We start from the raw sequence: 70,991 nt of genomic DNA, 5'->3' as shown, positions 1-70,991 counted from the left end.
AACGGCACAATTTTCTGCAATTTCATTACTTTTCTCGATGTTTTCACCTTCCTTCGACAAAACGTAGCTTCCTCACCATAAAGCTGCAGAGCTGCTGACCTTTAAAGGGCATTCATTCATCCATATTTTTCTAAGAAAATTATAAATCTTTCTTTTTTCTTTTAATCTTTCTATTCATGTGTTTTCAAGAAGAGAGACAAGGCCACAAAAACCTCTTGATCATCTTAGCCAAGCGAGGTGCCCTGGTGATGAGAAGAGAGGGAGTGCCAGACATGGGGTCAGCGGTGATGAAGGACAGGATGCCTACCCCCAAACCGCCCCCCCCCCCCCATGCCGAGTTTGTCCTGATGCTCAAGAGGAAAAGCAGTATGTTAGTGTTCAAGGGGAGGGCAAGGGAGGGACCTAAAACATTTCCACCTCAAGCAGCAATTTCCTCCATAGGCAAACATTAAGATTGTGCCTCATAATTCATCACTGTCTTCCTCGTGAGAGGTATTTCAGAGCTGGGAAACTTTATGTTGCTTGTGACGTTTTAAGCATGCGTGTGTGTACCTTTCCCCCCCTTGTGAAAACAAGACCTGGCTTTCTTTTTAGGATTAAGAGCTGAGCCAGTTTTCCTACCGTTAGAACCTTCTGGATGCTCAGATCAAAAACCCCTCCGTCCTTTGACCTCCTCCCATGGGCAATCCCACAGAAGGGGCTTCCAAGGGGTTTCTGAAGCAGCAAGCAAGCTCAGTGGTGGCTCCCCCCAAACAGCGGTGCTGTCACAAGAGAGAGGAGAGAAAAAGCCAAAAAGAGAGCGGAGGGAGAGGGGCAGACATAGAAAATAGGCAGAATATTTTATCTGAAGGAAGGGAACTTACTTCCAGTGGATGTGTTAAGAGGGAATCTAGCAGGGAGACTGTGATTTTCAATCAGGGTTCGAGGGGTGGAGATAGGGATTTTAGACAGGGTGAGGGGTGGACCCCAAGTATCCTGGATGCAACACATGAATTCTAATTTCATAAATTCTTTCATTTTCCCTTTGTTTGGTGCTACCACAGATGGATGGCGCATCAGGCGACTGCCCTTGTCACTTATACCAAGAACCGGCCCTGCCTGCAGGTCTCTAACCCAGTGGTAATCAGCCCTGTTTCTGGAGATCTACCATCCTTCTCTAGCTGTTGAGTGAGAAGTGCTTTTTTAGGGTTGGAATGAAAACCTACAGGATGGTAGATCTCCAGGAACAGGGTTCGTTACCACCTCTATAACCCAATGCACATATTTCCTGTGAACCACCGCCAATTTTACTCTGATTGTATGTGACTAGGTGGTCTTCAGATGATTGCTGCTATTTTCACTTTTTTATTTATTTATTTATTTTTTGCTGCTAGCATTGGAATTTCATTGAAAGTCCTTGATCTGCACTGCTTTCTGTTGACCAAAGCTGAGTTATTGGAAAACCTTAAAACATGTGAATAAGGAAGCTAGGTTTCCTGGCCATATCCCAAAGCATTGCTTTCTCAAGCTAGCTGTTAAATCCCACACACAGGCAAACCCACTCTAAATCTCCCAAGGCAGTCAGTGAAACAAGAGACACTTGATTTCTCCGTTTAGGCAGACCCACTATGGTTAATACTACTCAGAAAAAAATGTCAAAATAAACTATGTTTGTGTTTACGGAAGCAACTCTTTCCGTTTCCTTAAGCAAGACGTAGAAACTTTTTTTTTTTTTTTGCAAGCTACAGCTTTTCCACAGCAGAGGACATGATTACATAGCTCCCTCTGTGGAGAGAGGGGATGGGGTGGGAGGGAAAGAGGGCGGATCCCTTTCAGATAATCACAGGTGGTCCAGGCTGATTATTGTTGTTTTTCTGTCCCCACCCCCAGAGTGGACAGTGCAACACAGAGAATTTTATGAGTGTACAGGTTTGAAGGGGGGGGGGGGGGTCAGAATCAGAAGCTGATGTCTCCAAGGTTATAGGGACAGAGAGATGCCCTATTATCGATTGAAACATGTTATTACTTGAAACCAAGTTGCTCTGGGGAAAAAGCATCTGTGAAAGGAATAAACTTACTAAAACCCTATAGCATCTCATAACCTACCCACCTCCTTAACTTCACCTTCTGTGGAAAAAGGCCACCACTCTCCCATCTCTGCACTGTTTCTATGAGATGGGATGTGGTCTGCTACCCTAAAGGTCTGGACCCATGAGCCGAGAGCCTGTTCAGCAGATGTCTACCACCTCTCCTCCTGGTCTCCAGTTGGAATTTAACATCCAAGGTGGTAATTCCTGACACAACCCAGACATCATGTTCCTCCCTGGTGCATTGTGGGTACTACAGGGAACATGTGGCAAGTGCTTGCAAGGGTGCCGCGAATGCACTAAAGCAAATCCATGTTTATGATAGTTTATGTTTATCTTACTTTTGTCTTTTATTTGTAAAAAATAAAAATAAAACTGTTTCTAATTACGGGTGAATTTAAGCCCATGTTTACATTCGGTTTTCAATATGGTGGATGAGAGGGAAGAAAATCTGTTATGGATAAGCTTAGTTCAGTGAGAAACAACAAAAAAAAACAGATTTATGAAGATGCAAAGCCTGGATTTAAACAGATTTTTACATTTTCAGGCAGGTACTACTAACCAGCATGTTCTGTTTTGTATCTGTGGATGCTGGTGTCAGTGTTGCACTGTTACCTCTGTCATGCAGACTCAGCTTATGACAGTTAGATTCTTACCATAAAACAGCTGTCATTAAATGTGATTATGTAAGCGTTGATGGATTTATGCCAAAAAAGTTACTCCATTTAGCAGACGGTGAACTTATCCAGTAGTACTATAGAAAAAGATAACAACATTCTTAGAATCAGAGATTGATTACTCAAATGGTTAAAACATTAAATATACCAGACATGTTCAACAAATCGAAATAGCTATGTATTTCAGCCATTCAGCAGTTTCATAATTTATTACTCATAACTAGTTAAACCCTTCAACAACTTCAAGTCATTAACTCCATTAAGCAAATTAAGTTGTCAAACACAATGGCAATCAGAAACATTATCTACCTTAGCATGTCTGCTAGTGAGTTACTCCAAAACGGCAAAAACTGTCTTTGCCCCGCTGTTCGATTTTATTGCATTGTCAAAATGGCACCCATTCAAATCATTGATAACAAAAATCTGTAGTGGCGATATTTGAACCGTCATACTACCATTATTTACCTGATTTCTCCTACTGAGATAAACGTGAAGGCAAAATGTGTATATTAAATATGTTGAGGTATTTTTTGGAAGTTGCAATATTGAAGGCTCTGAATGTTTCTTTAGTTATGGGCATTTTTAAAAATTTATTTTTTTTGTTCAGATTTTCTTTTTTAAAAATTATTTTTACCAATATTTAACTGATAACTTAGTTTTCAATGTTTCAGAGAGTTAAGTTATATTATGCCATTATGTTTATGAACCAACAGCTGCTGCTATAGAATGACATCACACTACTTGTTTGAACTATGCTTATTTATGAACCCGAGCAGATTACAAACATTTGAATTAAAGTTCCGACAATAAAGAGAAAAGTTTCTTTGATGCCACTGAAAGCGGGAAGACATTGAACCAGAACATTTGAGGAAACCCGCCTGGTCTTGATTGCAAGAAGCATGACAGCTAAACCATCAGGCACTGTGTCAAACAAAATGTGACTGTTTATGCAGCAGTCCCAAGTTCTGCCATTTAAATCATTTTTACCATTCTCAGCATTAGTATAAAGCATTAGAATGTTTTCTGAGCATCTCTGGAGAGTATGGTTTTTTTCACAATATATTTCATGTATCCCACAATAATACACAATAATAATTGAGAGATGTGTGAAAAATGTACTGACAGTGAAGCTCTTCCCTTCACTGAAAAAAAGTGTTTCATTGGATAAACCTAAAAGGTTTTCTTCAATTTCTTACACCTATATTTATTTGTCATTTGAATTACCCTAAACATTTTCAATTGAGAAAATAAAAAATATATTATGTAATTGTAACAAATTGAAGTTACACTTTAGGTTTATCCAGTAAAGCATTTTTTCAGTGCACAAACTGACAGGCAGCATGAAAGGCAGCTAATCTAATTTTATTCATTAATTACCCCAACATTACTTCCAGTGTAGCATAGGTTACTTGGTTCACACATGGAAAAAGTAAAGCTGAAATTCCCTGTGTTTCTTGCACCAGATATCTGAAAGTGCAGGTTCAGCTGGCACCATGTGGTCTGCTGTGTACGAGAATAAAAATAGAAAGATGCCACTTAAAAAAGTTTTTTTTTTTCTTTTTGCAACCATCCTGTGAAATATAGAGGTTTTATAGATGGTGATTTTCCCTTTGTTCTCAGAGCGAGGGCCTACACCTGTTTCTGATGATGTGATTCTGAGCCTGTCCTTTTCATGAAACCGATCCCTCCTGATCTCTTTGATGTAACCTGATCTAACAGTTCCAAGATAACAGGATTTGAAGATCATGCATGGGCTTAACACAAGCACGTACAATTGGGGGGGGGGGGCTCTGGATGGTAGAGGTTCTGTGTGTGTGTGTGCATGTGTGTGTGTGTGTGTTAGTCTAGGCATGTATGTCAGTCTGTGTTCTTAAATGCACGTTTCTGTGTATTTTTGTCTGTGACAACATGGTGGGTAGATCGTTTAGAGGCAGAACACAAAGAAAAAATGGGAAAAGAGAGAGAGATGGAGAGAGAGAGAGCCTTTGAGTGACAGGCAAAACTCTTGCACGCCAGGTGGGTTGCTTTACGCATCCTCACCTTGCAGCCCCGAGACAAGCAGGAGACCTGTGAGTGCATGCGCATGCTGCTGGTAACACATGGAAGGCAAACCTGAACTTCACCAGGAGGCAGAGCAGGTTCTGGGGATGGAATGTGCTGCGGGGGGGGGGGGTGAGTGGGTGGTGGGGGGCATGTCTGTAGGCTAAGTGGCACAGAGACTCTGAGCAGCTTAGGACAACCGCAACAACACAACACAGCCTGATGCTGCACAGAAAAGGCCTGTGTAGCACAGCACAGCATAGCACAGCACAGCCTAGTTAAACAGGGCGCGCAGCCTAGCTAAGCACAGCATTAGCTAGAACGGCACTGGCCGCAGCATTGCTCTGCACAGTACAGCTCAAATACAGTGAACACCGTGCGTGACATAACAGCACACATCAGTGGAACACATCAAAGTGCCCTTGAAATAACCCAGTCCCAAAACAACACAAAACGCAATAGAATATAGGGTTGCCCAACAGGCAACAGCACACCTTAGACAAACACCAATGCAAGACACAACAGAAAAACTGACAATATATTTGGCAAACCTTGCTTTAAGAGCAGTGTCCATCTGTGAGTGATTTAATGGTCAGTTTTTTTGGGGGATGAATTCTGATAAAAACGTAAGGTGTACGTTTAAGAGACCGGACCCAATCAGCGAGTCCTTTCCCCTGCGGCTTGCACGCGTCTAAATCTATACAGAGATCTGTTTGAAGTTCCCGATGAAATCCATCAGCCCCCGCCGAGATGACCTCATATCACATTTACCTGCCTGCCCTGGAAAACTCAATCACTTCAGCTCATCAATATGGGCCCTTAATTCCCTCTTTCGTACACGTCTACTGTCTTTAAAAAAATTATCGCGTCCCGGCGGTCGCTCACCCATATATAAATCTGCGCCCGTGTTGCCTGTATGCACTTTACAAAATTCCAAGACCGTTACGTCGAAGTTCCATAGTTCTCCAGTGGCCGACGCCACAGTCTTGAGTCTTTTTGCATTGTAAAGTTTTCATAGCTCATGAGTAACCAATAAAAAGGCAAACTGTAATCTTTGTTTAGAGTTTGCCTGTTTATTCAGCCATGTAAGAGATATACGAATATTGGTTTTACTCAGAAAATGTGTTTGAGTACGGAGTCGAAATACAAGGATTTTTCAAATATTAATAAACTAGTCGATATGTTTATTATGTCGTCAATTATTTTGTTATATTTACAAAAACTATTCCCTAGTGCAACAACGCTTGTCTCGCGCAATTGCATTAGCTATGTCAGAAATGCCAATAGATACCTATGCCATATTTTTTTCAAATTTGTAAATCGTTCAGTAAGCGATTATTCTGAATTATTATCTTAAATGTACGGCGGCTGTATTTCGATATTATGTGAGGTAGAGTTGTAGTTTATTTCTAGAAATAAAGCGTTGATCGTAGAAAATAAGGCATAGCCTACCTGTAAGATAATCTTTATGATTTGATCCCCCCTCCAGAGATTTGATCACACTTGACGCACGTGATAAAGAAAAAGAACGGGTGGAGAGCATCACATGTCGTCATAGTCGTAGAGGTGGATATGTGACTCTCATTGTATTAAATAAAGAAGCTCGCTTAATTTTAAACACCAGATAATATTTTCTCAGGATCCAAATGACGGACGCTCCCGTATTTTGTTTTCTCTTTTTAACAGTGCAACTGAACTGAAAAATCGTTCAATAGGCTAATTTGAGTTGATTTCACAAATTACCCCTTTACCCCTTAACTAATCCAGCCCCGTGTCCTGAATGAGAGAGCATGTAGTACCCCTTTCTGTAAAATTAAAAGTCCCAGTTGCATCGCCCCTTTACAACCACGTAACGTTAATCTCACCGCTCAGGTATGATGACCTCGTGCTCGAGGGCCCTTATACGTCACCAATTCGTGATACATTTTTATGTAATGTTTTTTTTTGTGCAACCGTTGACGCAATAGCGGGCCCCTCTTTCAAAGTGGTGCAATAAGCATATATGACATGAGAAAAAGTACTTGACCTTGAACAGATATTCACAGATATTTAGGTTGAATATTTGAAACGGTTGTTTTTCTGAATGTGTCATCTTGAAAATTCAGTCCTCATTCGTCAGAGGCATACATGAGCTAGAGGTGTATTTGTTTCGGGACTTCTTCTTCCAAAATTAGCACATAAAATCAACAAAAAACCTAAATCGCCAAAAAGATTTAGCCTACTTAGGTGTTAAATAAGTAATACCCGGGTGTTTATTCCCGTAAATAGGCCTAATACATGTTATTATGTTTCAGCCATGCGTTACAATTGCTATTGCTTTCAAAATGAAAGTAATCATTTTATAGTCATAAACTGAACTGACGTGCCCCTCCAGAAAATATAACAGATATACAGTATATAAATACCTACTGTACTGAAAAAAAATCAGACCGTTCCATTTCCGTTGCCCATGGCTACCTTTATTTGCTTTATCATGGTAATTCTTTTTGGACTTCTGTGCTTACTTAAAACTGTTAAAAGTGACCGTGTGTTTATCCGCCATCCTGTGAGGTCAAAATTACAGGACTGCGGCTAGAAAGACAACTACAAATTAGATATATGTTAGTGTAACCTGCCTGTCAACTCCAAACGGTTATTCTATACACTGGCATGTTCCTCAGATTGAATTGCCTGGCTCGCGCGCTTCTGGTTCAGGGAAATCGCAACATCACGATCCAAGAAACCTCAACCACGAATGACGTTCCTAAGCAAAGGTGTGTGCTTCCCTTAAGGGTGCGAAAAAATACAGTGTAGCCAACAAGTTTGGAGGGTGGTGGTCCGGTGGGTTAGGAGGGGTTGGGGAGGGTGCAAAACGACTGGCAGTTGCTTTGATCGTTACTATATTAAAAAGTGTCCCCTCCTGCAGTCCAGAAATACTGCCTGCTTTACGTTCTAGAGCGCGGTCTTCATTCGCCTTGATTGAAGGACGCACAGCACAACACAAGGTAATCGTGATGAGACTGTAAATGCATTTAAAAATTATAGGCTACTCTTAAAATCAGTGTGTTGTGATAACTTTTGGTTTGTAGAATTTTTTTAATTTCATTTGAATTACTTTAGCTGAAGGTGATGCTTTTAAAATCATAATATTATTTTCAATTAAGACGGATTATTAATGTATTGTTTTAATATAATTAGTATTCATTGAATCAAGATTAACGGCTGATATGATTAATGAACAAGTATAAAATGTTTGTTGCACAATAACACCTTAAATATCGTATAGTCCAATAATTTAAATTTTCACAACAGCAATGATTGTGGTCACGGACATCACAACTATCACTGTTATTTTTGCTGCTTCCAAAGTCAAGAGCAGAACAATCACAGCGTTGCCGTTTAATCATCAATTGCCCCTTTAAACAGAATCGTGAGGTTAGTGTAATCGAGTGTAATCCACTTATTGACGTTAAACAAAACAAAAATGCACGAAAACAGCTATGCCCTCAGAATGCCTTTTGCGCCATTCAGCGCTGTCTGTTAAATTTATCTGTTAAACTGCTGGGCTTTCGAATTGCAGTGAAAAGCACAAAAAGACACTCATGTGCACTAGTTCGCCGTTTTTTGAGAGCTCTCTGTAAGAAAGCAAATAATGTAGCCTCAGTAAAATTACCATTGTCCGAATAAACTAACTGTGTCTTTCTCACCCGCCTTGGCTGTCAATGAGGAATTGATCTTCAAAGAGTGACCTCAAGTGATTTATAGTCGCAGCACTTGTTTAAGCTTGAGGCAAGATTTCATTACTAAACTGTGTCCAAATAAATAGATTAGCCTACGGGCAGGAATGCCGCAACCGCTAATATTTATTTTAAAATTCTATATACACATGTGAACGTATTCTGTTTAAAAATATTAAATAGTTTCAAAATATTAATGGTAAAACCATTAATAATTGCGAAAATAACTACTACTACTACTACTACTAATAATAATAATGGAAAGAAGAATATATGTAAACATGTATGTATTCTAATTCTCAATAATAATAATAGTACTATTACTACTACTGCTAATAATAATGATAATAATAATGTGTCTGATATATGCTTATCTAATAGGCCTATATTATTTTTCTTAAAAATAGTTTTTTCTAATTAATCTACTTGGGTTACGGTAGCTAATGGATAGCTTCTGTTTTTTTCTAATGGTATTTATATTGTTCTACTGTTAATTTCGTAAATCGATTTAGATCTTGACTCTGTGATTGTGTTGCTTTCCTTCCGCTGTCCCTCTAGCAAATATGCACACAAGGGACTAATTCGCACTCCATAAATTCATGGGGAGTGGGAAATAACCATGCAAGGCAAGAAAAAAGAACACCACATGAAATAATATATCGTAGATCAAAAGAGCAGACGCGTGGGCATCTTTCTTAAAACACTGAAACGGGGAGAAGCCTGTCTCTCTAGATCACGCCCCTTTGTCCGGCCCTCTATTGCGATTGGCTCACTTGAGAGACAAGGGAACGAAGTTTGAATAAAGTTCGAGAGCCCGTGGCAGAAGTAGTTCACCCGACAGGCTGGAACCAAAACAGTGGCAGTCTTGAGAAAATCCAAATCCTTTGCTCTTGGAAACACCGGGAATACACCGAGAGAGAGATTTTCATAAAATAGCGTTTTTATGCGCGAATACAACTATAGTAGAATACTAAAACGTGCATGCAAATTTATTTTTAAAACTATTGCGAATGACACTGTTGTAGATAAATAATAAATACCAATTCTGTGCATTACAGGCATATGACACAGGCGTTTACCTGTAGTGTTACATTTTTTGTACTGTTATTTATTAATTTAATAATTCACTTGTATCTTATCTTGTTATTCGTTTAAATCATTACAGCCCTAAATCTCAAAAATCAAAGGGAGAGGAACTAATTATACAGAGGGCAGAAAATAAAGACCAAAAGCGGAAATGAAGTTCGAGTGCTTTTCGGGGAGAAGGAGGACCGTGAGGCTGTTCCATTCAGTTTTTTTGCTCACCTTGCTGCACACCGGTGCCCTTGGTGGGAGAAAATCTCGAGGCGGGCGAAACCCACAACCACGACGGACACAGTCCTCTCCCACGTACCGGGACCGGGGCGAGGCCACGGAAAGCTTTCCCTTGGATTTCACCGCAGTTGAAGAAAACATGGACAATTTTATGACCCAAGTCAAGAACCTAGCGCAGTCTCTTTACCCGTGCTCCGCCCAAAAACTTGACTATGACATGAAATTGCATTTTCTGGAGAATACATCCGTCACGTGCAACGACGGAACCCCTGCAGGGTAAGTGTACCTTTAAACAGCCAAATTAAGTTGCAGGCCTACTAATACGCATGCAAGATGCTGCCATACCATGTATAAGATTTCAAACAGAAAAAGCAGCGGACATGGCACGTGCTTCCTGAACCGTGACGACTGTACATCTACCCAAATGTCGCAATTTTATCCATAACAACCCGTTCCACACTGGACACAATTAGTCACACGACTAAGTACAATATTTGAGTGTCTTGATCTATTTACGCATTAGAATAAGAAATTTATTTTGATGCAAATTGAACATGTGACTTCGCTTAAAGGTCGCAGCACAGCGCGCAAGACTAAGTAAGAGGAAGTCCTACATCTGATCATCGTGATTAATATGCCACTATGCCTTCATATCAAATGTACGTATCATAGCAATTATAGAATGTGATTGAAATTTCGTTTCACAATTAGGTTCAAGTTACATGGTAATGACCATTCCTAGATATTTTAGGGTGTGTTTATTTGGTTCGACTCACAAATTGCTTGGGTTTAAAAGAGGAAGCTTATTATCGATTCTGTACGCTCTGTAGGATGTAAGGTCTAACTTTGATTGAAACCGAACTGTTTGCTTATGTGTGTTTTTTAAATTGTATTTATTTGTTTCCGTAGCCCCTACGTATTGTTTCCATAAATGATTCCCGTGAAAATGCAATAAAAACTATTGAAGCTAAGCCAAGTACCTATTAACGACATAAAATATTTCTCCGGTTTATTAAAGCTATTTGAAAACATGTCAAACAAAATATGACAAGAGGCTAAGATAAGCAATAGGCTATTTCTTGGTATAAATAGCATATCTTGATAAATACTGGACCAATTACGCAAGCGCTCAATTACAAACTGACTGACAGTGAAATAGACCCTCTTACTAATAATGGAAGCACTCATTTGGACGAGGAGACGGTATGCATACTTTTCTGATTTTGATATTGTTCAGTCTCACTGCGATTTTAAACTTCAGTTCAGCATTGAAGGGTGGCATGCGATTAGCTCTTTTGTGTATTTCAATCGCAATAGTTATATAGTTATTTTAAATCAACCTGTCAATTGTTGGAAAGGCTGTGCTCTCGTGACATTATTCCATGGACTTGCCACACATTATAGCCTTCATTAGGTTTTACATTAGACTGTAATGCAGTAGGTGAAGCCTATAGGATTGTCCCTTGTCCATAAGGCTTGTCTCTTAAACTTAATTGTTTCAAGTACATATACCGACTAATTAGTTTAGATTTTATTCAGCATTGTTGTACAGACGTTTAGAACAAACTAAAACTAGCTGATGTCATTTGCATCAAGCGTCAAGAATACGCGCCTAAATGCACGCATGACACGATAGTTCTCGGTTTTCCTTGAGACCACTGCAAACAGCCAATTTCGGTCTCTCATATGCGATTAACACTGTTGTGTTTTGCATGGCGCTGGCGACTTGCTGGCAGCGCACAGCATTAGGGACCGCTTGACAGCGTCCAGTTATTTTCGCGGAAATATATTAGGCGCGCGCCTTTGAACTGCCTGGCGAATTACTCCGCGAGGCTGTGATAGATCAAAGGGATTCCTCTCCAGAGAGAGACCACGGTTTATGTGAGGCGAAATGACTCGTGCAGTGCACCTGGCTGCCGTCCAAGAAAGAAAAAAAAAATACCAAACATCCGGAGCATCCCCTTCTTCTCCATACTGCGGACAGACGCGTTACAATCCAGTAATGTCCTATCCTATTTTGGAAACTAATAGATTTTGGACGGTTATGTGGGGTTGCTGTAAAATCTAGAAAACTCTTTTTCTTAACCTACATTTTTTTGGATTTAGTCTTTTTGCTTTGGACCTCGTCGAGCTCGTAGGGACATTATCATGCATTTTGTTTGCTTCATTTACGTTTGAGGATTGGTGATTTGAAAATTCTTTTATCCCCTCAGCGATACAAACTTTTTTATGTCGGTTGATCAGACTCAACGTATGTCCAGTTAAATTTGCCGACGGACTAGCCTACAAGTTGCGGACAGCCGCGTTCTCCTTTGACTTGTGATTCCCCACACCAGCATCAAGCGAGCACTACTGTGTAGCCAGGTGCTAGGGGTTTTCATTCCCAAATAATTTAATAAAATATGACTTATAGGACCTATATACACGACTACCCCCTTACCTTAAACTAATGCCTGCCGTGTATGTCAGACCTTTACTGTGAAAATACTCTCCTCCATTGACAGACATTTTACATACATTGGAAACTCAAATCTGACGACCTTGGTGTCATACGCTGGAACCCAACACACTCCGGGTGCATTGCGTCTCTAGCATTGATCCAGGATTTGCTAACCGATTACTGTCGTGCGCCAAGAAAGCTTCGTGCCAGTCGGCCTGCTTCAGTTTCCACCGTTTCCACTTAATGAATGAAATCCAGCCGTCTTGCCTTGCGGTTCCAACTTAAATTTCAGTGGCACATTTCTCTATGGACTGCTTTTCCACTTAAATGTCGCATTAATATGGTCATAGATTAATAAAAATGAGCATAAACTGAATTTACTTAATAATTTTTTTATCACAAATGAAATCCGTTATCCAGGAGACAAACGTAAATAATACACTCATATTATAGTTTGTTTGTTTCTTGAATACATTTTTATCATAATGTAGCAGAAAATAAAAACAGTGCCAAAGAACATCAAGTCTGTATTTTCGTAATTAGTGACTTCTCTCCAGGAGAACTGAAATGCTCATACTTCTGTTTGGTCTTCTGAAAAAGAAAGTATGTATGTTTGAAAAATAATTTGCCAGTTTGATTTACCACTCATCTGTCTCATTTCGTGAAGCAACTCCTGGCAAATTTTAACATTAAATGAAAAAAGCACTTCCTTAGCAGCACATTTAAGATGTACAGTTGGAAAGCAATCTGAGGATAAAGCCTGGATTAGCCAGTGGGTGGCTGGTGGTCAGTCCAGGTATCTTTGTGCCTATCACTAAACTCCCTTTGGCTCCATGATTCTTGATGTCACAATTCTGTGTTCGTTGTCCACGCGTTACGGGCGGCATTCCATTTACCTGAACAACAACCTGTCCGTAGATTCAGATAGAGCTGTGATTCATGCTGTTGAGCACAGTGCCCTTTACTGCGAACTTTAGAGACTGTTTAAGATCGATGTTTTAATAGATGACCTAGGGAAAGCAAGTTGGGGTGCATGTTCCCAGCATCTCCTCCACCGCACACTGAGAGATCCCACCTTCCTGGTTTCCACATGGACAAGGCAATCACCGTTTTTTAATGACTATACATTACATTGCGTTAAATTACATTACAGGCATTTAGCAGATGCTATTACCCAGAGCGACTTACACAACATTTTACATAGCATTTACATTTCATCCATGTGGATAATGTATTGATAAATTGATTATTGATTACCTTTGATGTGCAATTAAAGAGACAGCTAGATTGTCTTAAAGACACAATTAGATTGGGGTAATTTAGTCTCTGGGATTTTAAATATTATTTCAGGCTTAGTGTGTGTTTTTGGCCCAGACAGTTTGACATGTGATAACGTATATTTTATATATCTAGAAGTTTCTGTAAATTTGCAGAAAAACCCACTACTGTCGATTAATAAATTCAGAAGGAAATGGTAGCTGAGATTAAGTGTAAATAGTAAGGAATAAACAAAAAAATGAAAACAATGCTTATTTATTGCACTCAATGAACCACATTAATGCATTTCCTGGCACGCTGACAAACACATGCATTAATTAACCATACAACACAAACAGAAATAGGTACAGGTCTTTGGACGGGTTACGGATGCTGATAGTATTGCCTCCACACACCCTTCCTGGAGAGCTGATGAAGCTGAGATAGGCAAAGGCATTCCAGTGATTGGAGGCTCCCACTGCTAATGTTCCACATGGTGGTGGTGCGGTGTTTTGACCGTACCTGAAAACTGCAATACTGCCTGCTTCTGATGAGCGAGGCAACGGGTCAGGTAGCACAGAGAACAGTGCCAGAGCCTATTTTAACCCCCCCCCCCCCGTCACAACCCATCACTGCCTGTCTGACATCACCAAGCTGTGGTGGTGTTCATTCAGTTATGAATAAGAGTTCAGTGGCCTCTAGTGTATTTGCGATAAAATGTCTTGCACAATCGTACCTGTGACTCCATTAAAGCAGTACGGCGGTTGGCTGAACGTCATCCCTCACTGCAGTTCTCAACACTGGGTACAGTAAGTGGCAGTAATTGCTTGCAGTTTTCATTACCTTATCCCTGTCTTTGTTTGTTAAAAAGAGCACTCTAGCTGTAAAATGAAAGCCAAATGTTTCGACGTGCGATCAAACCCTTGGGTCTGCGCACATGTTTTGCGTCAAGGTCTAATATGAAACGTGCTGTGTGGATCAGTGTGCATCGCGATCTGCATCACAGGGAGGCAGAAAGGAGTCATATGAAGGGAGACTCCTAATCCGTCTCGCTACCACTTTCTTTGGAGCGAGAGCAGGGTGTTCCTTGAAGACTGTAGCCGAGGTGTGAACTATTTTGTTCAAGGGAAATAAACTCTGCATGAGACGAAAAGCACGTCTGTGTCTGTGCAAAAAGGGGTTGCAGTTCCATTAAGGTAATAGCTGAGGTGTAAACTGTGTTATTAAATGGGAATCAGCTCAGTGTGTTTGTGTGATGAAAGGGCTCACAAAAAAGATTCTGCTGGTGTGTCCCACGAATTGTTCCTGGCCAGGTAAAATTAATTTCTCTGATGCTCTCCACTACTGTCACTCTGCGTGGATGAGCCTGCCAAGTGAAGTAATGTGACTGTAATGTAATGGAATTCCTGTTGGAAAGGAACCGACCGATTAGAGCATTGATTTAAGATACGTTTTTAAAATGGGCGGTTACCTATTTTTGTGGCTTCCCCTGCGACTCACCATATATCCTACACCCGAAAAACATGCGGTGAGCGAGGTGGGGGGGGTTCACTCGTTTGAGAGGAAGGCGCTTCCACCTGTAGGTCGAATTCGAGACCACACCCTGAGGCTCGCCCATGCACTGGAACAGCACCTCAACAGGACGAGCACTTTAGCAGCCCCTCCTACAAGAAACAACTGTTGACACTTCTGTCCAGCGGTCGCTATGGGGATCGCTATGGGCATTCGTTTTTCGGGGAGATTCTGCGCAGAATCTGACAGGATGCCCTGACACAGCTCGACCCCCGTGTGTGAACGAGTCTGGTTTTTTCATTTGCTCGATCTGTTTGACCAGCTCCAGATTTGCGCCTTTCAAGGTGGGATGCTTTTTGGAATGGTCACCGAACCGGCCTCCTCGGCAGGCATTGTGGCCACAGCTGGCTGGGTCTCTGCGGTAACGGGTGCACTTTCACTTCACCCTTTAGTGCCTCTGGGACCAGAGAGAGCCTTACTCGCATTGCAGTCACTGCAAGAATGACTAAGTCTGAGTAATTTATATGGCTTTTTTTTTTTTTTTACTGTTCTGGTACTATTAAATTACCACATCTCCTTTGTGGTTCAGAAGCACTGGGAGTTGGGTTTGATTTTTGGTGGTTTAGTTTTAGGAATGAGCTCCTCCCTGTGATAGAGGGTGAGTGCAGGATGTGCCAATTTCCATATTAATATGTCCGCATGCTGTCCTGGTTTGGGTGACGCCCCTAATATCTCTGGGAGGTTTTGCTCTCCATGACTCTGCCAGTCTGCCAGCTGTCCGCTCCTGTGACGGACTACAAGAGATAAAACGGTGACTGAAAGACCCAGCATTTAAATGGGGGGAACAAACAATGTGAAATAACTCTTTAACTGTATTTTTTGTTTTGTTTGCTATGTTTCTCCCCAATTTGAATGCCCAGTGGCACATTTGAGACATATTGCTGCAATAGCGACTGTCAATAGGGATGGTGTGCCCAAGCTGAACATAAGAAAGCTTTCACACAAAATATAAATATGTGCTTTTGATGGACTATTAATGTGTACGTGTGACATTTGTGTACGGAGTTGTTGCTTTAATTCCTTGAACTTTGATACACTTTACCATTTACAATGATGCCGTTTTTCAGACTTTTTTTTCCCCAAAGTGACTTACAACATGGCGAATGAATTTACCTTTATCACAAATATATTTGCACGAAGTAGCTACACCTATTAGCTCTGGTGGTTTATGCTTTACATTGGTTCCTCTATAGGTAATTTTTGTGACATTTGTATAATATTTGCATTAATATTTATGGTCTTCATTGTTCCAACACCCACCAGTGTTTGCTGGACTAGATCTATCAGTGTAGTTTAGCTTTTCAGATGATAAAATAATTTAAGTCACTGGAATGAAATCCTGCTCCTCTTTCCATGTTATGCACCATCTCTTCAGCTATTTTTGTTGTCACCACTTACATCAGTGTGCTGTCAGAGGCAGATTAATTTCTGTTCTGGGTGCCTGGGATGACAAACCCTGGTCCTGGAGGTCCACAAGATCAACAGCTATATGCCATTATAGAAAATAGATCTGAAGTATAATCTGGAAGATTGTCTTCAGCAATAGCAGCAGACCAGTCAGAATATAAATGAGTTGAATATGATCCCCAGGCATATGGTTTGGGGGTCGCTGGTTTATGTAATTCATTCAGCTGTCCACAGGCTGAACGGCCACTTTCTCTGGGGTAGCTGAGTTTCAATTCAGTTCACTTCAGTTTTATTCGTAGGGCACTTTTAACAAAGGACTTTTTTGCACACATTTTTTGGCCAAGGCTCCATGAACCCCCCACCACCCCCCCAGGAGGAAACAGGAAGAAATCTTGGGTACATCCCGAGGGTGGCGGGCATCCAATCCTGCCAGGCCCTGGGCAGACTATTAAAGTGGTGGCAGATTATGGAGAAGTTTGGGTTAAGGGAACAGGCAGTGCATTTGCAGGGAGGGTACAGAAGGCAATGACGAAGTGCCGAAGGGTCACTAGTCAGTTCGGTCCGGGGAAGTTACCCAGCGGTGAACACCAGGGTAAAATTCTGTGCGGACAGAGCGTGGACATTGGATCATCTTTGTGTCTCTATACTAAAACGCTACGTTACTACAACAAACTCAAGGACAAAGAAATGTGCAGTACACGAGAGAAACATGCAATAATAGACAGCTATCTGTGGTAATTAAGCGTAAGCAAACGTTAACCGGTATTGCCAGCATTGACCAGTGTTTCTAGGTCTCACTTGCAAAAGAGGATTTAAATACATCCATATAAATCCCTAAGTGTCTTCTGCATTTCATGTCACATATTTGGAATTGGGATTTGGCAAATGACACAGTCCAAAATGAGGACGAATCAGGGGTGGGTTGCTGCCATGCACCTGCCCAAAGTCTGCAAACAGCAGTACCCCCAGAGTGGGTGCTCCCCAAACAGTCACTTTCTCTTGGTTGTGTGATAAGTCGAACGGGAGCTTTTGAACTACCTGCTGTGGTAGACTACTTAGCCCTTCAAGATGCTAAATGTGCAGCATACACCTTATTGTGATTAAGTCTGGCTCTCAGATTATTTTAACGTTATTTTAACGTTTAAATTACATTGCATAAATTACATTGCAACTCTTTATAATGTGTTAATTACAGTGAAAGCGCGACTCACTATTGTAAATGCTGCGCTATGGAAACTGACGGATGAAAGTCTAAAGTTTGTGCTGTCATTGTCCCTTGCCTGTCCTTGATCACGGATTTACGCAGTCAGATGAGATTTAAAGAGGTCGGCAGAGATGAAAGCCAGCGGTTTGTTCCCTAGCTCTGGGGAATCCTGACCGTGCCAGTGGAGCGCATGCCAAGACTCTCGTGAGAGAGTACCCCGCCGGAACAATAAGGGCGCCATAGCAACAGAGAGGCGTGTGGACGTAGTCATGGCGACGACTCTCCGCGTTTGATCTCTGTTTTTAATTCCCTCATCACAGAGGACAAGGGGTCGCGCCGATTTTATCCTGCGGCACATGAAAGACTTCTATGAGGCAACTGTTAAAGAATGATGACTGAAATATCGCGTCGGAGGGGGTATGGGATAATTCTGTTCCGGCCGAATCGGTCCCCTGCGCGTTGAAAACGCTGCAGTGCATCTCAATGTAGCTGCCCGCTGCGACTGTGTCACCCGCTTGCACAACGTGGAGCCCTGATGCGCTTACACGCTGTAACTATCGCTGATCGCGCGATCGCGTGTCTCCGGGTGCCTCGCGTGTCTCACGCCAAAAATGTCACTCAGCTGCGCGTCAGTTATGAACTCATCCAGACTCTCTGCAATAGGGGCTCGCTCGTGTTTTTTGTTCCCCCAACGGGGGTTCTGTCTGTCAGAATGGGATGAAAAACGAAACAAAGCAGACAAACACGTAGTTTGTTTTCAGGTTTTCAGTTCTTGCGCAATAATTCAGTTAAACAGCGAGGAGCCTTACATTATTACGCTCTTTAGTTTAGTCTGTATCCCCCCCCCCCCCCACCCTCCCATAATAGCTTTCGTAAGTTGTAATAACTTTTGTACTACTAGAGGGCATGAAGTGTTGCTGCACAGATGGGAGTAATTAGTAATTATTTAATTCTGGAGGATCTAAGTTTAAGTAAACATAAGCAATGTTCTGTCATGCATGAAATGACAAAAACAACCATGATGTTTATTAATTCTGAATATGATTATTATTATTAGTAGTAGTAGTTGGCGTAGTAGTCATAGCAGTAGTAATATAGCTTATGAAAGATAATGTGCCTTTATAATTATAGCCTGCAGTTGATGGGCTTTGTGTATTGAGTTCTTCTGTGTGCTCTGTGTCCTGTAGGTATTACCTGAAGGAGTCTAAAGGAAGCAGACGGTGGTTGATATTCCTGGAAGGTGAGCCCTCTGCTGGTCTTACTGCCATTTTTCAGGTCCTGCAGAACCATCCAGATCAAATGGTGGCATGTGCGCTTTTTACGTTCTACATCCAGTCGACATAAATGCAGCAGCAGCACACTGACATGTCCCACAGCATGCCATTAAATTTGAACTCATAAGCAAAAGTGCAGTTTTTAGATACTTGCAAGCCATACAAAGAGTATGACAAACTGCACTGAATTTAAAATACTGCATAATAATAAAAAAATGTGATGTTTGCTTAATTTTGGTATATTAAAGTTGAGTTCAAAGTTCTATACTGATTTCAGTGAACACTTTCTACTGTGGAAAAACCCCGTTATGCATAGACGTGATACAGTAAGACTCAAACAGGATTGTGTCTGTATTAGGTGGGAGTTGTGGGGGGTGCAATTTGGGGATAGCTGTTTTTTCCACTGCTTAACTCCTGCTAAATATTCATTGAAGAGAATTCCATCTAAATTTCTTTCTTTTTTTTTGTTTTTTTGTTGTTGTTGTCTTATTGGGGAAACGTTTTGAGAAGCTTCGCTGTGAATTGAGGTGGGCTGTTTAAAGCTTAAGGGGTACGTTTATAGCCCTTTTCCTTCATTTCTGTCTGAAAAACGCAGGCGGCTGGTACTGCTTTAACAAAGAGAACTGCGACAGCCGATACGAGACCATGAGACGGCTCATGAGCTCCTCCCAATGGCCGCTCACAAAGACAGGTGAGGGAGACGCCGTCCACGTGCGCCGCACCTGCTGTCCACAGACACCGAGCAAACGCAAATGGGTGTCCAGTTCATTGCATTACATTGCATTACAGGCGTTTAGCAGACGCTCTTATCCAGAGCGACTTACGCAACTTTTCACATAGCGCTCACTTACGCAGCTGGGTATATACTGAAGAAATGCAGGTTAAGTACCTTGTTCAGGGGTACAACGGCAGGGCCCTACCCAGGAATCGAACCTGTGACCTTTAGGTTACAAGACCAGTTCTTTGCCCGTTATACTACACTGCCGCCCTACACTGCAGTTCATGGACTGCGTCCTTAACCAGGAGGTTGCGGGTTTGATTCCCTGTTGGGTTAATGCCGTCACCGCACCATCGATGAAAGCGCGGGGCTGCCTCAGTCATGGCCTGGCTGTATGTCACTTCAGAGGAACGTGGTGTGTAAGATGAGACGCGGTCCACTCTCAAACAGACGGAGTGCTTCCCCACTGTGCGTCAGAACTGTAGCCAGCGGAAAGCCCTCAGCTCCCGCAGCATTAGTAGGTACAGCCGCTAGAACACGGGCCTCCTGGCGCTCTGGGTTTGAAAGCCGGCTGAAGCCACGTTTGGCTGTGCCCTTGATCGGCATACCGGTACCAGGGTGGCCTCTTTCTACTGGAAAGTCACTCTCAGCCTGAACGTATTCCCCGAACAACCTTTGAATGGACGGGTGGTGTGAGAGAGAAATGCTGACAGCTTTGTTAGACTGACAGGTTATTATTATGTTTTGAGACAGACAGCTGAAGCTGTGGGATGAACCTGTGGTACTCCTCTGCTCTAACGTGTCGAAGAGGGATACTGAACACATCGTTACACATTGTGGAAATGCCTGTCTCTCAAACCGGGATGAAGGCTGTTTTTAGTGCTCTGATTATAACATAGAGGGAATGGGAAATAACATGCTTGTGTGCTTGTGTGTGTGTGTGTGTGTGTGCATGAGCACAAAAGCACATTTGGGTGTGCAAATATAATCTCACATTCAAGGAGAAAGGTCCACACTCTTGACTTCATTGCCTACAGCTTATTAATCTATTAAATATTGAATTAATTAAAATTATTTACCACATCTTTTTATATCAGCTAGTGTCCATTTTAGCTTTTTCCCTTATAGATCAAGAACAGGCATGTGAGAAATAGGCATTCTGCAAATGGCATCGATGCCTGTTTAAAAGAATTGCAGGGCTGCTTCACTTGAAATCGTAGAGGTTTTATTTTATTATTGACTGCTCACCCAAGGGCATGCAGTCTGCCTGCAGAACCCCCCCCGACCCCCCCTTTCTGAAGTGCAGTCCTCCAGGCCAATGAAAGTAGAGTGGACAGAGGGGCTGTGGTCACTGTGTGCCGCAGAGGTCATACAGGCTTGCGTTCACTCTCCTGAATTTTCTGAGGGCATTTTGGTGCTGGGAAGAACCTGAAAATATGGCTGGGCATTCCAAAAGGGTATAAAAATAAAGGAAAGGAATAAGAATAAAAATATCCACTGATTAATGTAGACCAGCTAATATGTCAATCTCATCCTCTGTGATGCACACAAAAAATCAAACGTAAAATAGAAATCTTAAGTCTGCCTATCCACCTATTGAATGGACTGTGTGTTATTATTTAGCGTGTGGTGGTTGTTCTGGGGAATGAATAATTGTGATAAATAATTACATCCTGAATCCTCCTCAGGCACAGGTATACTGTCACCCCAGCCTGAGGAGAACCCTCACTGGTGGAACGCCAACATGGTGTGAGTACCACCTCCTCTGTGTATTTGTCAGTGTGTGCATGTGTGTCATTTCCTGTGTAGGGTGAATGAGTGAATGTAATTTCCTCTGTTGGTGAATAAGTGATTGTTCTGTACTGATAAATGAGTGAATGATCTCTGTTGGTGGATGAGTGAATGCTTTATACTGATAAATGAGTGAATGCGTGAATGCTGTCTGTTGGTAAAGGAGTGAATGCTCTATATTGATAAACGAGTGAATGCTGTCTGTTGGAGAATGAGTGAATGCTCTATACTGATAAATGAGTGAATGCTCTGTTGGTGAAAAGTGATATTCATACTGATAATGAGTGAATGTCATGTTCCTCTGTGTAGCAGTGGGGAATGCTTCATTCTGATAATGAGTGAATGTTTTCTCTGTTGGTGAATGAGTGATTGCTTCTGTACTGATAAATGAGTGAATGTGTCTGTTGGGAATGAGTGAATGCTCTATACTGATAAATGGTGAATGCTCTCTGTTGGTAAAGGAGTGAATGCTCTATATTGATAAACGAGTGAATGCTGTCTGTTGGAGAATGAGTGAATGCTCTATACTGATAAATGAGTGAATGCTCTGTTGGTGAAAGAGTGAATGTTCTATACTGATAAATGAGTGAATGTCATTTCCTCTGTTGGTGAATGAGTGAATGCTCTATACTGATAAACGAGTGAATGCTGTCTGTTGGTGTATGAGTGAATGCTCTATACTGATAAACGAGTAAATGCTCTCTGTTGGAGAATGAGTGAATGCTCTATACTGATAAATGTGTGTATGCTCTCTGTTGGTGTATGAGTGAATGCTGACAATGTGACTGACGGTGTGAATGCTGTTATTCTAGGCTCGTCCCCTACTGTTCTAGTGATGTGTGGAGTGGAGCCTCAGCCAGGACAGAGCGAAGTGAGTGCAAATGTTTCTCTGTTTTCTTTCTTATTGTTGCATGGATTGCGTACTGTATATTTTGTGACATTTATGTATTTTTTTCATACTTATATTACATGTGGTTGTGTGTGTATTTTATATATTTCATGTATAGTGTGTTGAGTATGTTGTGTGTTTTTTGTATATTTCATGTATAGTGTGTTGAGTATGTTGTGTATATTGTGTGTATTTTATGTATTTAATGTATAGTGTGTGAGTATGTTGTGCATACTGTGTGTATTTTGTATATTTCCTGTATAGTGTGTTGAGTATGTTGTGCGTGCTGTGTTGTTTATTTGTGTACTTACTCTTGTTGTGTCCTGTAGGTCATTATGCCTTTATGGGGTCTCTGATCATTAAGGAGGTGGTCAAAGATCTGCTGGTCAAGGGCCTGGACAATGCCAAGGTGCTACTGCTGGCTGGGAGCAGGTGAGTGTTCACTGTGTGTGTGAGTGTGAGTGTGAGTGTGAGTGTGAGTGTGAGTGTGAGTGTGTGCGAGTGCGAGTGCGAGTGCGTGTGCGTGTGCGTGTGCGAGTGCGAGTGCGAGTGCGAGTGCGAGTGCGTGCGAGTGTGTGTGTGTGTGACTGTGTGTGAGTGTGACTGTGTGTATGTGTGTGTGTGAGTGAGTTGTGACTGTGTGTGAGTGTGACTGTGTGTGTGTATGTGTGTGTGTGTGTGTGTGTGTGCATGAAATGGAATAAAGTTATGACCTGTGTGTTTGTGTGTTTTTGGAACAGCGCTGGTGGGACAGGGGTGCTGCTGAATGTAGACCAGGTGGCTGAGCAGCTTGCAGAGCTGGGCCACACAGGGGTGCAGGTGAGGGGCCTGTCTGACTCGGGCTGGTTCCTGGACAACAAACAGTACCGCTGCACCGACTGCGTGGACACCATCAGCTGCGCCCCAACCGAGGCTATCAAGAGGGGCATCCAGTAAGAGAGAGAGTGTGTGTGTGTGTGTGTGTGTGTGCGCGGTGTGTGCGTGTGTGTGTGTGTGGTATGTGTGCATGCGTGGGTGCGTGCGTGCATGTGTGTTTTTGGTATATATGATATGTGTGTGTGCGTGGGTGCGTCCGTGTGCATGTGCGTGTGTGATATGTATGGTTTGTGTGTGTGTGTGTGTGTGTGCGTGCAGTGTGCATGTATGGGGTGTGTGTCTTGGTGTGGTTGCAGTGTGTGTGTGGTGGGTGTATGGTGTGCTGTATGTTGTGTGTGTGTGTGTGGTATGTATGGTGTACGTGTGCATGATATGTATGGTGTGTGTGTGTGTGTGTGTGTGGTATGTGCATGTGTTGTGCAGAGGCTAGAGAGAGAGAACTCTTATGCTCTGACCTCCTGTTTCAGGTACTGGGGTGGAGTGGTCCCAGAGCGCTGCAGACAGGCCCATGAAGGGGAGGAGTGGAACTGCTTCTTTGGGTACAGAGTCTACCCCACTCTAAAGAGTAAGAGCTGGGTCTGCATGGAGCTGACTGCCACTGTTACCTCTGCCTCCAGTTCCACTTTATATTCAGGGCCTATAATAGCAGTGTAATTACATAGTTATTACTGAAGTTGGCGTGGTGTTACCACTGTGTATGTGCTTGTTGTAACATAGTACTTGTAGGAGTTCCTATTTTAAGTGCTTGCCTGCTAATTCATTCTCCTTGTTTACCACAGTTGTGACACTGAGTTCATCAAGTAAATTAAATGTGTACAGTTATAAATACTGTGTAAAAATGTGCATACGCAGTAGTTGGACTGTTTTGTCATATATATTGAGTAAGAACACAGGTGCTTGGGACACCGAGTGTAAAGCAGGGCCAGTTATGCATATGATGTAATGGTTTATACACTGATTATAGTCAGGACTGATGATATGTGTATGTCTGTTTGCATGTGTCTTCTATCAGCGAAAATTCCTGTGTGTTTACTATTAGGTAACTGTGTGTGTGTGTATTTGTATTTTGTATAGCAGTGCTGTAAGTGACTGTGATGTGTGTGGTGACTGCACAGTTTGACTGTGTGTGTGTGTGTGTGTGTGTGTGTATTGTGCAATATGTGACTATGATGATGCGTAGCGACCACGGTGTATATGCGTGTTTGTCTGCTCCCCAGGCCCTGTATTTGTAGTCCAGTGGCTGTTTGACGAGGCCCAGCTCACAGTGGATAACATTCACCTCACAGGCCAGCCAGTGCAGGAGGGCCAATGGCGATACATCCAGAACCTGGGCAATGAGCTGAGGAACACACTCAAAGACGTTCCGTAAGCATTGGCTCCCCCTTTCAGTCAGAGCCGGTACTGCATGACCTTCGTGTCCAAGCCTGAGTTCATGCTCTCGCAACTGAGCATCAAATCAGCATTTCTTTGTTTTTTTTTTGTGTGTGTCTATTTTCCTTTCATGCTGTTTTTAACCCACAGGGCCATGTTTGCTCCAGCGTGCCTATCACATGAGGTGATCACCAGAAAGTGAGTGGAAAATGGCAGTTTTCATTTATACAACATACCATTTAGATCACAAAACGGACAAAAAAACTTTCCCTTTAAGAATGTTTTGCTCACATTTCCATGTTTCATGAATTACCCATCACAAATATAAGCCCCTTGTACAAAAAAACGTTACGTATGCCAGTTTATAGTGGGTGTTGGATAATGCTGCCAAAAATACTTTATTACAGTGGGTGTACCCAGCCTGATGGTGTTCACTGGAGAGAACCTTGAGAAAACTTTTTGGGAAAACCTTATCAGTATTGTCTGTCTCAATTCTCTGCACTTGTCAGATGAGAAAAGGTCTGGTCTGCTCACCCATAGCGCCCTCTTGTGTTGTGTCACAGTTACTGGATTGACATCCAGGTGAAAGGCACTTCCCTGCCCAGGGCTCTGCACTGCTGGGACCGCAGTCTCCACGACAACAGCAAGAACAACAAGGCCCCGCCCAGGGGATGTCCCGTGCACCTGATTGACAGCTGCCCCTGGCCGCACTGCAATCCCACCTGCCCCACCATCCGAGACCAGTACACCGGCCAGGAGATGAACGTGATCCAGTTCCTCATGCACATGGGCTTCGACGTGCAGAAGATGGCCCAGCAGCAGGGCATGGACCCCAGCCAGCTCCTGGGCATGCTCAGTAGCGGCAGCTAAAGGGATGAGGGAGCACCATCTCCTCGCCCCGCCCACTCTCATATTCTCACACCCAGTCGAATTCCCATCACTCACTCCGTCCATTCCCCTCCATCCCATGTCCCAGCTCCCGTCACCACATCACCAGTTTGTGTCTTTGTTTTGTCCTGGTCCAGTTCCCCTCTATACCCTAACCCCAGCCTCACTCTCAGCATAACTCCCACCCATGTGAAAAAATAGTATGCTGGAGTATACTTGAAGCGTACTATTTTATACCTTAGAATACTTGAAGTATTAATTAAAGTTTTTTAAATTATGCTTTAAGTATTCATGTTTTTTTTCTTCACGGGCACTTCAACCTTGCCCTCAAATTCAAGCTCCGTCCTTACTTATATATGCCCTGACCGCACACTTCACCTTACTATTTCCCTGTCCTCACTCCAACCATAACCCCACCCCCAAACTCCAGCCACGCCCACATTGCCTCCTCAAGCTCCGCCCTCTCTCCCTCTACTTCCCTTATAACAGACCTCAAGACCGCAAGATGCATCCATTGCTACTCTATTTTCTTTTAACTGATCTTTTGGTTGTAAAAGAAAAAAAAATAATAATGAAGAATATAATCCCGTTTTAAGGATACAACTTTTTTTACCTTTATTTTTGACTGTAGGGTTTTTTAGGCTTTGTTTTTGTCATATTTCATATACAAGACAAAATACAACAGGGACTGTAGAGTGTAGTGTTTATGGTAACTAAAAAAACCTCTATATAACATATAATGTTTATGTGTATGAATATGGCATATGGGCCATGTATATAAAAGCTGGCCTGAGACCTACTTTTTTTCTGAATTGGAAACCCGGAACACTGGACACTCCTCCTTAAAGGGAAGAGAGGACATGAGGATGGCCTTTCAGCAGCCAGGAAAGAGGAGGAGGAGGAAGAGGATGCACGAGGAAGAATGGAGAGATCTTAGAGCCACTGACTTGCCCCAGCCTCTCACCCCTGAGAAACCCCCCCCCTTCCAAGGCAGGTAAAGTTGGGAAATGCAGCATCTTCTGGAAAGCAGTAGATTCTGGGAGACAGGAAAACTACAGAAGCTATTAACTTGCAGCACTGCTATTTTTCTAGACAACCTTCATGATTGCAATTCACTATGACACATAAAATGAGAAGTTCAGCATTGGACTGCACGTGTTTTACAGTCTAACTCTTTACGTTTCTGGTGATCTTTGACATGACAAGGACTCATAAAAATTACATACCATCTCCTCTTGTCAGTTAGCAATAATCTGCAAAGTGGCCATACTCTTGGTTTATTCTAAGTATCTCACCAACTTTCTACATGAGCTAGCCTAACTCTTTCTTACTGTAGACATAAGAGACATTTAGGTAAAGCTGTAAGGAGTCCTACATGCCTTACTTGTATGGCCTAATGAAGTCTTCATTCCCCAGCCCTTAGTCTTTTCATTTGAAATGTCTACCTCTAAAAACTGTGATTTTGCACCCTCTGCTGGCCATGAAGAGAACAACATCAGCGAATGGGAAGCCAGTATCAGTCAAGAGGTGGGGCTGTTTGAATTAGCAGAATGGTTGCTCATTTAGCCAAATAGTAGATCATTACACGGGTGATGTATAGTGTGTACCTTGGCAGAGTTACACATGTAAGGGGTGGAAGAGGAAGGCGTCTCCTTTGCTGTTCCTTTCGTGTCTGGCTTTAGCTCAGTGTGTGGCTATATTATACTTGGGGGTCTTAGTGCCAAATTTGATCTTTCCCCTTTTGTCCTTCCTCCCATAACGACTCCCGAAAACACAGATTCCTCATCAAAGGTCAAAGGTCGCCCTCTAAAACAGGCTTTCGGACTCCTGGCCCTCGGGAAGCGCGTTGTGTCCCCTGGCTTTAGTTTCGAATAAGTTCTCGTGGGTCTGGTTGCTGTCAGACACTGATCTGTGTCCTATGATACCACTTGAAATATGTTTCTCCTTTGTAAAAGAAAAGGAATTGTGGTCAAGGTGTTTTGTAAACAGGAAGACACAAAAAAATTGATTTATTCAGCTTCACTCTGCTTGATGTCCCCCCTCAAAAAACAAGCAAATTAGTAACACAAACTGATATAATGCTTAATTGAATCACACCAATTTGGCAAGCAGTTATGCAAGCGAGCAACCTATGAAGCTTTAGCTTTAGAGACAGCTGTTCCAATGTTTTTGGGCAGATGTAAATCTTAACACATATAAATCAGCACATCACTTTTGCACAGGACGTATATCAGCTGCCATGAATTTAAACACTGCCCAACGTCCAATCAGAAGCTGAACGAAAACAGCCGGAAACCGAAATCAGCACGCGCAGCCGGGAAGCGTTTCAAACGACGCGGCTCGTTCTCCTGCTGTTGCGCGGAAGCTGACGACGGTGAGTCCTGTTCACGGAACAGCAGCTGCCTGTGACATCAGGGTTCGGTACGGTGCACGTCACACATTTGACAGCGATCAAATCTTTCCAATATCACAGGGTTCTCTTGCTTACAGAACACAGTAGAATTTTCAAAGCTATGTCTTTTTTTAGGTTATAGCTTATAGAGTCGCTGCTTATGTGTACATTTTCTGAATATTAACTCGGATTGCACCATTGTGGTGACAGTCAGGGAGGAGAATCATGCCATCAGTTAGCAGAATGTTCAAATGTTATTTTACACGGTTTTCAATTTTTCTTTCTTTTTTGTGAGATAAAGATAGCGTAGGCTTGTCAGAATTCCATTTTCCTAGATTTGAATGTTACATGGTCGAGCTCCAAGGAATAATATCTGACTGTGTGCAGAAAGTAAAAGCATGACTTGTATTTTCACTTTGATTTGATCTGCCGGAAATGATGAAAAACATTATGAATTGCTATTACTGAGTCCATTTGTCTGTCCTGCCTGCTCCAAATTCACATATGAATTTGTAGCTACAAATTCTACAACATCAGTGTCTCTTAGGCACCTCCGTCCATTATGAATTTTATGTAAGGATATATCTGCTCACATTTCCTACATTGTGCAGCCACAAAAAAATGTTGAAGGGCTTTGGATTTGTGAGCGGAGGTACGTAAAAATGTCAAATATGCTCCCGTGATTTAACGGCCATATCCTCCTAATATCATACCACAGAACATGTATAAAGACAGACCTGGCTTGGTAATTTTCCTGCAGGGAATTTCTGACCATTTTAATGAACGTGATATCAAAAACCAATCTGATGTCAGCTAACTGTCAACTGTCATTGGTGGACCATTTTTGCTGGTCTTTTGTGAAGTCAATGTGTATGGGCATTTAAACATAAAAATTGAATCCTGGCAAGCCAACAAATTAACTGAAGATGCTGCACAGTTAAAGTATGTTGGATAGAATATCGCTTATTTTAATATAATGACAGTTAATATCAAGTTTTATAAATGGTAATTAACTTCATCTATGTAACAAGTCAGATAAAAATGTTTATTACTAATTGTATTTTGTTCTGTAACATATTTTTTAACAAACAAAAGCTCAAGCTACTTTGGTAATTTTATGTATTTATTGTATTATGTAAATCATATTTATAAGTGTTATTTTGACTGAGAAGTGATTCTTTGTAAAATGTAAATATGTCTTCGGCTTTTGTTTTGATTGCATGTATTTCAACATACCGGAAGAAAGAACATGTTATGCCATTAAACAATCTGCTGTCCTTTTTATATTCCTCATAACACACCTGTTCCTTTCTTGGCTAAGGGAAATGAACACAGACAGGGTATCATCTTATCATGGTTACACATTTACACTGGGGGGTGGCATTAGCTCAGGAGGTAGTGTGGTTGTCTGGCAACTGGAGAGTTGTCAGTTTGATCCCTGACCCCTGGGTGTGACAAAGTGCCCTTGAGCAAGGCCCCTAAATGATTCCCTCTGATAGGCTAGCATGCCCGCCTGCATAAAAGTGATACATTGTATCATACATTCTGCTATACATAATTGTTAAAATAAAGTGTTCTACGTTGCTTTAATAGCACATGTACTGATAAATTGAGTAATAATGATTGGTGCTGTGTCTCTGCTTTGCTAACTGAGCATACTGTAGAGGACAGCTTCAATTTTGAGAACTGGAACTTATTTCTTGTTAGGAGGAGAACATAAATTTTTTTCAGAAAGAATAGAACAGAAAAAACATAAAGCCATTAATCCCCCTCCCCAAATTAAGATGCATTCTGAAACATCTGTCATGTGATATATTCCAAAACAATGTGTCAGGTCTTATTTCTGACTGAAGACCACATCCTGGATAAACTCTGTCTAAAAGCCCAGGTCCTTACAGCTATATGTCCAAAAGTATGTGGATGCCTGACATCCGATATCTCATCCAGAATTATGGGCATTAATATGGAGTTGTTCCACCCTTTGCTGCTGTAACAGCCTCCACTCTTCTGGGAAGACTCTGTACTAGATGTTGGAGCATTGCTGCATGTATCTACTTACATTCAGCCAGAAGAGCATTAGTGAGGTCAGGCACTGATAGGGAAATTAGGCCTGGTTCGCAGTTGGCATTCCAATTGATCCCAAAGGTCTTGGATGGGGTTGAGGTCAGGGCTCTGTGCAGGCCAGTCAAGATCTTCCAAACCGTTCTTGAGAAAAACATTTCTATATGGACCTCACTGTGTGCCCGGGGGCTTTGTCATGCTGGAACAGGAAGGGGCCTTCCCCAAACTTTTGGAGAAGCACAGAATCGTCTGGAATGCCAGTGTATGCTGTAGCATTAAGATTTGCCTTCACGGGAACTAAGGGGCCTAGCTCAAACCATGAAACCATGAAAAACAGCCCCAGATCAAGGGGTGTCCAGATACTTTTGGTCATGTAGTGTATCTGTGCTGTGTGCCCAATTAAAATAGAATGCTCGATTAGTTAGAATAGAAGCCTCTTTTACTAAAAAGAATATTCATGAAATCTTAAAATACAGGGTGTTTTCATGTGGTTTTCATGTGGGTGAAATGTAGGTTGGGCTGCAGGCAAAACATCGACAGTTAGTCTGGGCCGCATCATTATCTGACTGCGACTGGGAGTTTGAAGCAGTGGAATATGTTAATATACCGTGCAGGATATGTGCTGTCTCACATTTAACACAGTTTTCATTGTCAAATGTCAGGGTTCAAAGCAGTTCAAACATTTTGGTGATGGGGAGTGAAAGCTGAAAATATAGGAGATACAAATACAATGAAAACTAGGTCATGCTAAGCCCCACCCCCACAACATTTACAAAGGGGAAAGGCAGCCTGTGTTAACCTCTGTTAACAGTTTGAGCCAGGAACTAAAACACTTGACTGAATCAATGAAGGTCATGACCAAATACTGGTTCATGAGTTGAACTTGATCGTAGTGCTGGGCTGGAACAACAACTTGACCCCAACACCAGCCCTTCATGTGTGAGATTGGACACCCCTTTGGTAAGTAACTAAGAATAATTATTAAGCTACAACTTGTTGATTGCTCAACACTTGCTCCAGAAAGGCTTGTGCTGCCCTCTTGTTGCTGGAGGACAGAAGGTCTTGCTAAAAAAAAGTAGTCAGGAGAACAATATAGCCCTGTTCATAACTATTCAGCAAATAATAACATGTCGAGCCTCAATTATGGCAGAGTGCTCAGTGAAAATTGTATGGTTGGTAAATTGTATTTGTCCTAATACTCTAGCTTAATCTTCTGCCTAGTTTGGCTTTGCAGATGTTAGACCAGGATAGTGTTCATTGTTCTCGGCTAGAAATAGTTGTACAAAATAAGTAACTGTACCTTACTGAACCCGTGTTCAGCAGTTGTCTACGATCATGAAAATGCACTTTTTGTACGTCGCTTTGGATCAAAGCGTCTGCCAAATGAATGTAATGTAATGTAAATGAAAATATTCGACATTCTGTAAGCATGTAAATCTTTCAGCATTGTAAAAGCAGCCCCTAGGACAGGGTGGGAGCTGAGGGTTGAAACTCCAGCTGCATATATGTGCACACTTAATAATCAGATATGTAGCAATGTAGTATATAACTATAATATTTAGGGAACCGGGCTTGTAACCCAAAGGCTTAGGTTCCAGGTAGGACAGTGCCGTTGTACCATCAAGAAAGATACATAGCCTGGATTGCTGAAGTAAATATCCAGCCGTATAAATGGATACTATGTAGAAATGTGAAAAGTTCTGTGAGTTTCTTTGGATTTCTCTGGAAAGTTCTGTAAGTTTCTCTAAACATACTCTTGAAATCTGATATGGACATATCTGATCAAAGACTGATTTGGCCCATCTGGTCTTTCCACTGCACTTCTAGAATCAGGATCAAAGAATCCAAACATGCTCTGGTGAAGTTTTCGATGTCTGTCACAGACGTCTAAGTGAAAGTACCTGCAGCAGTGACAGTTTATGCTCCCATGTGTTTCAAATACATGCAATCAGCAAAGCTGGTCTCTTCATGAATAAATGAGTCACGGTCTATTGTACTTGTGGTATTTTGAGCAGAGATGGTGGTTGGATGCCAACCAAATTTTCATTAAGTGCTATTAAACATGTCCTAATTGCAAATTACAAATGCCCAGTAGATTGTTGTAAAAACTGTTCTCTCAAATTCAGAAATACCTGTCTACCATATGATTCCCCATATATATGAGTAGCTGGACAATTTCCCCAATTTTGTCAGTTCTCAGTTGATCTACCTGTTTAAAAAATACTGGTAATTTATTATTTATTTGGGGGGATGGAACAAATGTGATACACAGAGTATCTAAATCCTGATGTGAAACAGTGCTTCCTGAGGTTCCAAACAGGTATGAACTTCCCACTCCTACCTCACTTCACCCTTTCAATCACTGCAGTATAATTACCCACGAGAACAGCATGTCATTTTTGGCCAAATTTGGCACAATTTTTTCCCTGCCTTCCCCCCCCTCATCCTTCCCTGTCATTACCGTTGTGGCTAAATACATCCCTGTGAGACATGCTTGCATTGAGTCAGAGTCCCAGCCATCCAACCCCCCCCCCGCCCGCCCGCCCCCCCGTCCTCCCTGAAATGTGACTCCCTGGGCTACAGCGTGGTGCTGGCATGTGGTTTCCCACCCCATTCCACTGTGGAATATAGACCCTCTATTTTTAGTGCTGGCGTGGTCCTTAGCCACTGCCTCTCCAGGCTTGGAAGAGCATAGCTGCTTTAAAAAATACCTCCCCAAAGAGGCTCCACTGCTCCACCGAGAGAGGGAGGGAGGGAGAGAGAAAGGGGGGGTGGGAGAGAGAGCGGGAGAGAGAGAGAGCAAGAGAGGGAGAGAGAGAGAGAGAGAAGGGGTGTTGGAGAGGAAGAGGAGAAAAGAAGAGGAGAGCATTTGCTGAAACACCGGCCTGAGAGAGGAGGACTAAACGGACTGCAGGACCCGTGGGGGAGGGAGACGAGATTAAGGGGGCCCAGGGGTTGTCTCCCCCGCTTCTCCTCAGGAAGGTCACAGGAGCGAGCCTGGGCTGGACGTGTGGCAGAGTTCTTTTTTAGGGGACAGTGTCCGAGCAAAGCCTGAAGCTGCAGCACGGACCCGACTCCATACCTTCTGGTGACACAGCGCGAAGCCGCGATCCACCCGCGGGCAGGCAGCGAAGCAGCGTGGGGTGACACATCAGGAGGTAACGTGAAACAAAACGGGACTTCTCCTCACGAAACACACAAGTAATGTGTTCTGGCTGCCACCGAAAGCTCTGTTGGATTGACGGCAGATGTGACTCCTGCAGTCAGCTCACACGAATGCAAACGAAAACATCTGAGGAAAGAGTAACTCCGCTTGTCTGCTTGGAAGCGTTCGGGACAAAAGAAACACAGCACTGACTCTACAGATCTGTAAAGGGCTCCTTTTTGAGCATTTAAAAGGGCACAAGCCCTCTGGAACACAGACATATTGTTCTATTTACCGTATGCCACTGAGTCAGAGGAACAGAAATATTCTACAGTCATCTGTAATTTGAGCTCCAGTGCTACATGGTAATTACAAAGCCTTGGAGGGAAGCAGGGGCCGTGATTCGTAATTAAACAGGTCTATAAAACGAGGGAGAGGCTGAAGACTGAGGGAGAGGCCCTGGGAAAGCCTTGAAGAGGTGCAGCAACGCCCTTGATTGTGAGGGCGACGGTATTTTAGGAGCCAGTGCTTAGGGTTTTGGGGTGAAGGAAGGGGGGGGGGGGGTAGAGGCAGAGCGGAGACATGGATCCCCAGGGGGGACACTACCTGAACAAGGCCGCGCTGCTGTCTCCTCTGGGAGCTGCGCGGATGTGCCAGCTGCTGCTGGGCTGCACCACCATGAGCCTGGTGGCCCACCAGGCCGGGTACAGCGCCACCTACGGGACGTTCTGCATGTTCGTGTGGTGCTTCTGCTTCGCGGTGACCCTGGTGGTGTTCACCCTGGACGTCACCCGCCTCCACGGGTGCATGCCCATATCCTGGGACAACTTCACCGTGGCCTACGCCATGCTGGCCACGCTGATGTACGTCACCGCCTCCGTGGTCTACCCCGTCTACTTCCTGCAGCCGCAGTGCCCCGCGGACGGCTGCGAGGTGCGCGACTACCGCATCGCCGTCACCGTCTGCTCGTCCGTCTGCTGCTTCGCCTACGGCGCCGAGGTCTTCCTCACCCAGGCCAAGCCGGGGCACGTGGTGGGCTACATGGCCACCATGTCCGGGCTGCTCAAGGTGGTCCAGGCCTTCGTGGCCTGCATCATATTCGGCGCCCTGGCCAACGACAGCGAGTACAACAGGCACGTCCCCACCCAGTACTGCGTGGTGGTGTACAGCCTGTGCTTCGCCGTGACGGTGGTGGTGATCGCGCTCACCGTCTCCGGCAGGACGGCGGCCCTGCGCTTCCCCTTCGACCGCTTTGTGGTCATCTACACCTTCCTGGCCGTGCTGCTCTACATGAGCACCGCCGTGGTCTGGCCCGTGTTCAGCTTCGACAGGAAGTACGGCATGCCCGCCCGCCCCGAAGGCTGCCCGCGGGGGAAGTGTCCCTGGGACAGCAAGCTGGTGGTGGCCGTCTTCACCCACGTCAACCTGGCGCTGTACATCACCGACCTGGTCTACTCTCAGAGGATCCGCTTCGTATCCCAGCAACCCTGAGGCCCAGCACCGTCCCCCGTCCTCCACGGAAGCCCCATGCTTCTCCTGAGTTACTGGAACACCCCTGGCCCCTCCTAAACCCTTCCGTAGGGCTAGATTTGGAAGATGCGATGGAAAACCTTACATTGTGTCTTATAGGCAATTTGCCTTTGACCTCCCTATTTTCGGAGCACCCTTCCTACCCTACTCATGGGTCTTTTAAGGTTAGTTTATGCTCCTTTATTCTGGCATCTAGGGACCCGGGCGATGTCTTCCTCTCAGTTAGATGGAGGGAGCAGGGGGGCAGGAGTGATGTGTGTGTGGCCCTTGTTCTCTGGAACTGGCATCTGCCTTCCATTCCCTAGCAGAGGTGGGGTCCAGGACCAGGATATTGTCTCCAGCGCATCCCCCTCAGCTCATCCATGAGGAAGAAGTGAAGAATCTCTCCGGCAGTACCTACGCTGTCCAATCCGCATCTTCCCCCCTCCCCCTGTGCTCCTCCCCAGACCCTACGCTACCTCTCCTGGGGGGACTGTCCCAAATGTGCCTCTCCTATCTCCCCTCAAAAGAAGGAAGATCATTCTGCATGCTTGACCACAACAGAGGAAGTAACACAATGAAAATATAAGTGTTTAGTGGTATCAATAACAAAGTATTAACCATTTTTGATGTATTTATTGTATTTATTGAAATAATTTACTCATTTTCTTTTATAAAAAATAACTGGATTGGTTAAATAGTCAAAACAAAATGCAGCCTCTACACTGATATGTGCCTTATGATAGTTTTCTTAGTTGATACCTTATTATTTGCCGAATATTTGTTGGAGGGAGAATTATCTGGAAACCATGCTGTGGGCTCTGCAAAGATTCAAAGATTCCAATTAAAAGATTTCAATTGTCTTTTAACAGCAAGGGTTAACTTGATCTTATTTAAGTAAATAAGCACATGTACATTAGTGCTGGATCATTTGAGAGACTTGTTTCTGTTTCTATTAAAGGTTAAATATTTGATTTATTGGATTGTGTATTTGGTTCTTTTTTCCCTGCATGTCTCCCAGTCACAAAGATGCAGGCAACTAGTTTTTAGGGTCGTATTAATATACGCTGTTGATATTTTTAAAACAGAACTGCAAAGCTGCCATTTTAGTAAGTAAATAGTAGTTTAAAGACCTAACAAAGATGTTAGCAGTGGCGTTGCCAACCACCCTATGAAAAGTTAAAAAAAAACTAATTGCAAACAGGCTACTAGCTCCACCTTAGCCAAGGGAGATGACATCAACCATCTGTATTCCAGTTCTAACTGGGCAGGATCTACTCCAGAAGTACACAAGTAGAGCCATATCTGTTTCTAGTTTTCCAACCTTAATTACTTAACACTTACATTTACAGTATCTGATATTTTAGCTACATTTCTTTATCGGTGAACAGCCGAAGACTGTTCTTGTGTCCCTTCGTGAAACGTTTTACGGCGATCTAATCTACGAGTGAACCAGTGCTGGTGAATACAGCCAATTAGCTCATTTAGCCAGGGTTATTGGTGGAAACAAAAAACCTACATACACACCAGCCCTCCAGGACTGGACTTGCCCACCCCTGGTCCAGAGTTTCTTTGGCTTGTACTTTCTCCGTATAGCTTTGGGACTGCCATTGCAGTTCCTATGGTCCCAGGAATGCCATGTTTTTTTCAAAAATGGAGAAATGGCATGGTTCAGAAACACAGCTTCCTCAGTATAAGCCCCAAATCACTTAACAGCACATGCTCCAATGAAATTTAAATTGCGTTACGCATAGTTGTTGAATGCATATTTAGTAATCTTTAATCTTTATTTTTTAATAAATGTTCACTGCAAGACCTAAAGGATAGGTTACCTGAGATTTTAACCCATACCATGTGGGTTAAATCTTAATACAAATAGTATAAGAGCCAGGAAGTGAACACAAGTTAATCGTAGTGAATTACTTGTGAAATGCATAAACATATACTCGTAATGCCACTGTATACAGTAAAATATGCAGAGTTAATTTGACTCCAACAGAGTTTATGAGTCCAATGGTACTCTGTAAGAGCTAATTTAACACAGAACGTTTTACTGCACACTGATGGAAACATGACTGAGCTAGCCTCAGTCATGCAGATGCGTTCTGTGCGATCTAGCAGTGGACCCTAGGGCTTCTCACGGAGATAGATATAGTGAGTGGTGGAATGAGGGGGGAAAGGAATCGAAGGCAGCATTTGGGCTGAAATCCCACAGTCACAATTATGTGTATAATTCCCATTAAAATTGCAGCAAGGTGGAAGTGTCAGTTTTTTCTTGCATTGCAGGAAAAGAGAGGCGTTGAAGATACTGTAAACCACTGGCGACTTCATGTCGTGTCATGGGTGTTAACCCGCAAATTTCTCCTGTTCTCCGATAAAATTTGAATTTTGGCGCAGCTCTTGCTGCATGCCAACAATTTTTCTAGCTTGCTAAAAAACGAAAATGAGTAAAACACATAACTTAGAAGACAATGATTTATATTTCGCCTTTTTATCGCAAGTTTTATCGCATAGCAGGACCATAAAGTTAATCAACAATTTTGTGGATTTCAATTCAACCACACCAAGGCGTAAAGACGCAGTTAATGTAGGCGATCCTTTTTCAACCTACCTGCATTTTACCTCCTCGTGCGCCCCTTACCTGTCTTGGATCTGACGCAACGGGCTGTAACTAGTCAAATCCAGGCAAGTGTTAGAAATCATTGGCTCATATTCCTGTCTTTCCTGCCTCCGACGGCATTTGTAGAGAAATGTTTTGCGTATGCTGAACGCGGAAGCCACGTTGACACAACCTTTCTATTGCACTGTACAGGGAAACACATTTTAACAGGTAAGGCGGTGAAGTCTAGTCTTCACAATACTGTTTTAGCTGTTCATTCTTCGGGATAGAATTGATTTAATCAAAGTCATGTGCCAAGTAGCCTACGCAACGTTGAACAAGCTAGAACGATTAATATCAATTTAACTATGTATATTAGAACCAACCTTATATCCGAGCAGGGCTCGCGCAGCACGAATTGAAATAACTTAATATTATATGGTGCGTATTAGAAATAGCTCAACTGTAAGTAGTTTTTCTTGACAAAAGTAATTGAATTTGTGTTGCAGGACAGAAAATGAGCGTCGGTTTCATTGGAGCAGGCCAGCTGGCTCACGCACTAGCAAAAGGGTTCACGGCAGCCGGTATGCTAACGCGGTTTGTTTGAAAATACAGTCATTACAGTGAAGTAAAAAGTCAGTTGCGTAATTTTACAGTATGGCACGAATTAAAATAGCTGCATTACTATGGGCAGTAATTTAAAATGACTGTCCACAGTAGCCTACTACTGTTGTGAGTTTAAGTCTGTTTATAGTTTTACATATGGTCCATCTTTGCGCTGCACTTGTTGCATGGTTGTTTGCATGGTGCAGGTAGAGTACTTACAACCTTGACAGTCCGTCCATATGCAGGTTTATTCCAAAATGAACATTGTCTAATTATGTCTTAGTATTTTTTATTTTCTTCTGAAGCATTCTTATCTTGAAAAGTCGTATCGTGTGTCCACGACGTCTTGTTTTCACATATGGATTATCATTCACAGCTTCATAAATAAGTGCTAAACACTGGAATGCCGAACAAACGAACTCCTTTGTTTGATGTGATAAATGCACTTATAATAGGCATTAATTAATCATAATGAACCATTAATTAATGCATTGAGTGCATGTATGTATATGAATATATATATATATATATATATATATATATATATATATATATAAAACACACCATTAGTAAATGATTACTAGAGACATTGACAGTAGTTAATTACTGTTGCTGATTACTGTACCCTTATTGGATTGTATGCCTGTCGGTTCCCAGGTGTACTAGCTGCCCACAAGATCACGGCCAGCTGTCCAGATGTAGACCGCCTGAATGTGTCAGGGCTGAGGGTGAGTGGGGGGCCTTGTTGAGTAAATATTCAGCCATGTATATTTATGTGTATAAATGGGGTGTGGAAAACATGTCACAGAAGTTTCCCTGTTTAAGGGGTGTCTGGTGAGTGAATGTAAAATGTGTTGTCTGTATTATATTAGATGGTCTTGGGGGAGGGTCACTTTTTACTCAAAGTAAGGTCCTGGGTTTGAATCCCGGCCTGGGCCTTTCTGTGTGGAGTTTGCATGTTCTCCCTGTGTCCACATGGGTTTCCTCTGGGTACTCCGGTTTCCTCCCACAGTCCAAAGACATGCAGGTAGACTAATTGGAGACTCTAAATTACCCATAGGTGTGAGTGCCCTGTGATAGATTGGCAGCATGTCCAAGGTGTAATCTTGCCTCCTGCCCAATGCATGTTGGGATAGGCTCCAGCACCCCCACGACCCTGTCCAGGATAAGCGGGTATAGTTAATGGATGGATGGATGGATGGAAATATCCATACATGAAAATGCATGGAATGTGAAATTACACAAACTGCACAATAGTTTTTGCTAAACAAATGAATGGTATAATATAAGGTTTATTGGGTGAGAGGGGGTCATGCCAAAAAAGGTAATGACAATTTGTTCTGCCCCCCCTCAGAAAATGGGGGTGAACCTGACTAATAGCAACAAGGAGACGGTGAGCAGGAGTGATGTACTGTTCCTGGCTGTAAAGCCCCAAATTATCCCCTTCGTACTGGATGACATTGGGCCTGGCATCGAGGACCGGCACCTCATTGTGTCCTGTGCTGCTGGGGTCACCATCAGCTCCATCGAGAAGGTCAGTCAGGGGCATGTCCCCCACCCCACAACCTATTTTGATTTCTGACATGACGGTCTTTATATGAGTTTTTTTCCATTATTATTTTGTATGAGAAATGTTACATTATCAAATTTTTCAATGCAAATCAATAGTATGGGAATTATACCTCTGTTGCTAACCTTTCATTACTTTTTATTGTCAATAACCCCCAGACACATGTCCCAAGCTATAGTTTGCCAGTGTCTGATGATGGCAATGGGTCGCAGATTTCAGGCAGTAATCAAAGATGTGCAACCAAGTGCTGAATATGAAAACTTTAAGATTGCTAATTTGTCCAATTACATTTGGTACCCTAAAATGGGGCATATGGATGTAAATACCCACAAATTACAGCTGACAGTCTGCGCTTTAACATCGTATTCATCGTTCCATTTCAAATCGGTGCGCTGGAGTACGGACAGCACCGTATTTGCGTGAATAAACATCCCATCTGTCCTTGTCATTGGCTGTCGCTGTCCCCCCCTTGCAGAAGCTGGGCACTCATCGGCTTGCCCCCAAAGTGATGCGGTGCATGACCAACACCCCCGTGGTGGTGCGAGAGGGGGCCACGGTGTACGCCACCGGCACGCACGCGCAGGTGGAGGACGGCCGGCTGCTGGAGCAGCTCATGAGCAGCGTGGGCTTCTGCACGGAGGTGGAGGAGGACCTGATCGACGCCGTCACGGGTCTCAGCGGCAGCGGCCCCGCCTACGTAGGTCTACCCCTGCAGTGAGGCCCGTAATGAGGCCTGTAACAAACCCTTAATGAGCCCTGTGACGACACCTGTAATGACCCTGTAACAAGCCCCTAGCAGAACTGTAGTGGGAACTGTAACAAGGCTTGTACTAAGTTCTGGTGCGAGACCTGTAACACTGACCGTAATATGAGGATCATAACAAACAGCAGCACAGCCGTTAAGAGTGTCCAGACCAGCCTTTTGGAGTAGCCGGGTTGCAGAGCGGTGAAGGGCTTTTATTTTGCCTGTGCGTTTGCAGGCTTTCACGGCTCTCGATGCGCTGGCTGACGGTGGGGTGAAGATGGGTCTGCCGAGGAGACTGGCCGTCCGACTGGGAGCTCAGGCCCTCCTAGTGAGTTCATCCCCTTCCGGTTCCTCCTCATCATCCTCATCACAGGCGTCATATTCACCTACGCAGTCTGTCATCAGTTGTAGATCAATATCAAAGCCACCTAATCGTTCTCTGGCTTCTCGGGTCCATTTGCATCAGAATTGGGCAGTGTGTACGTCATAGTTCAGGAATCAATACATACACTGGCTCCTCTCCCCCTCCCGCAGGGTGCAGCTAAAATGCTGCTGGAGTCAGAGCAGCACCCGGGCCAGCTGAAGGACAACGTGTGCTCACCAGGGGGCGCCACCATCCACGCCCTGCACGTCCTGGAGAGCGGGGGGTTCCGCAGCCTGCTCATCAACGCTGTGGAGGCGTCCTGCATCAGGACCAGGTACAGGGGTGCTCTGAAGGGAGGGAGCCGGGTGGGGTGGGGCAGGGCGGGGTCAGGGTGGGGCGGGGTGGGGCAGAGCAGGACGGGCGAGGACAGGGCGGGGCGGGGCAGGGGTAGGGTCAGGGTGGAGCAGAGCTGGGCAGGGTGGGGCAGGGCGGCGAAGGCCAGAGCGGGGCGGGGCATTCGGCCCCCTGCTTCAGGACCCAGTTCAGGGTTGCGGACTGGGATTGATGTGGGCGGGTTTTTATGGCACTCAGTGCACTGAAAATTGACATTCAAAAGCAACGAGGCACTAGCTCTGTTAGGTATCACTGGTTGAACAGCAGAGGGCGCTATTGGTCAGTATTTATACCACAGTCCCCATTATAGTGTGACATATTGTATTGCATGAGGTTTATGGCTTTTCTCACTCTCTTAAATCGGCAAGATTAAGTCGACTGCTGAAGATTTTTTATGTTCTAATTGAGCATTTAGTAGGTTTCCCTTACCCAGGCAGATTCAGTACAGGACATAATTAATACTAACATTAATAATCATGTTTTGCAAACTCTTGCTGTAGGAGAAGAAACAGGGAATTTTACAGATAATAATAAAACACCAGAATAAAATGCATTAGACTACTAGTTAGCAGCTCAACAAGATCATAGCTGTAGAATGAAGTGTGCTTTGTTAGGGCTGGAGTCAAAACCTACAGGACGGGAGATCTCCTGGAACAGGGTTGTGCATCCTGGTGCTAAGCGGTGCAGCATGTTCTTAAAACCACATGGCTGCCTGTTTGAAACTCCAGTGCCTGTCTTTTAGCCAGGAATGACCTTAGTAAATACACAGCTGTATAAATGGGTCATAACAAAATCTGGCTACCCTGCCCTAGATAAGGGCTTCTGCTATCAAAGCTTGTTACATAATGCTATGTAGTCCTCAGTGAGTGCGTGTTTTTTTTAACCGGTGTGTTTAGATAAATAGGGCTAGCCAGGATGTGTGGAGAATGCTATAAGGGATTTCTTCAGCAGGTGTGTTCGGAGGAGTCTCTCTCACCCTCGTTCTCCCGTATCTCTAAAGGGAGCTGCAGTTCCTGGCTGACCAGGAGAAGATCTCGCCGACCGCCATCAAGAAGACGACGCTGGACAAGGTCCTGCAGCAGCCGGGCGTCAGCGGGACGAGCGTGGCGCCCCGGTCCGGGCTCAACCTCCTCAACAACAACCCCCGACACAAGAACTGAGCCCTAGCGGCGGAGCAGTTCACTTCACTAAGTGGGTGGAGCCTCTCATCAGGAACAAACCTATTTGGACCAATGACTTGTATTTTCGTATTTTTATTGGTTTTATTAAGTCTGGGATTGATGGCTCATTTTAGCCCCACCCATTACTTGGGTTGTAAAACCTCGCCTGTCAATGCCATATCCTCTGATTGGATCATCCAGATTTTAGAGTAAAACTTTGTAACCCCTAAAAACCCCATCAAACAATATCAACGACTGACTGATTTGATCCAAACAATTTTGATTGGCTCATAAAAGTCCATGATTGGCAGCGTGTGGTAAAGTACTATCTATTATGGTTTTAATATGAGTTTACCATTAATTTTTTTTGTTATTCTTCTGGTTAGACATTGTATGGTTAAGGGATAACTAGTGTGCTCAGATGAGAGGATATGCAACTGGAACAGAAATATTGATAGGTGACAGATCTATATGAGTATTATTTTGAAATATATATTTAAAGAGGATATCTAAGAGTCTTATTTTTCTCAGCCTCCTGTCTCTATTGGTTAAGTTGGTGCATTAAACCATGAAATTGTATGATTTCATTTTTTTGTTCTTCGTAATGTATACTTTTACACAAACCCAAAATTTCTATTTATGCTTCATGGTTATGGTTTCTTTTTTAGACTATTTCCGCATAAAATAATATTTTTTGCAATCTTGGCTGTATGTTTTGTTTTTCCTCCCCCCAACACATTTATTCCAATCTTAAGCGATATGCGAGTTTTACATATTGGGCAGCATGCTAGCCTGCGTTGTGAACACTTTACTGTTACAGTTCTAGTGAGGTCAGAGTGGAGCACGTCTCCTTGACAACCTAATGCAGACTGAAGTGCTGTGGTTCATGTATGTCGGTTAAAGGGTATTTATAGTGCAGGATTTATGGCTTTAGTGTGCTCATTCCAGGCACACTAAAATATTTTGCACCAGGGCTTTGGAAAACCAGAGGGGAGTCACTCTTTGTTTTTCATTAATAGACCGTTCGTAAGTTATACCATAACCTTTCAATGTGAAGTGGATTTGACTTAGTGGTCAAGAGCTGGACCAGGCCAGTAAACTTCTGTTCTAGATATCTTTGCAGAAAAGGTGGTGACTTACTTCAATAAGCTGTGTACTGTAAGATGTTGCTGGAATTTGGGGCATAAGAACAGGGGGTATCACTTTATTTCTTGGCAACTGGTCAAGGAAAAATGTTGCTTATTGCTCTCATATTATTCAGTTGTTCTTAAATGCTTAAATGTCAAACACTACTTCTTCGGCACATCAGGCTCAAGTACATTTTCTTGGCTTCCTCATTTTTTTTTTTTTTACATATTCTCTGTGTTGTGCAAAGCCTTTGTATGTCCAAAAAAAGCTCATTCTCAGGAACAGCAAAAAAAAAATGTATTGGTCAAATGGTTTTTCTCACACGGGAGGTTTGAAACGGGTTGGTCGTTTGCTGAGTTATGGCGTGCATACTGTACATGGAGCTGGATGAGACAAAAAAGTAGGGTAAAAAATGAATGAGTAAAATAAAATATGAATAAGCAGAATTACAAAGGGGATTTTGCAAGGTTACGACACCGATGGTGAGCTTCTCCGTGTTCGCATAAGAGAAGTTAAAAAGCCCACGCAGGTTTCCGCTGAAGTCACAGCTGAGGGCCTCTGTGCACCCAACTGTGATGGCTAAGCTAGGCTTCATTGATCCCAAAATACATGTTCCTGCAAATCATATATATATTTGCCAAAACTGTATGGCTTTGCATATACATATACAGTTCTGGCAAATTGTGATGCAGACATTTAGTACCTTGTGGGTTGTAAGAGTGTTATACTTAGGAGTAAGATGAGACATCAGTTTCATTTTTCTCTTTGTATAGACAGTGTTCTTAGATTTAAGATGAGATAGCCTTTGACATTTGGCCAAAATATATACAAAATATGACTAACTTCTTTGTGCTGTGATATGTGGAGCTCACACCCCTTAAATTTTCCATGAGTCACAAACTTGGCTTCACCCGTACAACACCCACCCCCCCCCCCCCCAAAATATTTCCTTGAATTGGAAGAGCAGCACCTGTGGTCCGATCTCTCATAGCGAGGCACCTCCCATTGGCGGTTTAAAATTCTGACTAGAACAGAACAGAAAGGACAAAGAAGAAGAGGACACCCCTCCCCAAACCCAAACGGATGGTTTATCACAGCCCTGCAGCTGGGGTGTGTAGGGGAAGAATCAGCTTGAGTCTAACCACTAGTGAAAACCACCCCCCCCCCCCAGACTTCCGCTTCCCTCTCTGTGCATCCATAACGGCTCTGTGACACGTAAAACAACTCTCAGATGAACTCTCTGATAAATAGCTTCTTTTTTTAATTCAACAGGTTCGGCTCGGTCGCAACGAGAAGCAGAAAGATATGAGGGACAAAGAGTGATACACGTCTAAATTTAAAGCAGTGCTCACTCATTACCGCCAAGCTGGCTGAATGTAGGCTGTGGTTCTCTGTAGGATTAAGTAGGGCAGCTTCACAGTGAACCACATTTCATCAGAAAGTCTGTTCCCACCGACTGAGAAGGAAAAAAAGGAAAATCCTGATTGTTTGAATTTAAATGTTACTGACTGAGACATTTCCACCAGCACACTTGGCCCAGCGTAGAATGCTTTCTACAGGGCTGGCGTAAGACCTTCAGCCTGGCATGTCAAAAGACCCTTGTCTCTGGTATACAGAGCCGGCCCTAGGATTTTGATGGCCCTAAACAATTCTGTGGGATGCGTTCGGAGTGGGGGGGGGGGGGGGGGGGCTCTCTTGGTAAAAGGTAAAATCATTCTTATATTACATTGTTATGCAATGTTCCGTTGCCATTCCGTTTTAAATTTATACCGCTAATTCCGTGATAGGGGATGAATAACATAATTACGAAAGTAATGTTATTTACCTTAGATAAACATTTGATTGTGTGGCCCCCCCTAGTGGTTGTGTATCCCTACACAACCGCATAGAACGTTTATGCCACGGGCCGGCCATGCTGGTATAAGAGATTCATCAGACATTTCACACTAAAACAAGTGCAATGCAAGGATCATCCATAGAGCCGTGCTATATCAATTTACCTTGCTCAGCAGAAACCGGTGTCTGGGGTGACTGTCATAGCTGTTATTAATACTGTCTGTACAAGCCATTTATGCTACCTCTGACGGGACCTGACATGCTATAAGAATTGTCAGCTTTTCCCCACCTTGGATTAGATACGTCAAGGCCTGAGGGTTCCGGTCCCTTAAACATCTGGCCACTTTCCTTCCCTTTTGTCTGTGACTTAGGATGCAGTTGTTCTGACAGCTTTATCACAACCCACTGCTGGGTGACATGCTTTCCCTGGAACGCTTCATCTGAAGGCTGCACACTTAAGTACGAACAATGAGTCACAACAACTGATGCTTCAACTAACCATTTTACAGGCTTTTATAACTGCCATTCAGCAGAAATATATTGTGTGAGTTAATAACTATTTTAAAGAAAATTGAATGTTTATCACATTTGTAGGTACTCCCCTCTTTCCTCAAAATATTAATATGACTGTCTTCATATGACATTTCTGCACACAGAATTTTGTGGTGTGTCACAAATAACTTTTTAGCTAATACTCATTAAGAATAGCAAATTACAGGTGCAAGCCTGCATTCATACCTGCAAAATATAGTATTAAGTCATTTAAAATATGTATTACATCTGCATTACCTCAGGGGTGTCCAGCACTAAGATACCTGTTTTCACTTATCAAGGCCTTGATTGAATACTATGTTAAGTTAATTAATTGAATAAGGTGCCGCAGTGCTGGGCTAAAACAAAAGTCTGCACCCACACCGACCCTTTTCCGATAAGATTGGACCCCTGTATTATAATGATCTGGCTAATCTCGGTAGCAAGGCAGGCCAATTTGCTTGAGTGATATACTGCCAAGTGTAATTACACTCATTTAAGCATTAAATTAAAATGTTTTTTAAAATGCAGAGAATACGACATACGACCTGTTCATTTTCCTTTTTATGTGCAAGAATGTGCGACTATAAATATTTTAGCCTTGTCTCTTTAAATCTTTCTGTCAGTTGCGTAGATCCTTCATGAATGAAACCACGTGACCAAACATCATATGACGTCTGGCTCCAGTACAAGAGAAAGGGATCAACAAGGAGAAAGCGAGGGAGGGAGTTAATGTTTTACTATTAAGTCAGATATATATAGATATATATATGCGCATTGCATATACATATAATTATTAAATATTGGACCTCCGCGTGCGCGGAAGAGCGTCTTCTTTGAGTTTGGTGAGTACAACGGAGGGTTGATGTCAAAAAGTGAAGGGATATTTTAAGGGTGCTGTGTTATTTTGCTGAGTGTGCACGCCTTTGCCTTCTCCCGCTACTGCCCGTGGTATGTTGCTAGTGTGCAGTTAGCTACTGGCTAATGTCGATGTGAGCGTACGTTGTTAAAACGCTAACTAACTTAACGTGCTTTTTCGTCACGAAACACGAACGGTGTCATTAACTCATAAGCTAGAAAAAGATTGAGTCTGCACAATGACTTCATTTCATTATTTTTAAATAATATAGAACGCGAGTTTACGTGGATCGGGGATTCCCTTCTTAGACCGGGCGTGAGCCGCCGTGCATGGGCAGAGAGCTAGCTGGCTAGCTGTACAACGATTTAAAGCTGTGATACTCACATCGAGGAATGTGGATTGGTGACAGCAATCTATATAACTACCCAGTGTTATTTGCCAGCGGTCTTCTGAGCTAGATTGTATTGGGAACCGTGTCGTTGCTGAACTGCGAGCGAACACGTCGCTGTTTTGCAGGGTGGCTATGTTATTTTCTGAAGAGGTAAGGTCAGGTGGCGAACGTTATCATCTTTTATGCGTGTAGAGTCGCCAGCATGCTTAAACTGTAGAACACTTGGTGTGATCCTGTAAATGAGTTGTGGGATTTGGCTAGCCCTAATGTTAGCTAGTTAGCGAGTATAAGTTAGAAGTTAACGTTGGGTTGTAAGCAAGCTTAGAATAGCGTTAGCTAGACTAACGTTGCTGTTCTCAAGCTCGCTAGCAGGCGAATTGGGCTAGCAGAGTCACAGTCAGTAAGGCTTATGCCTAAATAATTGTGTTTAATTTACTTAATCGAAATGATTGTTGTATTGTTTCATTTGCTCATCTAATTAGCCAATCTATCTAGGTAACTAGCAAAACAAACACTGTGATGGTGGGAAACGAGTGTCTTGTTAGCTGTCATATAGGTGCTGATTCATCACAACGTCGTTACATTTTGTCGCTTTCTTCTAGTAGCTAACCCGCTAGATTGCTAGCTCGGTACCAGGAAGCTTTGGCATGGGTAACATGCATCAATGGACAAAGGTCTTTGTTGCTGGATAATGATCGATACTGTGAAGCAATCTGCTGTAGTGTTAACCAACGTTAGCTTGTTAACAGCTACAGTAGCTAACGACAGCGAGGTACATTAGGAGATCGCCATCCACCTGGCTACCTAGTTGTTACTACTACTAGTGTGAGAAGTGGTAGTAGTGGTAGTGACTAGTCTAACATTCAGTTGAGATCGCTAACAATGACGGAACCACATGTGTAAGATATCCAAATACGCTATTCCCGTAGTTAAATATACATCAGCGAAGGAACTTATGTTCTACCTCTTTGCGGACGTATTAAAAAAACAAACAAAACAAAAAAAAAAAAACACACACAACTGGCTTGCTATTATGACGTTACCTTAAAAGTACGTCAAGAGAAAACGAAAACTGAATTTCCCAATTAGTCACTTTGCAGAATTCCTTACTCCATGATTTAATATGTAGCGGTAAGGTAAACAAATACATACATAAATAACGATAGGAATGCAGCTATCGGTGGTTCAAGCGCTCATTTTCAGAGTGAAGGACTGTCTGTATGCTCTACTATGTAGTTAACGGTAGAAGTTTATTGTGTGGCGTCAATGTGTGTTGTAGTCGCTGAAATTTGCGTCGGGGTACATTTGAGATTAAGTTGGCCTAGTAATATTGATCAGTGAACTTGGCTTGCACCCAGAAGGTTGAGGGATCGGACCTCGGGTTGAACATTTAAGGGAGGTGCTTATCCAAAAACATTTTTATAGATATATAATATTATAGAAATGTAGGTTCTGCAATCAGCTGTAATTTGTACATGTATGTTCTGAGATGGTTGCTGTTTTTTTACGGGACTTCTCTCTCTTTCTCTATCTCTCTCTCTCTCTCTCTCATGCATGTACCAGCATTTATTTTGGTAAGATTTGGGGTGTTGTTGTATACTGTACTAAGTACAGTATGCAGGCATTAGGTGATTGGGGGTTTGATCCCTGAATCTAGCAGATGTACATTTGAATAAAGGAGATGTTGTGGCTGTAGTCCTATTTTGATTTATAAAACATGTGCCAGTAAAACTCAGTGCCTCAGTGCAAGACTCACTTGATTTCAGAGTAAAGCGTCTGTTATGTAAAATGTTTGCCCTCATCAGGTGCCCTGGAAAAGGACATCTGCAAGCAAGAGTAGACCTAATCAATAATACATGGTGATGTTATCCGAGTTCACTGGGTTCAGTGTATCGGTATTGCTTTGACAGTGGACTTCAGGGACGGTAAAATAGGGAAAGGGACGACATGCTGTCACTTTCCGCATAGAAACCAGAGAGGAGCTCCACCAATCACGGAGTGCGTTGATTCACCTGTTTGACTCACTCATGCTGCTTCACTCATCTGCATGTGCGGCTCACTGTTGCTCAGTTATGGTGTTGGAATGTGTGTGTGTGCGTGAGAGAGAGATAGAGAGACTGAGAGACAGAAGGAGGGTGAGACGTGAGAGAGAGGGAGAGAGGGAAAGAGAGAGACAGAGAGAGGGGGAGAGAGGGAGAGAGGGAGACAGGGAGACAGGGAGAGCTTTTATGCTTTAACCTTTTAACCAGTTATATCCATTTGGGTATTTATGCACTTTGAAAAACAAAAAAACACTAATAGAATCATACGGTATATCTCAACTTGAAAGAACATAAACAACAAACTGTGAATAAGTGTAAAGACTAAGCTGATAAGTCCAGTGACGCCTTGAAGAAAAGTCAGACTGGAGGGAGATGAAAAATCAGTGGCAGAGGTTGACAGGTAGCCAGACTGGCGGTGAGTGTCTGACAGTCCTCTGCAAAGTAGGTTAAGAGGACAGGGCTAGCATGTGGTGTTACACACCACATGGGGAGACAATGCTGAGCTCTGCTCCGACCTTCCTGTCTGACCTGAAATGGTCGAGGTTTTGAAGCGAACCTGTTCCGGTTGCCTTAGAATCCGACCTCTTCTGGGTATGTGTTAGTGGTGGTCGGAAGGGTGGGTGTTGGTGGCGGTAGGAGGGGATGGGGGGCGGGGGCGGGGGCGAGGAGGTTAGGTGGTTGCAGCGCTCTTGATAAAACGCCAGGACAGTGAACAGAGAACACAGCGGCCCCTTTGGCCCCTGCCCTGCATGGCTAGCCAAGCTGCGAACTAAACGGCAGCGTGGGGGTAATTATTACCCCGGTACCTGCATTGTCTTAAAACACCTCTGAGGAGCGCAGAGTGCTGTTCAAGCTCCTGGGGGAGACTGGAAAGCCGCGGGTGGGGGTGGGGGTGGATGTGAGAGGAAGAGGAGGAGTAGGAAAGCGGTGGCAGCGGGGGGGGGGCTGTAGAAAGATCAGTGGGCTTTTTCCTGTGTGTGTGTGAAGGTTGATGATGAAACGCGTTGCAAGCGGAAGCCCTGCGCGCAGACGCTGCCGCTGGATCGGCCCACTCTTCCGCGGTAAGGCCGCTGAGCGCGCTCACAGGACAGGCCAAACCACGCGAGCGGAGAGCGAGGCGTCCCAGCGCTCCTCGCCGACCCGCTGTCACTCTGCCGTTTAAGACCCGCGCGCGTCGCGCACGGTGCCACAGGCAGCGGGCAGGCCGGCGCACAGGCAGCGGGCAGGCCGGGGCACAGGCAGCGGGCAGCCGGCAGGCACGCAGCCGGCCGGCAGGGGCGCGGGCACAGGCGCGGCAGGCGGGCACAGGCAGCGGGCAGGCCGGGGCACAGGCAGCGGGCAGGCCGGGGCACAGGCAGCGGGCAGGCCGGGGCACAGGCAGCGGGCAGGCCGGGGCGCTGGGTTCCAGCGCCTTAACCTCAACTCCAGAGCGCCACGGCCGTAGCGTGCCCGCCCACCCGTTTATCGCCGGAAGGGTTGTGGAACAGAACCCGTCCTGGGGCCTGAGTGAATGCGTGGAAGTCCCTGCAGAAGCACACACACACACACACACACAAACATGCGTGTGTGTGTGTAGCCTCACTGCATTTCAGTCAGGGCTGCTTTCGCTCCAGCATCACTTGGTAGACACAAAGGCTGCGCTCCGAGCGTCTAGACCTCTGTTCTCCATCGGCACGTCATGCGTTTGGTGAAGGTGCCCACAGAAGGCATGGGTGGCGCTACAGTCGCGCATCGCGGCGCGTCGTTGTTCAGCGCTCCATCTGGGCCAATTTCGAGCCTGCGTGTTGGCGGGGAGGTGGGGGGGTGGGGCGGATTTCAAATTCAGATTGTTCGGAGAACCGCTAAAATGTCCCCTTTGATAAGAAAAGCGCTTAATGAGTTAAAACGTTCTGGATACATTTTGAGGAGGAAAACGGGGGGTAAGTGCTGTTTTGAGCGAGATTTAGGCTAATGGGAAGACTGAACGCTCAGTACAACATTCGGCTTTTACGTTTCCTGTTCAGTATTGGCATCTCTTGGTGATGTGTGGGCTGGTATTCAGTCTGAAGGCCCTTGAGCAAAGAACTTGACCTGAATTCCTTTAGTAAATATCCAATCCAGCAGTATAAATGGGTAATGCATGTAAAAAAAAAAAGAAAAGAAAAAAGTAAGCTATTTTAGTCACCCTGGATGAGGCTAACTGCTCAGCACATAAAAATGTAACATTTAAAAAGAATCTACAGGAGAAAAAGAAGGAAAGCTGTAATGAAGACAACTGTGTTTCCCTTTCAGAAATTTGCCTTGCATTTGTAGTCTGTCAGCGTAATATAATTAAATCGTCTCCTATTATTATTTATTTTTTTAGTTATATTGATAAAGTATATTTTTATTGTTTTGATGGGCAAACATGGACTGCTAATAACTCTTTTTTTTTTAATTACTCATAGTCTAATGTTTCATTGACCTCCGATGATCCATCAGAGTCATCTGAATTGCAAGTGTAACAGTTGACTGAAGCTATCTAGCTAAGCTCTTGCGTCTCAGCCGACTGCTGTATTTAAATCAGTAATTTTCCCATCACGTCGTCGCATGAAGGATCAACTCGTCACGCGTGTTGGCAGGTAGAGAACTGCAAACCGTGAGTCGTGGGCCCTCCGTGCCGACAACCGGTGCATGTGGGAAGCGCCCTGCAGAGCAATACGTGTTAAAACGACTGTCAGGAATGAAAAGCTACGCTTTCATGGATACACAACAAGGAGCTGGACTCAGGCTCGAGGAACTGAAATGAACGTTGATGTTTTGGGTCGATCTTCCTCAGGGTAAACAGAAAATGAAAGTCGTTGAATGGCTGTTGACTTCTGAGGAATCGTGATCTTGTATAGGTGGCACTCCGGTTGGAGGTGATGATTCAGGCCGACCAAAATGCTGACCTGTGACATAATTCCGGTTAATACCTGGCTGAGCCAATCAGGTTGCGGACGCCTAATCTCACACCTGCCTTTCCAGATGTTCTTGAGTGCGTCTGGTGTCGAGACTGCTGCGGTCGTGATGCTCACCAGATTGTCGTTGAAATATTTTCTTTGGTTTATTGGTTTAATGTTTTTTTTTAATGCCATTCTTGAACTGTCAGATTTCTTAAACTGTATGGTGGACAGCTCTGTGCAACACAATACCCTTGTACTACTTTGTTTGTTAGTTTGGCAGGAGTACTATTAACTACCTGGTCATTTGTCATATTTTGCCAACATAAGCCCCAGATAAACAGGTTATCATCACTCTGGAAGTTTGCATCTTAACTTGTCAGCTAACTTCCTTTCTGTAAAGCCGTTGTGAGAGCTGAATGTTATTAGAAAGCTCCCGGAGGCTTTGCTAGCGAGCTGAGCGAACTGTAATTGGCAGTAATGCAGCTTTTTTTGCTCTATTTTTTTTTTCTAAGAATGTGCACTTGCTCTTGCTCGCTGTTCGTCTCACGGACTCGCGTAAAGATTCCGGCAGCTTCACTACCTGGAAAATGTAGTCTTTTCAAAGCTGGCAGTTCACGTAAACATCCAATTCTCCGAACTGGGTTCGTCGGCGTCCCCACTGACGCTGACGGCTTGCGGCTGCCAGTGTGACGTGGGCGTTCTCACTCAAGTCGTATTATTGATTATCTTAAGTTGTTTATTAGGTGGAGGAAATAGAGTGTAGGGGTTTTGTAGAGTAAAAGGGCTACTTACAGAGGATAGGGTTTTATTGAGCAGAGAGGGGTACATATAGAGGGGATGGGGGTGCATATAGAGTGTAGAGGTTTTATAGAGGAGAGGGGTGCTTATAGAGGATAGGGGTTTCATAGAGGAGAGGGATGCTTATACAGCTGAGAGGAATGGGGAAGCCTCCTGAGATCCTTGTCTCCCGATGACCGTGTGCTCTGCAGCTTTGAAATGATCCTCTTTGTGTTTGATGGGAGCACAATTGCGATCAAATAAAGGGGACCTGACCTCTGTTGGACCAACTGCCGTTTTTACGCAAACATGAACCTTTCCTGTTTTGTCCCCACGGGAGTGATTTAGAGGTGTGGGGTTATCAATCAACTGAAAAGGTTTAAATGCAGGATAGGTGTAGTAAGGCAGAATGAAGCCAAACCTTTGCAGTAAACTGCTGGGAGCTTTGGTCTATTTGTTCTTAGTCTTCCCTCTGGACGAAGGTGATTATTCTGCTTGTGTTGGCAATCTCTGTGTTTTTGTATCTTTTTTTCCCCGTTTTCTGCTGACCTCGGAAGGGTAAGGAAAAGAATAATCCCTAAATTACATCCCTTACCTCCTGTCCTCTGTGGAAAGGAGACCAAATTAACCTACAAGGTCTTCCTCTGGACAAACGTTGCAAAAAAGAAAAAGGGAAAAAAAAAAAAACCCATAGCACTACAACCTCCTTACATTGCAGTTTTATTTTTTGCTTACGTTAGGAAATCACACCGTCCTGGTCCCCTAAATGGGAAAATGTGTAGACAGAATTTTTTTCTTTTTACCCCTCACATCTAATACCACAATATGATTTTTTTTCCCCCTTCAGAAAAGTGCTGAACTTTTTTATTTTTCCCTTTTTGCCGCTCTTTTCCCGTGCTCTGAATACCTCTGTCGTAGTTAATGGCTTTCCCGCTCGGCACCTGCCGTTCTTCGGCAGGATGAATAAACTGATGTCGGCCTTGGTCTTCAGAGGCGTTGAGCTTTTAATTTGCGGCAGACGCACCTCGTTTGATTGTTGCCGCTGCTTAGCATGAGGGAGGGGAGATTACATCTAAGAAAAAGACCCACTTTTGAAGAACATTAAAAGTCACATATGAGACACTAGCTGTTGACTTTGGGGCAAACTTGAATGTTGACACAGGGAAGATAAAGGGAAATTGTTTAGCAAATTGTTTAAAACTTAAAATGAGTTTTTTTTCTCATTACTTAGGCTCCACCAGTCAAAGAGTACATTAGTAGAGAGAAACTGAACAACACTGACTGTGATTGGTGGGTACTTTCTGGCTGTTTGTCCAGGTGCCGTTTTTTGATGACGGGGCTGTAGCCAGAAGGTATCTACCAATTATCTCTGGCTATATTCTATTTGTTGTTACCCACATGGTCCGTGATTGGCGGAGAGAGCTCCTCTCTGGTTTCAAAGAGAAAAGTGATGACGCCAGCGTCCTGTCCCAATTTTATTATCCCTCGTGTGGGGGGGTTGGGGTGGGGGGGTGGGGGGGTGGTGGTGCCGAGGGGTTTCTGAGGGCATGCTCGGGGCTTGTGCGGTAATTACAGTTCCGTTGTTTTGCCATTTATTCCCTCTGTGTTGCACGGCCAGCACTTCAGTTCCGAGCTGGTTTCCAGACTGCTCCAACAAAAGGAACATAAACGGAAAATATAGCTGCAAGCAGAAATGAAGGGGTCCAGGCACACAGTCACAAATACATGCAAAAAACATACATATGCATTTTCTTAAAAAGGAGGTTAGTCAGCCTAGCGAGGTTTATATGCTTACTGAAAATGTTTTCTTTTTGTGAATTTTTCAGTTTTTAAAATTTCTTGAGCTTCGTAGCGCCACCTTGTGGTTTCATTGGGCAAATTCTTTACAGCTGCCCTCTGTCCTGCAGTTGGGTACAACTGCCTGTGATTTATTAGCTTCTTGATTAAAAAGCTGCATGCAAATTGACTGTGGATTACTGTAGTCACATTTTTAAGTATAGTGTTAAATCGTCTTTGTTTATATACATGATATTCAAGAGTACAAGAAATATCTCAAATTTTGAAGTTATTATCACTTAATTAGTTAGAATTTTTAAAACTTTAAAGCGGGTTAGTAGCGCCCCCATTTGGCCAGTTATCTTCATATTAAGAGTATAGGCTACATCATTTGGGACCAGCCTGGGCTTGTATGCAAAGTTTGATGTATCTTACTAGCAAAAACGGCCCCAACCTCTAATGAAAGAAAGGTGTTCAAGCTTCATAGATCTGCTAGGTTTCACGCTTGTTCTCCTGGTCTACTCGTGTGTCCGTGCGTGCGTTTCCTCGGGTGCTTGCCACTTCCGAGCCTGCCTCTGCCCCCCCCCCCCAAAAGGCTGAGATCGATAGCGAAAACACGACAGCTGAAGTGGCCATCTCAGCGGACTTCAATGAGGAGGCTGTGCTATTCAACTGAAGTTTTAGCTGTTATCCGCAAATCACGTGACCTGTGTTCCAATAGCTGCTTGTAGAGGTGGGCCAGTGGCACACCTCTTAAGTCCGCTCCCAGAAGGAAGCGCTCGCTGACAGACGACAGGGGCTCAAGGCTGGAGCGATTCTGTAGGATCAGCGTTTATCGTGCGTTTATTCAATTAACCAGCCACCCTCCCCCCGCACAACGGGGGGTCAGGCTGATGGCGGTCTCACTGCCTCCGTTCAACTTTGGAGCGATTTAATTGGAGGCTTGGTCTGGGTCTGTGCTGAGATCAGGGTTTTTCTATTTCTTTTTTCTTTCTTTTTTTTTCTCCCTCCCCCCACTTGCAACCCCCCCTGACTACCCCCCCCACTCTGTTCTCAAGCTGTTCTTAAGCTTCTACAAATGTGTTGAGGATGCAGTTTCAGCGCGCGGTGTCTCTCTCTCTCTCTCTAGCCATGCTCAGCGTTTTCTCCTCTGTTGTGGGTGCGATATCTCTGCTGAAGTTAATCGGCTCAGAGGTGTCAGCGTTCTTGTTGGCGATTCATAAAAATTCAGCCTGCATTTGCAAAAGCCTGCCTGCGTGCTCGTACCGCGCTCACACACACGTGCACACGCACACACTCACACCCACGCACACACTCGCGCCCACGCACACACTCGCGCCCACGCACACACTCGCGCAAGCGCACACACTTGCGCTCGCGCACACACTCGCGCACGCGCACACACACACTCGCGCTCGCTCACACACTCGCACCCACGCACACACTCACACCCGCGCACACACTCGCACCCACGCACACACTCGCGCCCACGCACACACTCGCGCTCGCGCACACACGCGTGCACACGCACACACTCGCGCCCACGCACACACTCGCGCCCACGCACACACTCGCGCCCACGCACACACTCGCGCCCACGCACACACTCGCGCTCGCTCACACACTCGTGCACACGCACACACTCGCACCCACGCACACACTCGCGCACACACTCGCGCAAGCGCACACACTCGCGAAAGCGCACACACACACACTCGCGCACGCGCACACACTTGCGCACACACACACACTCTTGCACACGCACGCGCACACACTCGCGCACGCACACACACACTCACACACACACTAGTGCACATGCACACACTCGCGCACACACTCGTGCCCACGCACACACTCTTGCACACGCACGCGCACACACACACACACACACGCACACACCCGCGCTCTGCCAGATTTCGCGCTGCTCTGCGCCAGGCGCTGTTCTCAGAGGAGCAGCTCGTGCTGGGCTGGGGAGGGAGGTGTGCCCCTTGGGAGATATTTAAGAGCGCTGCTAAAGTGTTGTCATGGCAAACGAAGCAGAAAAAAAGTAATAAAAAAAACAACACTAGGCTTCACCTCGTTTGCCTTCGATTCGGGGCCTAATACATTCACCGCACTGCGTGACCCCGGACGGTCCTGTATGTCGGTGGTCTGGGATGTCTGGCAGAATCTTCCTGCTTGAGTTCAGAAATGTGCGTTTCTTGGCTGAATTTTTTGAATTCCTGATATAGCCAGACAGGACAATGCGATCGTGAGCCTCTTTTTAAATCTAGGTGGAATATTCATGTTCATACACAACAATAGTAAAACAATATGTATGTTTATGTGTATGTGCGCGTGCTTGTGTGTGCGGGTGCTTGTGTGTGTGTACGCTCATGTGTATGTGTGTTCTTGCATGTGCGTGACTTTGCTTGTGTGTGCGCGTGCTTGTGTGTGTGCGCTCATGTGTATGTGTGTTCTTGCACGTGCGTGACCGTGCTTGTGTGTGCGCGTGCTTGTGTGTGTGTTCTTGCTTGTGTGTGCGCGTGCTTGTGTGTGTGCGCTCATGTGTATGTGTGTTCTTGCACGTGCGTGATCGTGCTTGTGTGTGCGCGTGCTTGTGTGTGTGTTCGTGCTTGTGTGTGCGCGTGCTTGTGTGTGTGCGCTCGTGTATGTGTGTTCTTGCATGTGCGTGACCGTGCTTGTGTGTGCGCGTGCTTGTGTGTGTGTTCTTGCTTGTGTGTGCGGGTGCTTGTGTGTGTGTGCGCTCATGTGTATGTGTGTTCTTGCATGTGCGTGACCGTGCTTGTGTGTGCGCGTGCTTGTGTGTGTGTGCGCTCATGTGTATGTGTGTTCTTACATGTGCGTGACCGTGCTTGTGTGTGCGCGTGCTTGTGTGTGTGTTCTTGCTTGTGTGTGCGGGTGCTTGTGTGTGTGTGCGCTCATGTGTATGTGTGTTCTTGCATGTGCGTGACCGTGCTTTGTGTGCGCGTGCTTGTGTGTGTGTGCGCTCATGTGTATGTGTGTTCTTGCATGTGCGTGACCGTGCTTGTGTGTGTGGGTGCTTGTGTGTGTGTACGCTCATGTGTATGTGTGTTCTTGCATGTGCGTGACCGTGCTTGTGTGTGCGCGTGCTTGTGTGTGTGTGCGCTCATGTGTATGTGTGTTCTTACATGTGCGTGACCGTGCTTGTGTGTGCGCGTGCTTGTGTGTGTGTTCTTGCTTGTGTGTGCGGGTGCTTGTGTGTGTGTGCGCTCATGTGTATGTGTGTTCTTGCATGTGCGTGACCGTGCTTGTGTGTGCGCGTGCTTGTGTGTGTGTGCGCTCATGTGTATGTGTGTTCTTGCGTGTGCGTGACCGTGCTTGTGTGTGTGTGCGCTCATGTGTATGTGTGTTCTTGCGTGTGTGTGACCGTGCTTGTGTGTGCGCGTGCGATCGCCACCTTTACTTGATCTACTGTAGGTCGCTTGCCATGTTCTCTATTCATAGGAGGAGAGTCGGCGCACTCCTCTTTCATCCCCCCATCGTGTTGCATATTCATGCCACTGGGCACGCTCAGTGACTGGGGTGGGCGGAGCTGTGCGCTGCAGCAGTGGTGTGCCATTGCTCAGATTTCCCCATGTGACACGGGCCTTGATGTGATAGCATGATCCATTTCAGTATATGCCCCCCAACCCCACCACTCCGTACTGCCCCGGGGGCATCTGATTCCAGGTCCCACCACACAGGAATGACAGCTGCTCTCTTCCAGTTCCACATGCTGGAGAAGTCTGGGGAGGGGGGGTGAACCATTGCTTATTTTCACACTTTTATGCCGTTCACACTATCATTTCCTGTCATTGCGCACAAGACGGTGAGAAGGAACAGCGATAAGAAAGAGTATTGCTCAACCGCACGCAAATGACGTCTGTACAGAAAACACGAATGTGACATTTGCATGCGTGCGGCGTTTGCAGTGAAGCGCTCTAGAACTGGGCCTTCGTCTTAAATGCGTTTTATTTTAGCTTTGCCCCGTTTTGCTCGGTTTGGCTTTTGTCAGACAGGCAGGCAGAGAGGCCAGAGCAGTGGTTTATTGAAGGTTGCCTGCCCCTGGGTGTGGTTGGCTCTCTGGTGCTTGGCAGCTGTGATTAGGAATCTGCTGAGTCATGGTGACGGGTGATATCCTCACGGTCCCAAGGCAGTTTAGGTGAAGCCCAGAAAAGAACGTCCGCCACAGAGGTTATTTTTGTTTTGTTGTGTTAATGTATCCCTCCCCCCCAATTAATACATTGTTGATTGATCCAGGCCTGTCGTGTGAAACATCTGAGCCAATCAGTTAACAGCTTGTTGCTGGTAATCCCTGTGTATTCCTCAACAGGAGTGGAGTAGGTGCTTTTTTCACATTTGTGTGTGTGTGTGTGTGTGTGTGTGTGTGTGTGTGTGTTCCCATGAGCTGGTAGGACAGTGTACTGTCAGTAGCACTGTCTACTGTCATGGATCTCTTTGTTTAAAAACCTCTGTGGAAAAAAAATGAACGGTTGTTTTATTAAAGGCTGTTTTATTTTATTTTATTTTTCTTAACTCCCACTTGAAGTGACTGACTGGTCACAGTATGCATTTGATTATTGTGGAAAAAATCGCTCTCTTCAGTATAAATGAGACGATAGACATCTTCCGTGGATACCAGTGCAGTTAACTGCTGTTGGTCTCCATGGTGTACAACTGTGGAAACTAATAATAAATAATACCCTTTTTATTCTGACTACCGAAGTAGTTGTCTTTATTAAGCGAAAGACAAAACGGCATAGTCCATTGTGGAAAATGAAATAAATAAAAAACGCGGTATTTTAGTCTTGTGTAAGTTTCGGTCTGCACTCAGTGACTTCTGTGAGCCTTCGGACCTTCGGAGAGGCGCAGGTCTGCTTTCCGAGCTCATCTCCTTTGTCTCATTACCGAGCTCTCTAGTCTCTCTAGTCTCTCTCTCTCTCAGTCTCTTAAAAGCCCAGCCAGGGTCTTCGTCTCACTTCACTCCGAACAGACCTCACACAAATATACTCTGAGAGAGCTCACCGAGCTGGCCTGCTTTTGTTTATTTTTTATTTTTTGAACGTATTAATATTTTGTAGACGGTTATTATAGAACATCTCAAGCGTGAGCTGCCAGCAAGCCATCGATCCATACAGTTTACGGGCACGTTTTACAAGACCGTTCAGTCGGGATGGAATTGCCTTGTATTAGCGGCTGAGATGTGGGGTGGGGGTGGGGGTGGGGGTGGGGATGGTCATTACGGGTTACGGATGGGGGGGGGCAGATTCAGCAGACAGAACGTTGGCACGGCAGCGTAGCATTTAGAGAGATGTTGGCGAATCTGATTTCAGACTGTTGATGTTGCATCTTCAACACGGCGTTCGGCATCGTAAGCAGACGGGAGATGATCTAATAGGCTTGACTCATCACTTCCTTCAGTAGATTACACAGAGTGTGCCGTGCTCAGACGATCTCATTACTGCTGCGGGAAGGGCACCAGGCTGTTCATCTGCAGGAGCTTTGCTGTTATGGGGGGGGGGGGGGTGGGCAGGTTGTGATGTGGCTTTCATCCCCCCCCTCCCGCTTATTCCACGTTGGACGCCATCCCTGGTCTCTGCGCCTGTACGGGTATAATCCCGTTCGGTGGCACCGTCCTGTACTGGACGTTTTAACGAATGCCTTCCTTCCTCATTTGGGTTCAGGTGCCCCCCCCCCCCCACACGCATTGTGCCTTGCCGTTACCTTGACGATGCCCCCCGTCGCCAGCTCGGACGCATTTTGGCAGCCGCGTTCGTCTGGGGCGGCTGCTCAAAAAAAAACTCACAGACACACACACACACACACCTGTGCACAGACGCATGCTTTACGCTCACACATTAACAGTCGCGTTTATGCTCAGGGTGCATCTCAGCATGAGGCTGGACGTAAACGCCGTGCTCCCCCCTCTGATGGAACCGGGACACTGAGGGGATTTGGCCACTGTACGCTACGCGCTATCTTTAGCCTGCTTCATCAATAGCCAAATGTCTGGGATATTTTAAGATGCCAGCTCTCTACGCCCTTGATTTGGCTCGGTTGGCTGACTTTGTCAGATGAATAACCCGATTCACAGATTAAATTCTCACACCTGCAATCAGCTGAGAGTGGGGATTCAGTCTTTCAGACTGTTCTGCTCTCCGAATTTGAGTCCTTTGAAGTGGTGTTTTTTCCCTCCTGTCTGAAGCATTTCTGTGGTGCACTCTGAAGTTACATGTCCATCTCAAAATCAGACATTCATGCAACTTAACCCTTTGTCACGTCACTTAAAGGTATTTGCGCGTTTTAAAAAAAAGTAAACGTGCACCTCCAATTTATTTGTGTGGTCTATTTTTCAGTGTGGATTCAAAAAGATGAAAGGGCAGAAGTGGGTTGGTCTCCACAAATTAAGCAAACTTCTGTAATGCATCTCGTTTGAAGTTGCCTCTTGGCCAGGACTCCCACAAAAAAGGCGGTTTTTTTTATCCGTGAGACTTCATAAAGAATGGATAAATAAATAAATAAATAAATAAATAAAAAGAGTGGTCTGCTGGAGAGGAGGAGGCCGTTTTGAGGAGTGTTTGCGCAGTGGCGGTGCCTCCTCCTCAGGTTCCTCCTGTTTAAAGTGAGTCTTTATCTCCTCCAGATCTGCACAGCTGGACAGAGCTCCCGTGGCATGACGACCACTAACAAGGGCAACAAAGCCTTAAAGGTAAGAGGGGCCTGCCCGTCCCGTCCCCCCCCCCCCCAAAAAAAAAAAAAATATTCTTTTCATTTTTCTCATTATTTGGTTTGCTGTGTCTGATTTAGGTGCTTTCCTGCATTGTGTGTGAAGGTTTTTTTGCATGCGAATGCTTTTTGCTGATGATGTATTCATATTTATGCATTAGTCAAGTGCTCTCTTTGATGACAGGTTAATTATGTCGAACATTGTTGGTGGCCTTTTTGATTTTAGGGATAAAAGTGCCCCCTAATGTTTTGATCATGCGCTGCGGAGTTTCAAAGTGGAGGTTTATAATTTATTTAATTTTATATATAATGATATATATCAATTAGCTGTGTTATTTATTGATGAATTTCCTGGTTTTCTCATTATTGAGTTGAGTTCAGCACAGTGGGATTTGCACGTTTTCGTAGGAGATGTAATGGTGGAAGAAAATGCTTTTTTATGGTTCCTTCTAAAGATCATTGGCATTCATTAGATGGCCCCTGTGGGGTTGAAGATGCAGGGTTGCCCAGATTTCCTCCCATTACTTCTAAAGCTCATTTCCAAGTCACTCCCTCACTCTCTCTCTCTCTCTTCCTTTCTTTTATTCATACTCTCGCTCTCTTTCCGTCTGTTGCTGTCTCGCTGCCTCTCGCTGTCCCTCTTGCTTTCTTTTACTTGCTCTCTCACTCGCTTTCTCTCTCACTCTCTTGCTCTCTCTCACTTGCTCTCTCTCTCACTTGCTCTCTCTCACTCGGTCTCTCTCTCACTTGCTCTTGTTCTCTCTCTCTGTCTCTCTCCCTCCTCCTCTCTGCCTCACTCTCCCTCCTCCTCCTCCTCTCTCTCTGTCTCTCTCTCTGTCTCTCTCCCTCCTCCTCTCTGCCTCACTCTCCCTCCTCCTCCTCCTCTCTCTCTGTCTGTCTGTCTGTCTGTCTCTCTCTCGCTCTCTGCCGCCCCCCCTGCAGGTGAAGCGGGAGCCGGGCGAGAATGGGACGAGCCTGACGGACGACGAGCTGGTGAGCATGTCGGTGCGGGAGCTGAACCAGCACCTGCGCGGGCTGTCCAAGGAGGAGATCCTGCAGCTGAAGCAGCGGCGGCGCACGCTGAAGAACCGCGGCTACGCCGCCAGCTGCCGCGTCAAGCGCGTGACGCAGAAGGAGGAGCTGGAGAAGCAGAAGGCCGAGCTGCAGCAGGAGGTGGAGAAGCTGGCCACGGAGAACGCCAGCATGAAGGTGGAGCTGGACGCGCTGCGCTCCAAGTACGAGGCGCTGCAGAGCTTCGCCCGGACTGTGGCGCGCGGCCCCGTGGGCCCCGCCCGGGGCCCCATCGCCTCCGTCATCGGGCCCCTCATCCCGGGCAAGGTGGCCGCCACCAGCGTCATCACCATCGTCAAGTCCAAAACGGATGCAAGGTCTTAGTATCTCGGCAGAGAGAGAGAGAGTGCGAGACAGCGAGAGAGAGAGCGTGATGGAGGGATGGAGGGATGGAGGGAGGGAGGGAGGGAGGTCAAGAGGGAGAGGTTGTCAGTGCATCATTATTGAGCACAGGAGTATTTCAGTTTCATTCACCCTAAAACTGCATCTCTGTCTCCACCACCACAACTGCCATCTACCCTTCATACGAAAAAAAAAAAAAGCCTGCAAAATTGCAGGTCAGGTGTTAAAGGTTAAAGGTTCCGTGTCGTAAAACCATTTGATTGGTGGGGCTCAGCCAGAGTCACGTGGTTGTGTGCGTTTTTACTGCATGTTCTGGAACGCCGTTGTTCACATGGGTCCAAGTGTGTTGCCGTTTGATGCTGTGCACTGTCTGCTTATTTTCAGAGCCACTCTGAGATGGTGGTTTGCGTGGCGTTTCTCCGTCCCGAGCTGGCGTGGGGGACTCGGTGCGGAAACGCACAGGGTCGCCAGCTCTGCCTGTGCTCACACAGGCCTTGTGTGCACAGCTGCCTGTGCTGTCGCAGGCCTTGTGTGCACAGCTTCGACGCGCTGCTTTCCATGAGCACGTTTTATAATGGGTCAAGAGCGTTTTATTTTAACAGGGCTGTTAAGTGGTTCAATCGTTTTGGTATTTCACTGCATTCAAATCGTTTGGAGAGGAAGACGGAGGTGGATATATATATATATTATTTTATTTTTTTTGATGACTTCCTACATCAAACTCCAAAATAGTCATTCCCATTCAAACGTGGTTCATTTTTTCATACCTGTGCCTAATATTTATGCACTGACCAAATATGTTTTTGGGAAAAGGAAAATCTGCAGGTGTCATCACAGTACTGAGTCTTTAGTTCAAAGTAAGAATGGAGCTTTTGCTTGAATGGATCAGGCTTTGTGATTGGGTAGTCCTTATATCTAGACCAGTGGTAACCAACCCTTTTCCGGGGCGATCTACCATCCTGTAGATTTTCGGTCCAGCCCTAACAAAGCACATCTCATTCAACAGTTAATCGTCTGCACTGAGCTGCAAATTAGTAGTCAGGTGTGCCAAATTAGGGTTGAAATGAAAACCTACAGCATGGTAGATCTCCAGGTACAGGGTTGGGTACCACTGATCTAGATAGAACAAAAGTCCTGTTTTGCTGTTAAGCTCATATTTAATGTCTTTTGTTTGTTTTTTGTTTTGTTCTTTCCGTATGCGGAATGGTTAGCTGGTGTTCTTTGCAGATGTTTACAGTTGTGTTCTGCAGAATACTGTATTAACCTGGCGAGGCAATAATACATTCGAGGAAGGGCAGTGTTGGGCATCTTACTAACCCAAAAATATATCAATGATAAGGAAAGGAATTGTTCTGCCATTGGTGTTTCCATGACTACGAGGTATTCTCCTCACCAGTAACGAATCGTTGAGTGTTCCTAAAAATGTTTCAGATATGCTAATGCATAGTGCTAAAGAAAAAAAAAATGGTTTAACGAAGAAATTTCAGTTTGTGTTTCAGCCATTGACGATCGCACTTATTTAGGTTTTTCTTTAAAAAACAACAAAAAAAAAAGGCAAACACTTGTGAGGACTAGTTGATCATATAAATAGACAAACGTGTATTCACACAAGCTTTACTATAAAGTTGTCTGTCTACGTATTTTAAGGATTTTTGTCCAAGTTCAAATTTTGATTTTTATATAGAGTATCTTGCATTATTTATATAAACCTTTGAAAAATATAACAAAAAGGAAAAAAATAAAAAAGGAAGAAGAAAAAAAAAAAACTTGTTTGATATCCTTTTTGCAATTGTACCGAAAGTGGCTTACTATTGAAGTGGATAGCTTTTTCTAGTGGATAGGCGCGTCCTGTGGACTGTACCGCGTGCTGTGGCGTGATTCGTACGTGACCAGGTGACAGTATTGTTCACTATATGGGTGTGATGCTGTAATTTCATTTAGAGCGACTGCTGGTGATGTAGACTGTGTCCGTGGCCACGCCCCCTCCCATCCCCCTCCTTTAGTCATGGCTCTGACTCACTCTGGTCGTTAAAGGTCCCGTGGCACTGGGTGGCGAAGGACCGAGGGTTCTCGGATGCTAAATTCTCGATCTGAATTGCTCCAATTTCTCTCTAATTCCATCTCTCTCCCCTCCCTGCCAGTTTGCTAGTTGGCTAAATTTAATCCCTCCGTCTTCTACACGGCTGATGCGTTTTGTATTCCACATCCTGGTGGTTACACATTGCCGGTGGCCCAGCCAGCACTAAATGTTCTGACAGTATTACTGGATTGTTTTGTCGATGTTATAACATCGCCACTGCATTGCAGTAACATTGTGAGAATGTTGCGTTAGTTGGGCATATGTAATACCACCCCCTCTCCCCCACACAAAAGCATGGCATGAAAGGCACTATACAAGTACAATACACTGTTCTTCCGTAGGGGACCAAGCACCAAGGGTGCGTACTGTGTAGGATCCTTATTGTTTTTGCTAGGATTATTATTCTTATTAATATTTTTCTTCTGCCTCGTGATACATTTGCACCCCTCCTCATGCTCAAAAGCTCACAAAATTTTTGCAGGCATGGTCAATGGACACGTGTCTACCTCCTCATTCTGAATAAATAATATCATAGAACTCATAGTATCCGCCATATTACATTTCCTGCCTTTTTTGGGAAAAAAAACCTTCATACTTCTCCGAGAATACTTGTCTGATTCTCGCTAAATTTGTGATCTTCAACAAGACGTTAAAATTGCAAGGGAAAATTTGATATGTCAAAATAACTTTCCGATATAACTTAGTTCAAATACACAGACTGTATTCTATATGTCAGATCCCCCCCCCCCAACATTCATACTGACTGGAGCTGCAAGCAGGACATAGAACCCCCTACTCTCCCCACCCCCAGCACTTCAGCACTTCCATGTAAAGATGATCACTTTTCATTAAAGACGTTAAATGATTTGCCAGCAGCTAAGTCTATGCATGTTAACTGGGAAACAGTATAATTTAAATAGAAAGCAAGTATTATGTGCTGTAACTGCACAACTTACTGAAAAAACTGTAAGATGACTTGCTGTCACTTTCTATGCAGGTCACCTTTTGTAAACATGAAAAGATATACAATCCATAAGGGCTATATGACAAAAATGTCTCCAGTCAGCACAGCTTTATTGGGCAGTGGTTCATATTATGGTCCTGATTCAAAATGTGTCAAAGCTTTATTGAATAAATTATACATAGCATCATTATCGCAACTTCACTTCTCCATCTTAAACCAACCTAGGGACGGGAAGTATTCTCAATCGTCATCACCGTAAGTTGGACTAAATGCAGGCTAGCTCTACGGTGGGGACACAAGGACTGTAATGGAGTCCGTACAGGATTCTGCACTAGTGACTGTCAACTGTGCACACACTAAGTGGTGCATGTTGCATAACCGACTTTGTTTGAACCCAGGGTACATATCAGATATAATCCGCAGCCTATAATTTTCATTTTGGGGTTGGGTGCCTTACTTGAATTTCACATTACAGGAGCACTTGTGGGTGAGAACAGGGCAAGCGGAAAGACAAGGATGTGCAGAAGACAAGGGGGGTGGGGGGGGGGCGCATGACCTGGTGCCCCACCAATGTGAGGACCATGTGTGTGCATGTAGTGCAACACAACTGTGATATGAAGGCGACTAAATTATTGCAAAACTTTGTTTATATTTTTGCCGACATTTTAGAGATACAAATTGCACTCAATGCTTTACGCTTCACCCTTGGTGCTTGGCCCCTGACTTTGCTGCTTGCAGCTATATTTATTATTGTAGTCCTTATTATTTGCATAACTTTGTCTGAATAGGAGTAAATAAAATGAGAGTGAAAAAATACATTGCAGAATAAAATATGCACACTGATACACTCACACACATACACACACAGATCGGAGAGGGCGATGGACTTCTACGCAGATGGCGTCCCATTGTGACCGCTCTGCACAAGGGAACCCTCAGCTTGCGCTGGCTTTTGCACGGTTGTCGTGGTTACCGAAGCCAGCCCGTCTCCGTGCCCCGTGCCGGCTTACGCCCTCCTGTTCGCGAGGGCCTGGCAGCAGTGCCACATTTCTGGGGATGTGGAGGACGCTGGCTTTGCATCACCTCTCTACTGAAGTTTATTCTTTTTTTTTTTTTCCCTTTTTTGTGATGTGAGATTTCTGTAAGATTTATTTGATGTATTTAATGCAACAAAAAAAAAAAACTAAACAAAAAAAACTAATTTTTTTGTCATATAATTTGAGTTTTTTTTTTTGAATGCCAGGGATATTTGACATCATCTGCACTGTTTTTAAGCAAATGTAGGCTAATGTTATTGTGTTTATTTACCACTCCCGTCTCACAGGGGCCTGTTTGTGAATTTGTCGTTAAAGGGAGTCGTTGCCGTTACAGCTGTGCAGTGGTTGCATTTGCTTCGCTTGTGACAAGTGTAAACGCAACGCACGCAGAATCTAATAGCTAACTGTAAACTAGTGATCAAAGGAAAATTTGCAATACCACGTGATGCCTGTGTTGGCCCAGCTTTGAGGACAGCAAAGTTATCCATGTTGAAGTTGGGGCACGCTTGCAAAGGATCTTTTCTGGTATATTCTGTGAAAACAAATACAAATCTTGTGCACATTGTGCAAAATGTACGTAAATGCATTGTAATTATGTAATGTAATTGCATTACATCAGAAGCTTGTGAAGCCTGACCACAACTCTGTAGTTGAAGGCAATGTTCACGTGGTTCTTTCTGGAGTGAAGCCGTATGAAATGTGCTCCTTCCATTTTGAGTCTGCACTAAATAAGTTCCATCTTGGGGTTTATTGACATTTTTGGTTTATTGGTTTATTTACGCACTCAAAATAACTGAGGTCTAAATGTTGAGAACAGTTGTCCTGAGCTCATCTTCTGCAAGCACTGTCTTACTCAGAACCTCCCACCCCCCCCCCCCCCCCACCCAAAGAAAAAAAAGAAACTTGATTTTCACCTTGTAATCCCAACTCAGTCAATGGTATTTCTGAACACCAAGAACGATGACTGGCTGTATAGCACTCCCATTTTTAACCACGGAAGAAGCTGTGGAGGAGAAGGTGCTTCTAAATGCATACTTTTAATTTCCTTGAAAAGGAAAAAAGGGGGGGAAGCAAAGATTAAGAACTAACCTGAATTTCAGTCTCTTCCCGTTCCCTAACCTTTCAACTTGCCAGTGCGGCACGGCCACTGATACACTGATGTGTTGGTGTCAGCCAGTGGAGATGAGCTCAGGAATGTGACTGAAGTAGGGGGCTTAAGTGCCATTTGGTTAGCTTAGTGAGGAACATCGGTGGCTCCCTACATCTTATAAAATGGAAGAGTAGCCTTCTGAAGGAGAGACGGTCAGAACGTGAGCGCATGTGGCCAAGGCTAAGGTGCGCATCTCCACTTCCAGGTTACTGCTGATCATTAAGGGCTCTGGTTCACCAGTAAAAAAAAAAAAAATGGTAATAAACCAAAATCCCAGACTGGCCATGGGAAGGTCATCTTAAAAGGCTACTGCTACCAAAAGATCTGTCTGCCCCCCTCTGTCCTTTTTCACGTTTTACCTCTGTTGTCTGCCTTAATGCAGTAACGTATCAAACTATGAAGACTGTGTCCTTGTTGCTGCATAAGTGCTAGTTTTTGCATTAGGTGAGCTTCTGAAACTAACAAGGTAGAGTGAAGCATGTGTTGTCACTTTTCTTTGAAATGCATCGCAGAGGTTTGAAGCATTTATCTCCAAAACTCCTTAACACTGGAATGCAGACCTAAGGCATTTGGACTTATTCATAATATACTTATATAGGCTTAATGATAGGTACATTTTAGTTGTGTTCCCTTCTTAAACGATAAAGGAATTGTCTCTTTGGTTATCTGTGAAAGTTTCCTAATGTAGTTTCTCTTTGCTCTAAGCGTCCCTCTATATCTATGTTGACGTGCTCTTTTATTGCAGTGCCAGTCCTGTGACGTGAACAATGTGTACGGGTTTTTAAACGTGCTGTGTACAGACTAGCATCGTAACCGCTGTGTCACGTCTCCGCCTGGCGGACGCGCGCCGCGACCCGAGCGCACGTCGCGGCGCCCGTTGTGGAAAAAGTTAACCTTTTTTTATATATGCAACTCAGTGGATCGCTGTGAGAGGTTAGGTCTCTGCGCGAGGTGTAGTGTTGTAAAAGACATCATTAAACGGAATAGTTTAACGCGAGTGCTTGTCTGTCTGTGAGTGCAGTCCCCTTTCCCCTCAGTTTATGCAGTAAAAAGTTTATCTTGCCTTGTGTCGTTCCACCACATCTAGGCTGTTCAATTGCTCTGGTGCTCGCCGTCTTAGTAATGTATTGACACGGACCCCGAGTGGGTCTTTGTTGCCGTATCTACCGTCTACAGCTGTTTATTGTTATTATTCATTAAGGTGTAAGTGCTAATCGTTTTCCCCCTCCCGGAAACCGACTTACCATGGGAAATGGCCCGGTGTCGTTAAAAGCCTGCCAGTCTGAATTTAATTCCGATTGCGTTCGCGTTGCGTGATGTTTCACTGTGCCCCCCCCCCGGGAAGAGCAGGGAGAAAGGCACGGCGAGCGTATCGCGCGATCTGAGGCAAACGGAACGAGGCGAAGCGCACCGCCGTTGCGCGACGTTCCGTTGACGAGGCGACCTCGTAACGACGGGGGGAACCGGGCTTATGGGATACGTCCGTTAAATCGTAGAAGCTTCTGCCCGTGGTTGAAAAGACCGTTCCCGTGCGACGGGATTGGTCGACTCGCGCTCTTCGGTATGTCGATTTCTAAAGCGCGCCAACTCCCTCAATTCTACACCGATGGCGTTGCCCACACCGTGACGGAATGTGACTCTCCCCGAACGTTCGGGGCGGCTTCTTAGCTGTTTTTTCTTCAAAGCGGTGGGAAATTCGCTTGGACGTCTCTGTTCAACTGTGCAATGCCTTATCAGTCCTTTTCCTACATTAGCTTGCTAGGCTAGACAAAGACTAAAGCTTTCTATCACAGCAAAAATAAGCTTCCGTAAAGGAAGGAAATGGGCTCAAATATTACGAATTTGCATAATTATTTATTTATTATTATTATGATTGTTATTATCGTCATAATCATCCCTGGCAGCCAGGAGGAAGGACACACCTGTCTTATTCAGGTATCCCAGCCTTGGTTGTTATCATCGGAGGTTTAAAGGATTAGCTTCCTCTATTGCTGCTAGACTGAAGGTCACTCTGCTGCATTATGGATTTTTTTCATTTTATTAATGCTAAATGAATTGATAATGATCCTGAATCAGATGATTAAAAATGAAGCCCTTTCATTGCAATTTGAGTCTTGTCTTCTCAGCACTGGTGGGTTTTCTCTGCAGGGTTTATTGTACTTGTTACACCCGTTTGGTTACAAGCAATGTGACCTACAGAGGAGAACTTAAAGCAGTTAACTTTGACAAAAAAAAACAAAACAAAACTAAGCTTTAGACCTATTCAATTTTTTAAAATCAAACCACATTGGTGTCAAATGGTGAGCATTCAACTGTTCAAGTTTTTAGATCTTGCTCTTAAATAGTTTGTGTTTTCAAAAAGTGTAAAGTGAAAAATTTAAATGAAAAGTAGAGTTTGTGAATATGATAAACGATGGAAAAAATCTTTTTTTTCTGTATGGGGTGTAATAAATTATATCTCGGTACTTTGTATGACAAATTAATTTAAAAAATCAATTTAATTGTATTTATTATCTAAATTATTGTACTTTTTGCAATGTAGATAGGTAAGTAATATGATGTATTCATATATAACAACCGTGAAAATTTACTGTTTCCTTCTCAGAGGTGTCTAAGTTATTGATGTACATACTGTATGTTTGTTGATATACAGCTTACTTTATTTTCTATATGACCAATAAAACATGTTTTGGAAAAGACCACTGGTTCCGTTTTCACTTGTTTGTTGGATGTGGACTTTTTGTTTCTTTTGTTCCCCCCCATGACTGGCTATTTTTGACCCAATTTGATCCAGGATCTGAGGAACATGGGGTGGGGGGGGCGGGGGGGGGGCATGTGGGAAAGCAAAAATAAGCCCCCCCTTGAGGGAGAAGCGCTCTCTGTCCAGGGCTATTTGTGGAGCCCGAAGCCATTTTAAGGCTTGATTTTCTCTTCGTTTCTTTTCTGTGGAATCCAAAAAAAGCCGTCGACTGACCCAGTTGGATGTACCTGGGTCTGAGTATTTCGGGCCAGACATTAGCAAAACACGCTAGGATCTTGAGGGATGGCTAGGTGCGTCTGTCCTTAATGAGGATGGCCGAACGGCTCGATATTTTTCGTCTGCGGGGTAGGAGGGGCCCCGCGACCGACCGACCGCGGCGCGCCTTGGCTTCGGGCCCGCTCGTCTCTGTTCTGATCGGTGGCGTCGTCGGCGTTAAGAGCCCTTTCGTGCGACGTGCGCATGCGCGCGTCCGTGCCTGCGCTCGGTCTGAGAGAGCAAACCTACTGCGTACGGCTGCAGGTAGAAGCTGAGCCACCCGTTTGACCCAATTTTTTATAAAAGGAAAAAAAA

At 44.3% G+C, this 70,991-nt stretch overlaps 4 protein-coding genes across 5 annotated transcripts; all 4 read left to right on the top strand.

The window, feature by feature from the left end:
- The first annotated feature begins 9,328 nt into the window (after positions 1–9,328).
- Positions 9,329–29,176, top strand: LOC135243125 (palmitoleoyl-protein carboxylesterase notum1a). Its single transcript, XM_064314692.1, has 11 exons — positions 9,329–10,089; positions 18,881–18,933; positions 19,563–19,658; positions 21,374–21,434; positions 22,289–22,347; positions 22,695–22,797; positions 23,106–23,297; positions 23,709–23,806; positions 24,459–24,606; positions 24,763–24,810; positions 25,176–29,176. Exons 1-11 carry the CDS (start codon positions 9,737–9,739, stop codon positions 25,480–25,482), a joined length of 1,518 nt encoding a protein of 505 aa, XP_064170762.1. The 5' UTR covers positions 9,329–9,736; the 3' UTR covers positions 25,483–29,176.
- A 3,565-nt stretch (positions 29,177–32,741) lies between these two features.
- On the top strand, positions 32,742–35,585 carry LOC135243841 (myeloid-associated differentiation marker-like protein 2). The gene has a single exon (XM_064315917.1). The coding sequence runs from the start codon at positions 33,681–33,683 to the stop codon at positions 34,587–34,589; it is 909 nt and encodes a 302-aa protein (XP_064171987.1). The 5' UTR covers positions 32,742–33,680; the 3' UTR covers positions 34,590–35,585.
- Positions 35,586–37,314: 1,729 nt separating this feature from the next.
- Positions 37,315–42,744, top strand: LOC135243625 (pyrroline-5-carboxylate reductase 1, mitochondrial-like). Its single transcript, XM_064315581.1, has 8 exons — positions 37,315–37,437; positions 37,716–37,790; positions 38,470–38,540; positions 39,167–39,346; positions 39,858–40,079; positions 40,363–40,455; positions 40,662–40,825; positions 41,885–42,744. Exons 2-8 carry the CDS (start codon positions 37,724–37,726, stop codon positions 42,042–42,044), a joined length of 957 nt encoding a protein of 318 aa, XP_064171651.1. The 5' UTR covers positions 37,315–37,437; positions 37,716–37,723; the 3' UTR covers positions 42,045–42,744.
- Positions 42,745–46,224: 3,480 nt separating this feature from the next.
- LOC135243176 (transcription factor MafG) lies at positions 46,225–70,359 on the top strand. 2 transcript variants are annotated; one of them, XM_064314797.1, is made up of 3 exons: positions 46,225–46,384; positions 60,934–60,999; positions 61,959–70,359. In XM_064314797.1, the coding sequence occupies exons 2-3, from the start codon at positions 60,964–60,966 to the stop codon at positions 62,409–62,411; spliced, it is 489 nt and encodes a 162-aa protein (XP_064170867.1). In that variant the 5' UTR covers positions 46,225–46,384; positions 60,934–60,963; the 3' UTR covers positions 62,412–70,359. The 2 variants fall into 2 exon arrangements, with proteins under 2 accessions (XP_064170867.1, XP_064170866.1); XM_064314796.1 differs by lacking the exon at positions 46,225–46,384 and adding an exon at positions 46,415–46,939.
- The last annotated feature ends 632 nt before the right edge of the window (positions 70,360–70,991 follow it).

Source organism: Anguilla rostrata, chromosome 17 (genome assembly GCF_018555375.3).
Source record: "Anguilla rostrata isolate EN2019 chromosome 17, ASM1855537v3, whole genome shotgun sequence".
Lineage (NCBI taxonomy): Eukaryota > Metazoa > Chordata > Actinopteri > Anguilliformes > Anguillidae > Anguilla > Anguilla rostrata.
This window is presented reverse-complemented; position numbering and strand designations above follow the sequence as displayed.

Excerpts from the sequence above, each read along its gene's own strand:
- LOC135243125 (XM_064314692.1), top strand. The coding sequence starts at position 9,737 with ATGAAGTTCGAGTGCTTTTCGGGGAGAAGGAGGACCGTGAGGCTGTTC. Across the intron at positions 22,798-23,105 it reads CTACTGCTGGCTGGGAGCAG|CGCTGGTGGGACAGGGGTGC; the intron begins GTGAGTGTTCAC and ends TTTTTGGAACAG. Across the intron at positions 24,607-24,762 it reads AACACACTCAAAGACGTTCC|GGCCATGTTTGCTCCAGCGT; the intron begins GTAAGCATTGGC and ends TTTAACCCACAG.
- LOC135243176 (XM_064314796.1), top strand. Across the intron at positions 61,000-61,958 it reads AGGGCAACAAAGCCTTAAAG|GTGAAGCGGGAGCCGGGCGA; the intron begins GTAAGAGGGGCC and ends CCCCCCCTGCAG.
- LOC135243625 (XM_064315581.1), top strand. The coding sequence starts at position 37,724 with ATGAGCGTCGGTTTCATTGGAGCAGGCCAGCTGGCTCACGCACTAGCA. Across the intron at positions 37,791-38,469 it reads AAAAGGGTTCACGGCAGCCG|GTGTACTAGCTGCCCACAAG; the intron begins GTATGCTAACGC and ends GTCGGTTCCCAG. Across the intron at positions 40,080-40,362 it reads GCGGCAGCGGCCCCGCCTAC|GCTTTCACGGCTCTCGATGC; the intron begins GTAGGTCTACCC and ends GTGCGTTTGCAG.
- LOC135243841 (XM_064315917.1), top strand. The coding sequence starts at position 33,681 with ATGGATCCCCAGGGGGGACACTACCTGAACAAGGCCGCGCTGCTGTCT.